This window comes from Thermobia domestica, chromosome 5, assembly GCF_964235325.1.
Source record: "Thermobia domestica chromosome 5, izTheDome1.hap1.1, whole genome shotgun sequence".
Taxonomy (NCBI): Eukaryota; Metazoa; Arthropoda; class Insecta; order Zygentoma; family Lepismatidae; genus Thermobia; species Thermobia domestica.
In genome coordinates this window covers 312,455,750-312,527,838 of record NC_137458.1, presented here as the reverse complement: position 1 = coordinate 312,527,838, position 72,089 = coordinate 312,455,750, and the positions used below count along the sequence as shown (strand labels likewise).

The 72,089-nt window shown below is 36.9% G+C and overlaps 2 protein-coding genes across 2 annotated transcripts; both read right to left on the bottom strand.

Moving 5' to 3' along the window:
* Positions 1 to 18,458: 18,458 nt before the first annotated feature.
* LOC145685651 (uncharacterized) lies at positions 18,459 to 21,049 on the bottom strand. Its single transcript, XM_081758043.1, is given in 2 exon segments — positions 18,459 to 19,809; positions 19,811 to 21,049. Coding segments are annotated over 2 exon segments (1,440 nt in total). The 3' UTR covers positions 18,459 to 19,608.
* A 793-nt stretch (positions 21,050 to 21,842) lies between these two features.
* Positions 21,843 to 34,028, bottom strand: LOC145685650 (uncharacterized). The gene is made up of 5 exons (XM_081758042.1): positions 33,904 to 34,028; positions 28,377 to 28,541; positions 27,612 to 27,826; positions 26,275 to 26,434; positions 21,843 to 22,000 (listed from the first exon to the last, which is right to left on the bottom strand). The coding sequence occupies exons 1-5, from the start codon at positions 33,914 to 33,916 to the stop codon at positions 21,843 to 21,845; spliced, it is 711 nt and encodes a 236-aa protein (XP_081614168.1). The 5' UTR covers positions 33,917 to 34,028.
* Between the last annotated feature and the right edge of the window lie 38,061 nt (positions 34,029 to 72,089).

Below are 72,089 nucleotides of genomic sequence, written 5' to 3'. Positions count from 1 at the left end.
TGAAAATAAAGTTATTAATTAACTGGAATGAAAGTAATATTGGGCATGATATAGAGTAAGAAAAAAAAGTAAATGTATTCTTAGAAACGTTCAAAGTAAATTCACAAATACTTTTTGAAGATATACTACTCTTCCTTTACGTTTTAACGAACTAATAAGTAAACAAGCAAAGGAAAAGAATGAAGAACGAAAGTATTGCTCTTGAAAAAATATAATAAATAAATGAAACTTAAATAAATGTTTACACAAAAAATAACACACTAGTACTTCGTGTAATCACCTCCAGAGTCAATAACTTCTTGAAGTCTGGAGGGGATACTAGATACAAGTCTCGAGCAATACGACGGTGTATCACGAAAATGTTGCCACAGTTCCATAACATGATTTTGAAGAAACGTTTGGTCTCTCACGTCTCTCTTCCCATTCTTGCACCATGTAGGCCCAGAGATGTTCAATTGGGTTCAAATCTGGGGATAGAGGGGGCCACTCAATACAAATTAACTCTGGATGTTCACTTAGCCACTCTCGTGTTAGCCGGGAAGTGTGAACAGCACTGTTGTCATGCACAAATATATATTCTTCCTGTTCGGGGAAGTTTCTTTCTAAGGACGGTAACAACGTATTTTCGAGGATATTAATGTAAACACTGCTGTTCATTCTCTCAGGCACCGCAACCAAATCTCCAGGACCAGCAGCCGTCATGTATCCCCAAAAGTGTGCTGATATTCGTCCTGAACAAGAAGTTCTGATAATATTTTGCTCAGCATACCTGGTTCCGAGCGGTCTATACAATATAACTCTGCCTTGTTGGTTAGACTTGAAAACCTTCTCGTCGGTCCAGATGACTAAGTCCCAATATGACTGAGGTTGGGTTATGTTATTCTGTGCCCATTCCATTTGTCTGGCCTTGTGAATTTCAGTCAGTAGAGTCTTCCTAGCGGGTCTTGAACAGTGTAGACCAGCCCCCAATAATCTTCTTCTTATTGTTTCGTGAGAACAATAATATTCTCTGGCTTTGTCCAAGAGGATTGACGTGTGGCGTAGAGATCTGTTCATTACTTCTATAACTAAAGCTTGATCTTGAGCTGCAGTTGTCACTTTTGGCCTTCCACTTCTTGACCGAGACCTGAACCATTCACCACCTTCTTCATGTCGCTGAACCCATTTCTTGACCGTTTTCTTGTCACATCCCAGATCTCTAGCAATCTGAGGCACAGTTTGTCCAATTTTTGCTCGGCCTATGATTTCTCCTCTCAGAGCAACAGACAGTTCTCCACAACCTTTAGAACGAGGCATTTTCAGAACCTGTTAGAAATTTGCGTTCTGGCGTGTATGACAAATGTCGGTAAAGTGCATCTTTTTGTTTCTACTGCGCATGCACCAGTCAGTTTTCATGAAAGATCATAAATAATCCTGACAAATGTTGTAATATTTATGAACGAATACGAAATAGAACCTATATTCTCAACATCATTCGTCAAAGTAAAGAATACCGTAAACATAAAACAATTTCAACAGACTATTACATCAGGCCAAAATAGGCTTAAACTTCAGAGAATACAAAATAAATTTCATACTGTAACAAAAGATTGAACACGAAACACGCTTACTATATTTTCAACTTGTGACATTAGCCGAGTGGACTAAGGCATTCGGCTAGATATTCTGAGGCACCATTCAAGAGTAGTTCGAATCCCACCACAGTACAATTTGGTTTTACCTCTTCTTGACGTTTCTGTTTGTGATCCTGCCGTATTCTATTAATTATAATTTCGTAATACGCTAAAATATACGTAATATTTGAAATTCTTAACCTCCCATTTTTACATTTTTCAAGCTCAGTTGAGAAGAAAGAGGGAAAATGAAAGTACAAACATTTACAATAATTACTTAGCATTTACTGTCATTGTAATTGTGGATATTTTATTTATGAAAATGTATAATGAACTAAAAATATATTTAGTAGGTCACATGTCTCCATTTTTCGATTCTAACTTGAAAGTTACAGTTTAGGCGGTGACATATCAAACACCCAGGGGGTTGTAACCCCTCCCATGGAAACTTTTATATTCTATTGAAATAAAAAGTGTTCTAGTTTATAATCTTGGAAAAGCAACAATCACTGTGTGTGGAGGACGATTTATTTATACTACGATTTATCACTTCCAAAGGTGTCGAAGATGTGACTGTATATTGTGCATAATCATTCAAGAAATATAACACAACGAAGGGACTTCGTAAACCCTTCACGCCACCCCAGGAGGAGGAAGTGCGTCCCGCCGTCCCTCGGTTGGGAACTACTGCTTGTGAGGGAAACATTCTAACAGTGTGTTAGCGTTTCCTTCCTCGCCTTCCAATTGAACTGTCTGTGTACTGCGCATGCGACAGTCAATTTCCATGAAAGATCATAAATAACCCTGATACTTTCTATAATATTTACGAAAGAACGTGTAATAGAATCTATATCAACAACGTACATAATTCATCAAAGTAACGAAAACGTGTTCATGAAACAAATTAATAGATATATTATATCAAAGTAAATTAGGTTTAAATTTTAGGCAATAGAAAACATTATTCTGTAATAAGATCTACTACTCGAAGCCTTTGCTACAATCACTAGTTGTTACCATAGCCGAGTGGTCTAAGGCGTTCGACTTATGAAGCACTATTCGAACTAAGTTCGAGTCTCCGCCGGGTACAGCACCTTTTTCTCTCTTTTTTTCACCTGTTCTCAATGTTTCTGTCTGTGTTCTTGTCGGATTCGATTAAATAGAATTTCGAATAGAGACCAATATATATGATAAATAATCATTTATTTCCGAATCTGCACTCGTATTTGGTCTAGGAAATAATTCATGCGGGTGGACAAGAGATGGCGCAACGAACGGAGCGTCCCACAGTTCCGTGTATCCACACATGTGTTGCAAACCCCTGTCATCGCGTATCGTTCGTAGTATAGGGCAGTGGATTAAAGCGTCAACAACACCAGTTTGTAGTTAAGTGAACATGGCGCAATTTGTGCCTGATAAAGTGTTTTTGCGGGGTGTCCTGCTGCATTACTTTAACATGCAGAAAAGTGCGACTGAAAGTCATCGTATTTTGGTGGAAGTGTATGGTGACCATGCTCTAGCTGAGCGAACGTGTCAGAAGTGGTTTGCACGGTTTAGAAGTGGTGATTTCGGCTTGGCAGACCACGAGCGAGCTGGACAGCCAAAACAATTTCAAGACGAAGAATTGACAGCATTGCTCGAGCAGGATTCGTGTCAAACGCAGGAACAACTTGCAGCAGCATTAGGCGTTGATCAAACAACAGTCTCCAAACGCTTGAAAGCCATGGGAATGATTCAAAAGATGTCACATTGGGTTCCACATGAATTGAAAGACAGAGACGTTGAAAGACGAAAAACCATTTGCGAATTGCTGCTTCAACGACAGAGCAGAAAGGGGTTTCTGCATCGAATTATTACGGGTGATGAGAAGTGGATCCATTACGAGAATCCTAAACGAAAAAAGGCCTGGGTGAAACCGGATGAACCAGGTCCATCACAACCAAAACGAGATATTCACTGTGCAAATGTTATGCTGTGCATATGGTGGGATATGAAAGGTGTGGTGTACTATGAGCTGCTGCAACCGGGTGAAACTATGAATAAAGAACGTTATCGACGACAATTAATGCGTTTGAAGCAAGCTCTGGCCAGAACACGACCAGAATGGGAGAACAGACATGATAAACTTATTGTTCAACATGATAACGCTCGCCCACATGTCGCAAAACCGGTCAAAACCTATTTAGAAAATGTCGGATGGGAAGTTTTACCCCACCCGCCGTATTCACCAGACGTTGCTCCTTCGGACTACTACTTGTTCGATTGCATGAACAACGATTTGATTGGACAGCGGTTTACTTCTTCAGAAGATATCGAAACATGGGTCTCTGACTGGATCGCTTCCAAGGATGAGGACTTCTTTCGCCACGGAATCCGTACATTGCCTGACAGATGGGCGAAAGTGGTGGCTAGCGATGGACAATATTTTTCTTAAGGTATGTATGTATTTTGTGTTTGTACTACAGCTTCAATGTGTGCGTACCAACCGCACGAATTAATTCCTAGACCAAATACAATATACATTTTCGAGATTTTGATTTTGGAAATAAAGTGTATATAATACTGAATAGTAAAAATAGTAAAATAAAAAAAATATTTGTATAAATATTGATTAATTAATTAGAGTTATACATGGTTTTCCAATCAGGATTATATAAAGAGGACTTACTTCTTAGTGCAATCCGAAAACAAATATTTGAGTTTTAATCTGACCCAAAGTTGGTAACTTACAGGATAATTTATACATGATTGGTATTGTAATTTTTATGCTTTTATTATAATCCTCTGTAAGTTATGATTTTACCAATTCTAAATGTAGAACGAGAAACAAGTGTAATATTATATTTGCTACGAAAAGCTTTTAAGCAATGATACTTTCAAGACGTGATTTGACGGAGAATTTGAGACCCCTTTCGAGCTAAGAAATTTCCGCCTTCAGGACCATATATTCGATCGTGCTCAATGTGGATTACCAATGTTTGCCCTCCACCCGCATATTGAAATTCCCCCCGAGGATAATTTTCTGAAGTCACCACTGTTTATAAATAGTTTTTCGTTACAAATCAGAGGATAATGGAGTAGTGAGTATACTTCATGTTTTTTTTTTAATTTTTTATTTATTTATTTATTTATTTATTTATTATTTTTTTTATTTATTTTTTTATTTTATTTTATTTTATTTTATTTTTATTTTATTTTTTTTTTTTTGCTATGGATTTAAGATTCGCAATTCATATAATGTTCCGTTCTAATGGAATTTGAAACAAAAGAAGTTTTCAATGAGTTACTCAAAGAAATATTTTCAGCCTCCGGATGAAAATAGGAAGACACTTAAAAAAAGAAACAACTTGCTACCGGGTTTGAACACACAAACATGTGATTGATAGTGTATCGACCCAAACCACTCGACCGTTTTATATGCATTTGCACATCTTCTTTTGCCTCTTGTGAAAGCAGTTTACTGTTCCATACTCGCTTTTATTTATTCCGATACGACTATGAGTTCTCAGTAAATATTTGGACGTTACAGCTCTTGCAATGTATAAAAGTGTTTTTAAAATAAATCACAATCGATATTATGTCCTAATAACATACGTAAAACAGGTTGAATTCGTGAAATGATTGAGGTTGGAGTGAGCGTAAATGTTTTCATAGTTAGGAGCCTAGATATGCAAACCCGCTTAACGTGGGGATTTAATTTTGTGAAATTTGGTACCATACCAAGGTTTCTTGTTATTTTCTGTTCCCCCTGCCCTTTTATTGCCCAAGTTATGAGTGGTGTTGCCAGGACACGCAGAAACACACACAGCCGTTCATGGTTCGAGATTTCAGTGTTGATTCGGCGACTATCCGGTTCATATAGTTCGTAGAAGCATTTCCACTCTTTGAGAAAAGGCTGTTAATAGTACACAAGCACTTCTTATTTTGCTGCTCAAAAAGAAGAAACGTAGAGGGAAAAAAAAAAAAAAGAATGTCCGCGTATCCTATGCTATCAACGAGATTGCAAACTGGCCTCTATCATACTTTGTATCGTGATCTGTGTGCAGACAAAATGAAGTTCTTTAACTATTTTCGTATGTCGAAACCTTCATTTGAGGGCTTCGAACTTCTGGAGTTAATACGGACAGTTACTCGACATTTTTTCGAGGTATTATAGCTCCAAAGTCAACATAAACTTTGTAATTAATTTCTCAATTTATATTCTTTTGTTAGACCCAGATAATACTATTCCACTTACCAATAGTTTTGTTTATATATTTTTATTACTTACTTCGGTGCTTGCAGTCCCTAGTTCGATCCCAGCTCGCGCCGTGTGAACTTTGTGGTGGATAAACACCGTGCTCGTGGGTTTTCTCGGGGTTCTCCCGTTTCCTACCACTCTTCATTCCACCATTTCATTTATTTCTCATCATTACCGTCTCCTTTAGCCTAACCGGCATAATCGTGGGACGTAAAACTTGATTTCTTTTCATTTTTATTTCTTAGAGTTCAACTTCAACACCTATGCTACTAGGCTACATGGGACGTAGTTCTACAAACCACAGTACCTGCCACCGGAAATTGAACCCGACTCCTGCAAGGGCAGCAAAGTTCTAAGCACTTAGCCACAAAGAATCCCATCAATATATATTTGGTTTTGTCAACAATATATTTCCGTCCTTTACTGTTTTCCTGAATGATTTAATAATAATAATAATAATAATAATAATAATAATAATAATAATAATAATAATAATAATAATAATAATAATAATAATAATAATAATAATAATAATAATAATAATAATAATAATACAAATTCTGTAAAGACAATAAAGAGGAGCGCGCCAATATATATATTTTTTTAAATTAGTCTGGAAACCAAAAATGGTACATGTGTACCAGGTTTGGTTTAGTAAACAGATTAGAGTCGAGATGGAATATTATTCTTGGGACACAACTGTTTACAGAAAACCGCTTCTCCCTACCTATTACCGTTTTTTACCTTATAGTAATCAACGTTTAAACCGGAAGTAGTTGATTTATGCCATTCCTGGCTTAAATAGAGGGTTAAGAGGGGAGATAGTACATATATTTGAAATGCTAAATTGATTAAAAAAACACTTTTCGCTATCTATTATCGTTTTTATTCTATGGCGATCAACACTGAAACCGGAAATGGATGATTTCTGCCACTACCGATTTGAATAAAGTGTTAAAAGAGAAAATGCGAACTATTCTTAGAACGCTAAGTCGATTCCAAGGAAATCGAACTTGTTCTCTTATCGGTTTTCTTTATATAGATTAATATTGAAACCGGAAGTCGTACTGGATTTCTACCACTTCCGGTTTTAATTCAGTATTAAGGATGGACATGGAAGATATTCTTGGAACACTTAATCGATTTGAGAAAACCTTTTCTCGCTATCTATTCTGGCTTTCGCTCTATAATGGCAACGTCAAAACCGAAAATGGTTAATTTTTACCACGTCCGGTTGATTAATCGTCTTCATTAGCGAGATACCATAATCGCTTCACATAGGCCACTATCTATTGAAAAAACAGAATATAACAATTTGGCATTTGTCTAAGAGTTATCGTAGGAGTAACGGACGGACGGATTAGGAATATAATATTATAAGTTCCGTTACGTGATAATAATAATAGTTATAAACGTATCCGGAAATGATTCATTTGGTATAAGGGGTTTTGATTTGATTTGATTTTAGTTTAGCGTCCCGTTCAGCAGCGAGGCTGTATGAGACGTGGACCTACTGATTAACGTGGAATCCGAACCACATGAGCTCCCGCCGGGAATCGAACCCGGGTCTTTGACATAAGGGGTGGCTGCTAATCTGGTGATTAATATAAATGACTAACACTCTAAAACGGGGCCGTAATGGCGCAATGGTAGAGCGTTCACCTCTTGCGCTTGAGGTCCCAGGTTCGAACCCGGCCCCCGCCAAGTGAACTTTATGGTGGACAAACGCCGTGTGAGTGGGTTTTCTCGGGGTTATACCGTTTCCTCCCACTTTCTTCATTCCACCATTTCATTCATTATTCATTATCACCGTCTCCTTTAGCCTAACCGGCAAAAAAGTGGGACGTATAACTCAAAGATTTCATTTCATTTTTTCCCAAGAACAAAACATAATAGACGACTAGGCAGAGTTGGATTTACCACTAGGCCCGAGTCTAGGGGTTCAACGTTTTGAGGGGGAGCACTTTGAATGAAAATTTAATTAGCAAGACGAAGAAAAGTGCAAAAGTATTATATTATTATTATTAATAATAATAATATTAATAATAATAATAATAATAACAGAAGTCAAACAGTCTCCAAATAATAATTGATTTAGCAAGTCTATTGGTCGTCGAAGCTAAATAGAATTTTAACGTTCTACTTGCAGTAGACAGTAGCGAAGAGGCGGGTAATTATGGTGTACTGCACTTCCCTCGCAACCCTCTGTGCATGTGCTCCTCAACACCTTTTACAATATAAATTTAGATAAAGTTCAACAATCTTATTATTTTATTCCCTTTAATGAAATTCTTAGTGTTGGAATATTCAAACTATTACAGGCGAAAATTCAAAAAGAATTTATTTCATTATTGCGCCAACGCATATTGTAAAACTCATCATTCTCTGTAACTATTTCAAACAACAAGAAGAGATCGTGAATTTATAGTAATTAAGGTCTTTCTTCACAACATATGTAAAATGAAAATTCATTAAATTTTATACTAAAACGAAATAAAGGTATGCATAAAATAAGTTTTTCATTATTATTTTGTATTGTGTTAACTATCGGGGAGGAATAGTAAACCCGCAACTATGGCAGGCACGGAAATATCAAGTATGCATGTTTCATCTCATAGCACTTTTTTTTTTTTTTTTTTTTTTTTTTTTTTTTTTTACAAACTATACATACATTGGCATCGAGATACACTGGCAACCTTGTGCGGTGACCGTCACTGCAGTGTCCCCGTATGAAGGCTACAATTTAAAGCAATGCTTTTCCTCGAGTGACGGACACTGAGAGTTGCTCGAGACAGTTGCGCGAGAGCGGTCGGTGACGGCAACCGTTTTAGTGGCAGCAACTGCAGTTACCTCGTACGAACGCAGCCATTTAAAGCAATGCTTCACGAGCAGTTGCGTCACCGAGTTGCGCCCCTGCAATGTCTGAATATGAAGGCTCGGTTAGGGAGCTGCTATTAATATTTGTAATTATTATCTTGTTTATTATTCTTGTATATTGTATTCTTTGTTAATATAGATTTAAAAAGAAATCCTGGCCGGATAAATTATTATTACAGTTCATATAGGCCTAATCTATATTTTTATTCTTGTCTTTTTATAATTTTGTTTTCTGTAGCTTGTTAACTAACAGCAGTTTCCTTCTTTCTCCAACCGGATTTTTTTTTTTTTAAACAGCTCACTTAGGGGAGAGCCGGAAACGAACGCTAATTTTGCCCGTTTATATTTTTTTTCGTTAATTTTTAAAAATATTTAAACCAAGCGTCTGCTGGTGACCGTTGGTTGTATCATCTATATAAGAGTAGGAGAATCATAGGTGGGGGAGGATTCCAGCTCGACCGTCTAAAGAGGTAGATGGTTAGGGTTCTGTCCAAAGAGGGAACGGGATCTCTTTTCTGGAATTCTCAGTTTCTCGGTCGAAAAGGCGGCTAGAGATTGACATGGTACAGCAAGAGGGCTGTATCGCCGTGATGCAAAAAATATAGTTTGACATATTTTCAGACCACAACTATCTTAAGAGGAAGAGAGTCTAGTGGGCTACGGAGATTGTTGGTCTTAAACTGTACAACACAGCAAGAGGGTTGTGTGAAGGGGGATGCGAATTAAGTCGCTGAACCGTTTTTTAAACTGGATTTGGGGCCACGTCACTCCTTTAGAGGGAGAAGAGGCTAGGGGTTCAAATCCCGATTGACACCTCACTTAGGAGGCGATCGTTAAAATAACGATTCGTTTAGTATTCTTCTGCCGATTTTAGGAGATATGCATGATAAATTCTTCTCTCCTATAAAGGGCTGGATTCTTTACTTCCAGATAAACGATTCGAGATTTTTTGTTCCTATTAGTATGAATAAAGGTTTACTATAGGTTAATCCTTGGACGTTTTCCTTTCTTATAATAACTGTCCATTAAGGTTTTTGGAACTACCTATTTGATTGTTGTTTTTTTTGGTGTGTTGAAGTTTTGTTTAAATCTGATACATCTAAACCGGACTCGGTACATTGCTTAGAGAGAGAGATTCTTTGGGGGCTCGTTTTATTTATTTTTTCTGTTTTATTCAACTATGCTATTCCTCCTGGGTGCACACAGGTGTTAAATGAGCCGCTTTTAATCTGTGAACACAAGTTTGGTTCTCGGGATGATTCCTTTAAACGAGGAATGGTGAATTAGTAATTGAGGGACACGAACTTTGGAGGTAACAAGTAATTCATTTCATCTACATCAATTTTAATGTGATTGACTAGCATGATTCGTTCATATGAAGTGCTTAGACGTCAACCCATTTCTTTCGAACATGTTAATTGGTTAGGAGTGACTGGCTCATAAAATCAATTAGGTTTTCATCTATTTTGCGCAAATGAGTTTTTTCGATGGTATGAATTGAGTGGGAATTACGCCATCTTGTGTAATTAGCAACAGCAGAAAGCATCTACAGTATATAGAAATTTCAAATACGTACACTTAAAAGGGATTTGCTGCTGCCAGGAGCCAATCAGAAGAAAGATCTCTCAGCTGTATAGCCTATAAGTTGTACAGTTATCCTGTATCTCAGTGTCTGATGAAGCCAAAGAGTTAGTTGGTGAAACTGTAACACATAATTAATTTTTAATGAAAATATATAGTTTTGCTCAGCAAATAACTAGAGTATATAAAACTACTTTAGTGTGTATTGAAATTTCAATGGTGTTGCTGTATCGCTGTTATTTTTGCATCCTGCTTTCATGTTAAGGCATCAGGCAGAAACTAAAATTATAGCAATCTTTACGATTTCATGCTAACTCCAGTTTTCGAGGAAATACTTCGTTAAAATATACTCTATCAAGTTTTCATAGGATATGAGAAGTTATCAATTAATCATGGGGACAGGGTAGGGCCTGCTCCCCAGCTCACGAAAATGTATAGCAAATCACGTATATTAAATACCAGACATAATATGGCAACCATGGAAATGACCCCCATTGAAAATTGTCTTCTTGCGCCCAGGTTGATAACGATTTATTTTAACTCTTTATTATCGTACATGTTAATATGGGTAAATATATAGAAATCTAAGCGAAATCTATGGCTATATTTATGATTTTGATTTTAAATACAGAAAGTCCACCCGTAGTAGTATATTCATATCTGGTGAGTGTCAGTTTTCCAGGCCATATGAACGTACGTAAATGACATAAAAAAAAAGAAGACCATTCATTAAAATTATCACTTGTCTGTTTATTCTACTCTTGTATGTTTATCTCTTTTTGTGAACACTGTAAATGGATACCTGTAGTATTCATTTCTCTAAATAAACAAATCTTGTTTTTAATGCCTTTCAGCTCGAAGAGAAGAGAGGGAGTTGACACGTCAACATATATTTAATAATATTGTGATGTCTTTAGGTTTCCACCAGGGAGACTTTGGGCAAACAGAGAATGAAATGAAATCTTTCAGTTTTATGTTTCATGGTTATCGGCTAAAGGAAACGATTTTGATGACAATGAATGAAATGGTGAAATTAAGGAAGTGGGAGAAACAGGAGAACCCTGAGATAACCAACGCATATGGTGTTTGTCCACCAGAAAACTCACTTGGCCCCGTCTGGGATCGAACCAGGACTCCATCCAGCAGAGGCGAATAGTCTACCACTGAGTCATCGCAGCTCCAATGCAGTATGAAAATAATACTGCGAAATTATTGGTAATACAAATTGAACCAGATCTGACAAATGTCCCAGAGCGATCTTCTTAGCCTCGGAAATCACCACTGTTCGTATATGTTCCTAAAAGGAAACCATTTGTATATTCAAGTGGTTAGGAATGTGCACGAGACAAGATTTGTGGCTGTCTCGTGTTGAAAATTTGCTGTAAAAGTGATGTCTGGACTCGAAAAATGTATATTTCTTTATTGGAAGAGCCATGTCTCGACTCGTCTCGTGCGAATCCCTACAAGTGGTCAAGCTATTTTACGTGGTCAAGCGAAAACTAAGTACCACTAAGTTTTGTTTCTAACTGTTCGTAATAAAGAACAATCTTAAATGCACTCTAATTGGTTGCAACACGAATATCAAGAATATCAAGAAACGAGGGTAAGCAAAATTTGAAGTACTTCTGTCCATAAAGACGGCCACATTGGTGACCGTCAGAACGTGATTGATCAGAATAAGACATAACAAGGTGTTTTAAGTTTGAAAATTTCATTTTATTTGCAGAACGTGTAAAAACAAAAACACATTAACCGACACCGGGAGGAAGTAGATATCTATTTGAGGGTAAGCTTATCATGGCCGCCATCTTGAAGTCGGCCATCTTGTATTTCGCTCGACTTTTTAAATAGGAAGGGGTCACGTAATATATGAAATTGGGCTAAAATTTTACGAGAAATACAATGGTGAATTCTGAGTTTCCATTATTTGTAAGACATAATGAAATGAACATTGATATGAATGCGTTGGCTCTAAGATTTCTTAATGGCTGTTTCTTTTTGAAAAAAAAAAAAAATCAAGTCAGGAAAATCTAATGTACGGTACGCTAGTGAGAACATTGTAGGTATCTACTTATGAAAGATATAATAAACTTGAAATCGTTATTGATTGCAGACAGAGAGAAATGGTGATGAGATGATCACAATCCTTAAGGTACTGATGGAAGATGGATGACATATTTTCCATTGGATTATTCGAGTTAGAAGACAACTCTTCGTAAGCAGCTACCTATTCAGTTTGCACTAATATACATTCTGTTTTCCTGACTTGATTTAAAAAATACATCCACGGGATTTTTCGCAGAAAAGAGCAAAGTTTGTCCTCTGGTATTCTAATTTTAATATAATTATACTAAGAGAAAGAATATGCAAAGAAGTCACAGTAAGGCTGATTTATTTGATACTATCTCGGTATTCGCGGTAGTATCACATGACATAATCAGTAAGAACGCTAAGAATTTTACTTATTTGGATGTAAGGATGCGCACGCGTCCAGTCGAGTCGAGATTTAAGCCTGTCTTGACTCGTCTCGAGAAAATGTTGTCTCGACTCGAAAATATGTTTCTGTCTCAACTCGACAGTTTGTGTCTCGACTGAACTCAAATTCGAGACGAGACGTCTTGAAATTCGAGTCGGGACAAAATGTACGAGTTAAAATACACGCATACATCAGCCACAATATTATGACTACCTACCTAGTTATCAGTATGTCTACCTTTGACACGGATAACAACGGCGACACGTCTTGGCATGGACGCAATGATTCTTGGTAGCTCACTGGAGAGAGTTGGCACCACATTTGCACACAGAGGTCACTTAATTCCCGTAAATTCCTGGGAGGGGGCGATGCTCTCTGACGTCACGTTTAATCACATCCCAGATGTATTCGATTGGGTTCAGATCCGGCGAGTTGGGGGGCCAGCATATATATCTTGGAACTCAACCCTTTGTTCCTCAAACCACTCAATCACTCTAATAGCCTTGTGACATGGTGCATTATCTTCTCGAAAAATGCCACTACCATTGGGAAACATGGTCGTCATGAAAGGGTGTACGTAGTCTGCAAGCATGGTCATGCGTAGTTGGCCGTCATGGTGTCTTGCTCGAGCTCCACGAGACACATGGATTCTCACATGAATGTTCCCCAGAGCATAATTAAGCCGCCGCCAGCTCGTTTTCGTCCCGAAGTACATGTGTCAAGGAGCTTTTCCCTTGAACACCACGGATTCGCACCCTCCCATCGTCATGATGAAGGTATCGGGATTCATCAGACAATGCAACGCTCTGCCACTGCGCCAAGGTCCAGTGGCGATGGTCATGTGTTCATTTCAGTCGTAGTTGCCGATGTCGTGGTGTTAACATTCGCACATGGATGGGTCGTCGCCCGCGGAGGTCGATCGTTAGGAGTGTTCCGTGCACTGTGTGTTCAGACACACTTGTACTTTGCCCAGCATTAAAGTCTGATGTGAGGTTCGCCACAGTTCGCTGCCTATCGTGTTTTATCAGTCTGCCCAGCCTACGACGTCCGTCACCTGTAATGAGATGGGAAAAGGGGGAAGTTATGTAGCCCTATTGCGTTCGTGGGAACGAGAACACAATAATTACAACTAGAGCAACCCACATTATGCTTTATTTTTTTTCAAATTATGCTTTATTATGCTTTATTGTTAATTTCAATCATTGTTATACATTAATTTGTATAATGTGTAATATTTACTATACATTAAATATTCTAAATATTTTGATTTAGTTATTAATATTTTATGCAACCTATTTCTTTCATATTTAATGGACTTTCTACTTAATGCACTGTAAAAAGATATGCTTTACTCGAGTCAGTTTTTTCTATCACTTGTGTGCGCCTTAAGAGGTGCATATATACAGAAAGGGAAAGTTACAGATGCCACCAAACACCACAGAAAGTGCTCAAGTTCAAGAGGTACACACAATAATATAGTACGAAAGTTTTCTTCTTCTTTTCCGTTTTTCTTTCCTCCACATGAAAGGATTGCACTGAAAAGTTTACAGAAATAAAAATAAGCTTTTCATTGTTGCATTGTTATATTCTCAATGATTTTGTATTGTAAATATTGGTTTTTAAAAAATATTAATACAGTATGTTAAACTTGCAGTTAAACAGAATTTTTCAAGAATTGTGTTATATATTTTAAGTTATGCTTTATGCTTTATTTTCTAAAATTATGCTTTATTATGCTTTTAAAATTAGTTTCTTTAGGACCCTTAGACAACCACAACTATGTTCAAGGTACCAAACATATGTGTAAATTGTTGTTATGCTTTTTATGCTTTGAATTGACCTATTTATAACTATGCGAAATTACTATAGACTGCCAATTGCTCATTCAGAGAATTTATGAAGTTCACTTTATCGCAATAGTTTTATACAAACTAGATAATCAATTATTATTATTATTATTATTATTATTATTATTATTATTATTATTATTATTATTATTATTATATTTGAAGTGCATTCAAATATCACGACGTTAATTATTAGTTTTAATTAACTGAATTGAGCTGAAAATTAAATCTTGATCTCAAAATATTAACTATTAACCCCATAAGCATTCCGCCGGCGGGCCGCCGTAGGCCCGTCGACGTGCGAATGGCGGGCCGCTGGCGGACGCCGCCGCCGGGCCACCTGCTCGATTACACTAATTACGCCTTCGTCCCGCCGGCGGGGTATCCGCCATAATCCCGCTGCTCCCCCGCCTTTAGCCGATACCCAGCCGCCGAAATCCCCCCCACGTATTTGCTAGTTGCTCGTTGCATTTAGCTCTTTCTTCTTTCTAATAATAACTTAAGTGTGTCGAGTATCCGTGTTATCTTCTGTTTGTAATTCACTGATTTATATGGAGTTTTTCTTTCTTTCTTGAAATGGGCAGATCTTATTAATGGTTTGATTTTACTGAATTCAAGTTGAGTTAAATGTCTGTTACATTTTGAACATATACATTATTCGTATTATATATATACATTTAATATTACTCACAGCAAATTTGATTTATAAAAAGATCAGAGCATTTAAATAGATTCGAAGAAAGCAGTAAAATCAACCATGAATAAAATCGTGGCTCATCGAAAAAAAAAAAAACTATATAAATCAATGAACTAAAAATAATCATGACTTATATATACTAAACATCCTCAATTATACATCACCGATTGGTACACATCGCTACCAAGTAGTGAAGAAGAATTGAAATATAACTGATAAGTATACGTTAGAAACTTAATATAACTATTTGATATTGTTCCTTCTTAGCTGTAGTAACAACCACAATCTGGTTTGCCTTAATGTCACATCTTTGAAAGTAACTTCAATTCATCGATTAAACTGATATAAATGTGCGACTTCACTGAAGAGATTAATGAAAAATAAGTTCAGTGAAATACACGCATTTAGAGTACATTATGTACTAAACTTAATAGAGGGGAGAACTTTCATATTGAGAGAAGCAAGAATTAGCTTTCAGTGATTTCCAGGTTTTTATGGTAAGCATGGTGGCTGTCCTGAAAGCTTCTATCCCTCTCAGGCATATGAGAGCTTGTGAGGAACAACATTGTGTCCGTGCTTTTTCTGTAGTTCTGCAATTTCCTTCGACATTCTCATTCTAGTAATTCTTTCATTATCAATTTTCACTGTTCGTTTGTCTCCTTCAAAATATATGGTATACCCGTGGGACAAAATTTAGGAGTTTTATTTCATTTGGAATTTTTACTTCTTGACCTTATTCTTCCCTAATGCAGTACAAGTTTGCAGTTCTCCCTGCTCTACCACAACTAACAGAAAGTTCATTATTAACCTTGAGATAAAATTATTAAAGATCCAAGTTAATTAATGACAAAAAGAAGCACTCAGCAAATGAAGTTTGGCCAAATTCCAACTTCAATAATTTCTGAGCTAGACGAAACTTGTCACATGAAGCAGATTATCACCACTATTAGCAAATGACGTGTACAAAATAAATTGAAATGCAAACTTTAACGTCACACACGGTTATTGACTGTAGACTAAAGGAGGAAGATGAATGTGATTGATCATGGAAGAATTCGAGGAATGAGAATGTGGAAAAATGAGAGAAAATACAATGTTGTTTACCAAAAAACTCACATAACCTGGCATCGAACCACGAACCCATGCACCTTACAAAATCATATATTGTAAAATAAGTAATATGAAATTAATAAAGAAAAGTTAATTTCACCCTCAACAAAGCCAATGTTGAAGTTTTTCCTGTCTTTCATTTATCAAGCTGTTTTATGTAATTCATGGTATACTGAAGAATAAACTCATTTACAACACAATTACGCGATATTTCTCAAATGTATTGTTCGATTTCTTGTGCCAAAATATTTATGATTATCATATCATAGAAAGTATCCAAACACCGTATTTACATACTATTATTCATTTTAATTGATGAACATTACTCAAAGTTATCGATCGAAGAGCAGTATTAGCAATACAATTGTGGCGCTCAGAATCAGCAATAAAACAAGTTATTTACATCCTTACATTTACTGATTATTCTTTTTAATACATTAAGAAGATTACTGTAACAGAAGCTGACTTAAATGCTAGTTTTGTTTACATTTAAGGAAGACAATAATTATACATTCTGACATCAAGTTGGTAACACTAGATTTTATTACTTAAAAAAAAAAAAAAAATACCATATTAACCTATTTCTGTTCGAAGTGCTGTTAATACATTTTGGAACTGCAGAACAAATACAATCGTATAAAGAAATATTTAGAAAAAAAAATGTAATACTCTACCGTGTATATATATAACGAATTACCAAATGACACTTGTTACTTAGTAAAACATATGAATAAATGTAAACATATAATTAACCACTTTTTAATTACTAGTAGAAGCTATATTGTACATCTTTAATATAGAACGATGCACTTGCCTTTTCTGCACGGTACTTTCTTCTGTTGATTTATTAAGTATATTTAGTAAGTCCACCCTCTCGGGGGCCATTATTGCAATCAATTTATTTTTGCTTGCAGGTAACTCACTGTTTTTCCATCCTGAGGTGTTTTGCACTTTCCCGTAAACGAAAACTGAGCTCCAAGTACCCTAAAATCACTTATGCATTTTAACCCTTACGTAGCTATTCAATTTGATAGTGGACGGCTAATAAGATACGTAGGAATTATAAAAATTTAATGTTTTCTGGAATATTCGGGCTCAATTTTCTTTTAGATGACAGTATAGAACATCATAGGATGGAAAAATAGAGAGTTCTCAGAAAGCACATATTAAGTGATTGTCATCATGGTTCCCGAGAAGGATGAAATAGTTAAGATACCTAACAAACAGAAGGAAGTATGGCGGTACATGGCAAGTTCATTATTTTATACACAATTTCTACTTTATATTCTTCCTATTCTGTAAAGGAACAAAGAACAAAATTTGTGTCACGTACAAAAAAAAAAAAAAAAAAAAAAAAAAGATATCATAAGATACTGTCAATCACTACTTATCTGAAGTTTACATATCTAACGTACACAACAATGTTTTATATTATATCTACACGTATCAAACTCATATTGTAGTACATTCCTTGTACCCAAGGCATGAAAAACTATGAAAATACATATATATATATATATATATATATATATATATATATATATATATATATATATATATATATATCAGTGGCGTATTTGGGGGGGCTTCCGGGCTTTAGCCCCCCCCCGGAAATCTTACTATAAGTATATGAAATATTTTGCAGAATTTTCCCATTTCCACGTAAAGCCCCCCCCCCGCAAAGTTAGCAAAGCACTCCCCGAAACAAAATCGTAAATACGTCACTGATATATACATATATATATATATATATATATATATATATATATATATATATATATATATATATATATATATATATATATATATATAGTCTTCAAAGGAAATGGAACTGACTGACTTGCATCACGATCACTTTCAGCCCTACATACAGAGGGTGTAAATTAATTCGGTGTCATGAATTTATGTGACGATTCCTTACACACACACACACAAAAAAAAAATCGAAACACATGGTTCCTAAAACTCCTCCTTTTAGAGTTACTTTCGAAACCATGTTTATTCACTTTTTCATTCATTTCGTGTAAGGAATTACCTACTAAATTTAAGACAATGAATTAATTTGCATATGTACACAAAGGTACAAAGTTTACATATAAATACTTTTACTCATAATGAGATACTCAAGCAATGTAGTTTTTCTTTATCGTACATCCAAAAGATAATTTATTGACAATGGTTTCAAGCGTAGCACAAAGCCTACTGATAGTGATCTTGTTTAGCTTTAGAACATGTTTAGCCTTAGAACATGTGTGGCTGTAAACGAGATCAAATGCATTATCAACTGGACTTTCTCTACTGTAACCCAGAACTTTGAAATGTGAATGCGGCATTACTTGATTAATTAATTAGCTTTGAATTCACTTGAAAGAAAATGATATTGTTTTAATATATTTCTTGCTAATAGATCCTTATTTACAAACCAAGTTCTCAACCCATTATTGAATACTCTGCATAATCGAATGGAAAAGAAAAACATAAATCTTGCATATAACACTGAAGACAAGAGGCGTAACAATGAATTTGTATCACGTAAAATATCACACAAAATTTAGTTTTGTGTTTCACATATTCACGTCAAAATAATAAAAACAAAGAAATTAAACTCTCGCCATAGTGTATAACTTTGTCAGAAGTAAAAAAAAAAAAAAAAGTGTTTCTGCTATATGAAAGTTTTCCTAAGGCATTTTCACTTCTATGCCGTAATATCCTTTACTTTTCGCTCTTTACAACCATCTTTGCTCAGCTTGCACATTTATATCGATTGCTTCTATTTTTACTATTTTCGATTACTATTTTTCTCGGTTTTTATCAAAGTTATAAATTATAGAGCTTAATAAAAATAAAAATTTCACTTTTAAAAACCTGATAATAAAATAAACAAATATAAATCCTGGATATTTCGTCTAGTAATTCCAGACATAGTCGTGAGGAGGTAAGAAAAGGGTGTGGCTGGTAACTATTTCTATATTGGTGTAACCAGGCAATGTGTGAAATGCTAGGGTCTGACTTAGCGTCACTAGCATTTCACGTATTGCCTGATCACACCAGTATAGAAATAGTTACCAGCCACACCCTTTTCTTACCTCTTCAGGACTATGTTTGGCGTCACCAGACAAAATATCCAGGATTTACATGCGTATATTTTACTTTTGCATACTATGATTCTATTCCAAATCACTAATATCTGAAGCTGAAGTGTGTGTCAATGGAATACAAACAAATTTGTCTTTTTCGATTCGTGAATTGCCAGGAGATTTTATCAGAGGTATTAGAACGCACTTCCTAGCACCTTTTACTTCAAATGTTGCTAATTTGGACGATACACTATGAACTATAAATATGCCTAAATGAGATGACATACAAGGATAACTAAAAAAAATCTTGAAGATTGGCAAATCGTTGACCAATTATGATGATATCATTCTTCGTTCTTACAAAGTTTCTCACAAACACAACTGTCTTCGAAGAGAGAATAAGTACACTGTCTCTCATAGATGAAACACACACGGTAAAACTACCGACAGTAAGTTGTTTGTACTGTAGAACACCGTCAGGCAATCCCTGCACCAGAGGTCCAGACGAATGCTGTTTTCGTAAAGTTACATTCACATCATTTTCTATCGGTTTACTAGGCATTTCCTTACACTCACGTAGCCTATTTAGTAATTGTTCCAGAGGAGAATGCGGAGACCTGACATACTTTTTTAACCTCTGAAGGTAGTTTTCAAAAGGAAAGGCACTAAAGTTGTCTAACGAGCCGTATCGCCTTACATCATTTGGGATGTGTATTAATGAATGTACATTATAAACTAGCATTTCTTCGCCATATCTCTTAATACAATTTCTTACGAAGTTTTTCATTAAAATTTCGGCATAGTTTCACGCTTCATCATTTACATGCTGTTGCGATAATACATATGTGGCAACGAACAAGAGTAAGAAATGTTCGTATAAGTCCGGTCTTAGTACAAACGACAGAATCACTGGTCCCACGTAAAGCAAAAATTGTCGGAATTCTGTTGCCTTCCAGCGATCAAAATGTTTTAAACTTCGAGAACGTCTTGCAAATTCCCTCGGAATATAAGCCGCTGAGGTTTCGATCAGTTCTGAAAGCAATTTAGCACTAACTGTTGGTAAACGAACTTTCAAAGGTCCTCTTAGCCAAATATTTATTAATCTACGAACAACTCCTAGCAGAATCAGATGCATATAATCTAGCGGAAATTGTGCAACATCATCAAATGGCAACTCCATAAAAGGAGATATGCCGGTATGATGGTCTTCCTGCAACTGAGTTCTGAAGGTCTCATCATTTCGAAGAGGAGCATCGATGTCATCGAAAATCATCTGCGACTTATATACACCTTCTACTGTGCATTTCTCGCATGCGAAACGCGCATTACGAGATTTTATGCATTTTAAAAATGCACGTGCCGGTGCATCGCAAACAAACAGACACTTTTCAATATCAATCCTGTACCTATCTCCTTCCACGCTTATTCCAGTATCTATAATAATTTTAATTTCTCGCACAAAATCAGACAAATACTCAGTTACGTTCTTTGGTTTGCTGTCACCACAAAACACAGACACTACAAATGGCATGGGTATTGAAGACTCGTTTACAATACACAGCATGGACCAGAACTGTTTTGAGGTACTTTTGCCTAGCGGTAAGCCATCGACATTTATTTTCAGTGAAAATTGGTGTAACTCTGGGTTTTTCAAGCCACTTTTAATTGAACTTTCAATTACATGGCATAATCCCACATAAAAGTATTTGCCCCCTGCAATTTCTCTTATTAACACCGATGTCAATGATCCGGATTTCAACAAAGTTCTGCAGTCTATAGGCAATTCCTTATGACCGTGATATCTCAATATGGATAATAAATAACTCATTTATACTATTGTATGTTAAATTATTCTTGACAGCCCAATGCATTAGGTCTTTTGGCAAAGAATTGTGTTCGGTATAGCATAACCAGACGAATGACTTAAGGATGAATCACTATCTTCTGCAACGACAGCACGGTTCACATCACACGAAGCTACATTACAAACACTGCTAGTTTCATGCCTAGGTGAAACAGGGTTTTCCATCACATTACTACATCCAGAAGTTACAGTAAGGCTTTCGTGGTTTTCAATGCTACCGGTATTCTTGAAAGTAATAGAACAATGACTAGATACAAAAACATCCCTTAAACAAGGTTCAGTAACTTGACATGACCCAGATGTCGAACGTTCAGTCCGTCCAATACATGGACTTAAGTGTTGTCTTACAGCTTTTCTAATATGGTAGTAATCTGTATTTTTTAAGTCTGATTTTTTGTATTTTGGCATTGCAATGACACTTGACACACATTGAAGATTTGCATAGAACCTGGTTACTTATTTACTCCGAATTATTTATTTCAGTTCCACTTTTAGCTTCTTGAGATTTTCGTGTTTGTTCTCTTCCACCACATCTGTCAGATGCATTCTTCAACCATCTTCCAGTGAGTACTGCAACTTCTTGTTCAGTTGAATTTTTGTTTATAATCCGAACCACCTCTGTAAGAAAAGTCCAAAGTAAGCTCTAATTTCAACAGCAATACACGTAAATTTGCAAACCAGTAGCAACAAATTCATTTTAAAACAAGATAGATTAACATAATATGAACACTGCAACTCACTAAAGAACGGAAGAAGTTAGCAAAAATATAAGACAGGAAAATCAACGAACTTATGAAATCTATATATATAAAAGAGAACGTACAAATCCTTTGTTAGCTCATCACGCTAATACGGCTGAACCAATTTCTTTCATTTTTGGGGGGTTATTAAGATTTGGACCCTAGATGGTTTTTATCATATCACTTTAATTTTCAATTACCAGTGTCTTGAGATAATTGACCATTCAAGTGTCCATAACGTACAAATCCTTTGTTAGCTCATCATAGCTAAATCTAACCGTATTTATATGCAACCCACATGACCGTGTCACTCGGCGGGTTAACATAAATGACAGGCGATATAATGTTAACATTCTTCTATGGTTTTTATCATATCACTTGAAAGCGAAAAAGTAAAAATTATCTAAGTAACAAAGTTTATTGCGTTCCAGGGTGACCGCAGCGAAGCGGGGTGAACGCTGCTAGTTTGATAATAATAATCATAATAATTTAGAAACACACAACACTATACTTTTAATTGTTCTCAGATTAATTAAATATTAAACACGCTTTTACACAAGAGCGGATCCAGAACGAATTCCTAAGGGGGGCGATATGGAGGAATAACTGCTAGTTTGAGTTATTGTAGTCAGTGGCGGATCTAGAAAGTAAAAACTGGAAAGGCCAACCAGAATCCAGACTATGATAGATATATCATGAGATTACGCAAATCATTTTTAATTTGAAATCCGTTTACGCGCCGATGAATATTATGGATAGGTTGGATGTTGACATTATGAACCTAAGTATTGTTCTACACATTGCATAACAGAAAAACTGTTACTGAAACTATAAAATGTTTCAAACATCTTTCAATAAAGAATAAAAGGCAACGCTTTCAAAAATATATACCTAATAGCTTCATTTATTTTTGTAACTCAATAACCCCCCGGCCCCGGGCTAGTTGTATTTACGAACGGACCTTTGCAGCACTGGTGCCTGTGCCTCTTTGGGGTTAGGAGGGAGAACGACCATTTGCTCCTTCCCCCTCTGTATCTGCTTGTACTTTTACGAACACAGCGTTACTATTGCTCAAAAAGTCAAACTACTCATAATTGTTGAATATTAGCATCTTATTTCCAACAAAATAAATTTAGATATATGAAGTATTATTCACATTTGCATCTGATTGTATTTCCAAAAATCTCCAGGAAAAGAAATATATCACAGTTCGTAACATATGATCCTCCTCACAAATTCTGTACGTGATCAGGTAAATATATGCACAAGATTATCACTCCAATCCAAACCCTTAAAGAGAAGATAACGATTTTTATTTCATAGTTCAATTCAATGATACAAGTACGGATTAATTCCTACAATTAGCGAAATTTCCGTCAGCTTATTCTATTTTTATCTCAATGTTACTTAATCACAAAGCATCTACTCATTTGACATTATAATGACTTAACCACCCAAATATAGAAAAAACAAATAGTACTGCCACGTGTACACCACGTCAAGGAGTTTGATTTCTATGGTGTAATGTTCTCTCAATTAATACTGAAACCTGAACTAATAGTATATTTCTACCTCTTTCAGTTTTAGTAGAGATTAGAGACTAAATATATTCTTGGAACGCTGAATTTATTGCAGAAAACCATTTCTTGCTATTTATTACCTCGTTTTGTTTAGTGATCAACGTTAAAATAGAAAATAGTTGATTTCTGCCACTTTCGGTTTCAATAGAGGGTTAAAAAAAGATGCTTGTTATTCTTAGGACGCAAAATTGATTTAAAAAAAAAAAAAACTTTTGGCTATCCCTTACCGCTCTTGCTCCATGTATTGGTACATCAATATTGAAATCGGAAGCAATACATTTGTACCACAGTAGAAGATACAGATTTTGTTAGGATGCTTAATCTATTCCAAAACCCTGGTTCTCGCTAACTGTTACCGTTTGTTTTATGAACATCAATATTGAAACCGTCAGTTAATTTTTATCACTTTCAGCTTCAGTAGAGGATTAATGAAGGAGATGGAAACTATTCTTGAGAAGCTTAATCGATTTCAAAAAAAACATTTAATTCTATCTTGTACCGTTTTTGCTCTATGTAGATAAGTATTGAAACCGGAAGTTGTAGTGGATTTGTACCACTTCCGATTTTAGTAGAAAGTTCAGTTCAGGATGGAGACTGAATATTTTTTGGGACGTTTAATCGATTACAGAAAACAACTCCTCGCTATCTGATATCGCTGAGATCGAACCAGCATTCTACATGTAAGAGGAACACTCTACCACTCTACTACTGGGCCAGCGCGACTGGCAACAACAAAACTCGATTCTTAACATGAGGTAGTAAGTAGCTGACGCTCTGGCGTTTGGTATGAGCGGTCCCGGGTTTGATTCCCGGTGGGGTCACGCGGTCGAAAAGATGAGTTTTTTCAGGCTAGCCATCCTAAGTGAAGTTTTCCTGGGTTTCCCTCATTCATACCACGTAAATGCCGGGATGGTACCTAATTTACAGGTCTCAGGCGGCTTCCTTTCCTACCCATTCCTTTCTTCTTTCCCCGGATTGTGTGCTCATCGATGGACGTCATCCCTCAAACGTGATGGGCTTAAGGCCATAGACGCCGTTAATGGCCATAAAATATATCAATAAAATAAGAAATATATCGATTCCTAACATTATGGGCAAATTTGGCGATGATCCATCTACTAGTTCTTGAGATTATATATATATATATATATATATATATATATATATATATATATATATATATATATATATATATATATATATATATATATATATATATGTATATATATATATAGGCGTGGATCCAGGATATGATCATGAAAGGAGCTAAAGCACATTCAGGTATCATTTTAACCAGTGTAAAGGAGGATTGAAAGCCATTTTATCCCGTGTATTCCTGGCTGTCAAGGGATATATATATATATATATATATATATATATATATATATATATATATATATATGGACACATGGTAAATATACAAGAAAGGAGTTTTAGTATACTGAACTCCATATAAATGACGCTACGTTTCAATGAACCGTTGTCATTTCACTTTAAAAGATTAAAAAAAAAAATCGCTGCTTTTGGAACTACATATTTGACAGTTTCTTCCACCGTAAATATAAATTTGAAAGCTCCTTGAAACTCCGCTATACGAGTTATTTAACAAAAAACACTCCTTCCTCTTCTAAGTTTTCTTTTTCAACAACACATGACTGATCCATCCCCATGTTAAAACAAAATAAAAGATTTCACATAGCGTTATTCACCTGTATTGATTTCAACTAATCAGTTACTGAATCATGAGACAAGAATCTCCCTGCAATCTAATTAAAATGTCCCACTCACTTATAAAACTTATTTCAGATGTATTCCGCACTGCTGTTTATTTTGAACTAGCTGATAGGTTTTAATCATTAATTCCCACATATTGTTCTTTTGAATCCAGTTTAAACCTGCAACCAGAAAAAAGATTTCTCATAGTTCCTGATGTAATCCTGGATCAGCCAGATAACGATTTAGATCAGTGGAGAATATATATATATATATATATATATATATATATATATATATATATATATATATATATATATATATATATATATATATAATACTTTCTACTCCAAATAACAACACGGTGCTGCTTGCTAAAACAGGATAATTGTATCATGGTTTAGTAAGCGATTTGTTCAAAACAGGTGAAAAACTATGTAGAAAAATAACACAATCACGGGGACAGATTGTTCACATGTTTTTGAAGAAAGAAAATAAACTTAGAAGAGAAAGGGGTGGCTTCCATTAAATAATTCATAAAGCGGCGATTTAAAGAACTTTTATACATATTTCTACAGTGGAACTGCTCAAATATGTAGCTCTACAAGGAGACATGCAGCTCCTTTTTAAAAAAAATTACATGCATGAAGAAGACAAACGGTCATTGAAACGTAGTGTCAAATTTTTCTACATTTGGGTGCTTAAGTGAGTATAATGTAAAGTAAGTATTACCATGCATCCTACAACGTCTGTAAATAGTTATGAAGTACTCATTACCAAAAACCAAGCTTCTTTGTATTTTTCAGCACAATGTGACAATAAATGTGAAAAGAGTAACTGAACTACTTAAGGACAATACCTTTGATTACGGAAAACACATTGGATTTGCGAAAGGCAAATTTTCCATTTGTTCCCATCATGTTTGTATTAAGTGCTACATTGTTGGTCATAATAGTAGGCATTAACTTCCATATTAAATGATGAAGATTAGTGCCTTCGATACGTCTTAGGAACTGAACCTAGAATGAAAACGGAGTATTGCAAAATGACTAATGAGAATCATCAAGCAGCACACATCATAATGAATCATGCAAACTTGCTGATGATAACATGGGTTCCAACCTAGTCAAATACCTGTAGATCAGAGTTCGAATGTACAATAATAAATAACCCGGAAAGGGAATCTATAATGAAATTACCTTCCTCAATTATGCAACCGAGCAGACTGTTTCATGATTAATGAAATAAATGCTCACCAGAAATTGAGTCAAAGAAATAATATTTAATAGATGGGAAAAAAACTGAATAGATATACACCCACAACTCAACATCATAATTTGAATAATTACCCTATTCAAAATTATAAGACATTATTTAAAAAATATAGTACAACAATTTGTCTAGAGACACATTAGGCCACTTTTTCCTTTAAAGATTTTAAACTACCCTGAAAAGGAATTCCCATGAGCAACTGTTTGAATGTTTTCCTTGTCTCATTAGTAGCCTTGAAACGCTTTCATTTTATTCTAGCGCTTTTAAAGCTCGAAATAATAACAGATCTTACCAATGCAATTCAAGCCACAGGATCCCAAATATTAATACTTAAAGGGGACAACTTACGTGCTGTCTCTGGCCTAACTAAAGTGACCAAGCTACTCAAAGTTGTTTCAAAGGGATTTCATCTACGTTCATAAGGATGTGCTAAATGAGAATTCCCCTTCACATTATCCCATGAAACTAATCTGAATTACTTTCAAAACTAATAAACGAATAATTTCAAGACGGTTTAAAGCAAGTAAAGCTGTACACATTATCCTATATCTATTTGTGTTTGTTTTAACAATTTATCTTTGTCTTTATCAAATACGAATGTACGAGAAAATAAGTTTGATGAATACAACGTCAAAGTTGTCGAAACAGTACTACAAATAAGTGTTAAAAAATTTGATTGCATGTTCAGATAAACCTTTTCTCTCAGTGAGAATTTGTTTCTACAAATTCATGTCATCAACGAAATGTTCATATACTCTTGTTGATAAATTATTAAATTTTATCACTGTTTTGTGCTTATATTTCCTTGCAGTAGAAACAATTTACTGGGAGTGAAGCGTCCCTTTTCAGCTGAAGCCTAAGTACTACAACATTAACAAGACATGATTATGTGGAACAGTAATATAAGAAAGTAGCATACCGTACCACATGTTTCTTATAGTTGACTTCACTACAGGCTGTACCTAACTCTTTCAACTCTTCTTGCGTTGTCACTGGTAACTTGGGGGCAGTTGAATGTAGAACATCTTCGCTATTCACATTTTTCTCCAATAACGTAAGAATATCAGTTAGCAGATTCGTATTTGTTTGTAATTGTATTTTCAGCCCCTCCAATACCTCAAGAACTCTCTTTAGCACAGCTGAAAGGAGAGGAAAATTTTATTAACACTTGAACATTCTGAAATTATGCCTTGCAATGAACTTAAAACTCATTCCCTGCCTTATAAATAGGTACAGCCTGCCAAGAAATCTTTAACTTGAAATCCGAACCACAGGTACTACCACTGAGGATTAAATTCGGAACTCTCAGATTGGCGAGAATTTACATACTGCCAGAAGCAGATGTTAAAAGTCATGTGTATTACGTAAGGTGAATGAGAACTCACACCACTAAGGACACATTAGGATGTCTATCCCTCGTCCCTGTCCACCCTTGTCCAAATAGAAAAACAAATGAATGATGAAAAAATAATAAAGCAAAGAAGATTGCAGTGATGATAGCCCTGTTTCGGTTAAACTTTCAGGTGTCGAAACTGAAAGGCGCGATCTGAGCAAAAAAAAAAATCTAGTAGATTGAAATGGCAATTCAAATTATTGTCAAATAAATTAGCAAGTAATTATAACGAAAAACAAAGTCTGTGCAGCTAATATAGTATTAATAAAAGGAATTAATTCAGGCATTAAACTAACCTGTATCTTCATTTTGAATGTCCTTGCTATTTTCTTCTACAATTATTGAATCTGATTTCTTGCTGATACTACACACACTGCTTGAATACGAACTATGTGGGGAAATTTCCTTAGCTTCAACACATTCACTTTGCTGCAATTCACTGGTGTTTGTTTGAGTGCTTCCTAAACAGATATATGACGTGAACAAATAGAAATGAATTACTACTAAACTTAACTTCATAAAAGCTAGAAACAACACAATGTTTTAATCCTTTATTTACTGACAGTACTTAAAAGTACCACTTAGAAACAATGGTTCTATTTCGGCTTAGTCGCTACTATTCCTGACCTGACTTCGAAGGACGTACACATCACATTCTCCAGAACAACTGGTAGATAAAATCAGTGTTCTCAGTTGCTCCATTTCTCTGCTCTGCAAATTTCTCCCTATGAAGTAGCAGTTCTGTAATCGTCAGAAGAGGTGCATATCCTTTTCTGTAATATTTCTTGTGGTAATTATTGTGTTCACAGCCACTGGTATGTATTTTTATTTGTTTCTCTATACATAAGTAAGGTATGCCATGTATTGTTTATATAAACTTATGATATACATAACTGGTACTAAAAATTACCAACACTAAAAAAGATCATTAATATATCTTTTCCCATATTTTTTCTTTTTTGTGCAGTTATTACATACCAACAGGTACTATGTCATGAAACAGATATGTAGTTGAAAATATGTGTAAATTCATTTTGTAAATAAAGGGTTAAAATAATTTAGACTCCCCAAGTTGTTTTGCAACGATGAGTCAAAAGATCTGCAATATTTTAGTCATTTATTTGCTTATGTGTCAATTAGAATGAAAGCTGCCTAGCACTAAACGTGCAGTTACTCTACTGCACCGTCTGAAGCAACCTTCTGCCCTATTTTTCGAGCCCGCGCTCATTTTCTCTTTCGGAGCGATGAATTCCTGCATTGAAGTTGACACCTTCTCTTGGTTGTTGAGGTATCACGAGTGCAAGAATTGAACTATGGATAAAAGAAAGTAATATCCCGAAGATGCAAGGTCTGGAGCATATGCTAGGTACGATTTAGTTTCAAGTCCTTATAAGTTTCTAAAATTAATTCCGAGTCGTTTCGAAGGTATGAGGTTTTGGATCTCTTCCTGTTTAAGGTTGATTTCTTTTCATCAACATAGAGTATTTTTGGTACATAATGAACTGCTTCGGTCACGTGACACACACTGCGAAAGATGCAAAGCTTATGACTCATCCCTGCAATTGAAACGCTACACAACAACGAAATCTTTCAAACATCATGTATTTTAATAACTCAGATCTATACATGCAGTCGATTTGTAGTTCTATGTAAATTGATTTACTGTAATTTACAACTCTACGCAAATGCTGAGCCTACTATTTGCGTGCGCAACAAATCACTATCGTAACTTGAATCTGTTCAGTTGACGGGTGCAGAGACCACTCTACGGGAGATCAGATAATACCAAGATTATACATCTACGTTACACATACTTGGTTCAGTTACATATACTTTATGAAAACAAATCTTAGTTTGTAGTGAAAATGATATTAAGTACGAGCAATATCATGTTAGTATTCCCGTTATTTCAACTTATTTGAAATCGTATCATATTAATTGATTCTCCTAGCATATGAACCTCTGCTATGTCAGATCCTTATCAGTTTAATTAAAATACACAAACACGTCAGCTGTCTGGAATGACAATGGTCAGCCTGCCTACGCAGAGCAGAGCCGTTAGTGATCGTGTCTTAGGGCAAATTCCGTACTACCTCAAGACCAGTAGAAGAGAGGCGTGCAGAGGATGACCACTTTTCAAAGAAGGAAAATTATCAGTGCTCTGTTAAGAGGTGCGAGCGTGACAAGTGTGTCACGAGGGACTGTGCCCAGACTACAAAACTCACTGCAAAACCACATCGCTGAAGAGAACGGTAGTCAGAAGAAAATTCTCAGTGACAGATCCCACCAAGGATTAAAGCAGATCGTTATTCCAAACCGCTGTGGGACTACGTTGCAAGTGACGAACGAACTCAAGCAGCACCTCCTAGAGCCTGTGTCAATAATGAAGTCCGCAGAAAGTTACATGACACGGACATATGGGGTCAGCTGTACAGCCTTAATTACTCATAAAATAAACAACGCTTTAACATAACGCCAAAGGTGGCGCAAAGTATAACAATCACAATGACTGGAAATATGCGATATGGTGAGGCTCCTTTAAGAACCCCCTTTCGTAGTTATTTAGGTATTAGTAAGCTTGTTTGCAATGTCGCTCTCGTTCCGTCGCGGGATTGATGGAATGGAATACTCCAAAAGTTGACCCACTGAGTACGCAGTTTGTAACGTACGTAAACTACGTGTAGGTTGGTTGCAGGGTCATTAATGCAGTTTCCCATCGAGAAATATTGTCTACGGCATTAAGAGCACATTTGGTGTGAAACGAAGGGTTAATGCTTAGTTGTGTGGTCCAATCTGTCTTAGGCTAGGTATGGTGTATGCAACGACTATTCACAGTTTACTGGTGCTGGGGCATAATCTTACAAACTTAACAAGTGTTTCTCAGTGGTGCTCATAACATTGAAAATGTCAATATTTAATTCAGACACACTATTGCGGAACGAGCGAAATCGGGTTCGGAGCCCCCCACGAAACGTCGTTTTCTCTCTTTTCCCTTATGTCCGCTTCTACCTAACATGTAGTCCCTACAGCATTTTCTATATCTTGAAAACTTACTTTTACTCCACTCCCAAATAACAATCATATAATACGCTTTCCTCACTTGAACTCATATCTCCTGCAGTTTTGCATGAGATTTAGTGCCGGTACCGCCTTCGGCGGCTGTTTCCATTAGGGAATATGAGACGTCGTTGTCATGGGACTAATAGAATGGAGTATTGCAAGGGCTGACCCAGTGGGTGCGCCGTTTACAATAAATGTAAGCCTCGCGTAAATTGGTTACTGGGTGCAATACATCCCCCTTCCTCCGCCCCTCCAGAAACAACTTGTAACGCAGAGGCATAGCATGCTAAGAGAAATGAAAAGTTCAAGAATATAAGTACGCTGACCTAAATTTAACTATCACGCTTTTTTTTTCAATTAACAGATTTTACCTTTTAAAAAAAAGTGGCCCTTTCATTCTTAATATGCACCACGCATGGGTCTTCAGCTTAACGTGATCGGCATTTTTGCTGTTTTAAATCGACACAGAATTTCATACACAGTACACCAAACTTATCACTACAACTACTTTACTAGGTTATTGGTACTATTCAGTTACTACTAGTGAGAATAAACATTTCGTACGTACTAACCACTTTAAGGTTGCACAATTATTATGCACCCTGTAATCAATCTACACGAGGTTTACATTCATTGAAAACGGCGCACCCACTGGGTGAACTTTTAGAGTATTCCATTCCAACAATCCCGCGACGGAGCGACAGCGACATCACCAAGGTACTAATCAGAAGCAGAATAAACCGCCGAAGGCGGTAATACAATCCACAAAATGCAATATCTTCGGCAAGGTTCTAGAGCACAGGTCCCCCTTCCCATTTAGCTGTACCAAAGACAGAAAACAACGTGCCCTGCGGGGCTCTAACCCGCCTTCACTCGCTCCGCTCGCTCGGCAATACTATATGAGTTTAATATTAAACTTTGATACAGAAAGGAACCAACCTAGCTACTAACCTATATAACGGGACCAGTGTTCTAGAACCTTCCCAATACCTTCTCTACAGACACATGTGATTTATCAAAAAATGTCTCCTTTGTTGCTGCCTTCTCCCAATAACACTTCCCACCATTGAACTTAAATTTATAAGTTTCCCCTAGTTTCTTTATTGTCACTTCCTTTCTACACTTGCGACATCGTGTTCTTCGATTATTTACTCCTTGGTTTCACGTAATTAAAGTAACTCTTCGTCCTTATTTGCGTATAAAATACAAAAAGTAAATACTATCACAGCCAGCACATATATTCGCCATTTTTACAATACACGAGCTTCATTATACCGTCATGTTCCGCAATGAGTGAACAGATTTCTGCTATTTATTACCAGTTAAGGGGAAAAACAAAAAGTTTCCTGTAAACTTTACATCACTCTCTCCAGCTGCGCGTCGATAAGTAAGTCTGCATTAAAATGGTGTAGTACAGTAGAGCAAAGTAGGGATAGGAACCGGTTAGCTGAAGGTAAGAAAATTTTGGTAATAGTATACATGAGAATCTCCTGATCTGCATTTTTTCTGTGTTCTATTACCATTTCTACATAAATACCATAAATTTTCTACGTAGTGCAATAGTAAAAGTATCCATGTGCACAAGACATGCGATATGCATTAAATTCTCCCTGCCCCCCACACACATAGTCATAGATAAAGTACAAGGGCACTAAACATGCAGATATATAGTACAGGTACGTTCTTTTTTATTTTCGTATCAGTCGATAAGTAAATAAAAATCACTTTGTTACCCCCTTTGTAAGTTCGTACATACTCAATGAATAATCCCTAAAAGTATGGGCGTCCTGCTTCTTCGGGAACTGATGGAGCTCCATGTATACTATATCCAAAATTTTTGACCCATTTTCATAAAATTAACAAAGTGTAATTCTTCGTTTCGGGTTAACATCCGCAGATGATGACCCCAAAATACAAGCACAAAATAACATGCCCTGCGGGACTCTAATCCGCCTTCACTCGCTAACGCCCGCTCTGCAATATTATGTGACTTATCAAACTTTGGTACAGAAAGGGGGACCAGTAATCTAGAACTTTGCACGTCCAATCCGGGGCCGCCATCTGTGGAAGTTAAGCCCTCGCTTCAACGTAAGCATATGAGCTGGAGCGGACGTTGTAAATTTAACTTATAATTTCTTCCGTAATTTCCGTCTATTACAGACTTCAATACTCAAATTCACTATATGTCCTTGGTAATTTTTTCAAATTTTTGTTAATCGCAGCGTGTCAAGACGGAAATTAACCCACGTGACCTAATAGATGATACCGGAAAACGAATTTGGGGGAAGGTTCTAGATCACTGGTGTCCCTCCCCTATAGGTTAGGTTAGCAGCAGGATTGGTTCGTTTCTGTACCAAAGTCCAATATTCAATTCATACAGTATTGCCAAATGAATGACAGCGCGTAAAGGCGGGTTAGAGCCCCGCAGACGTTTTCTGTCTTTATTATAGATCAATGGGAAGGGGAACCAGTCATCAAGAACCTTGTCGAACTTGAGTTCCCGCTACATTATAATTCCTGATGAAATTGTTCATCAGTAAAATTACGACAAGTCATGCACACCGTCATTACATGCAGATTTTCTAGCAACATATTGTTAATCTTTACATTATTAATGAAATTTACGACCTAAAACAAGGAAAATGTATTATGAAATTTCGGTCAATACATTTATTACGTAAATACGAGACAAGTGGAATACTACCAAGTACTAAATCTACAATAATAATTTATCTCATAATACTTCGAAATTCTCAAACTTACCCCATGTATACATTACTTTCACTGTAAATCTTTTCCATGTTGTGGCGCTATCTGGAATATTACAAATTTGTTTATATCAACCAACAGTCTTCAATTTTGCTTATCACTTGTTACGCGCCTCGATTATCCCTCGCTCAGAACAAATGACGTTCAGCACGCGAAGATTGAAGAATTGTGGGTAATGCAGAGCGGATCCCCACCACGGTCAGCGTATGGCCCGAAGGCCACAACCGTCGCAGTACCGCGTTGACGGTTACCCCGACAAAACCGCCATCGGTCCGCCAGTGGTTGCAGTTACTCAACCGACTCGGTGTCTCCCGCCTCGTTCCCGCTCGAAATCCGATTATATACCGCCATAGTAGCGATCGGCCCGACGATGTACGGCGGACAATTGCTCATGGGGAAGTTTATGCGTTCTGTACCTTTCTAAAGTAATAAATGCTGAATTTGGTTTCAAGGCTGTTTCTGAGTGAATACTTTCTTCAAAATAATATTAAAAATTATAGAAAGATTTTTGAGGCATTCGAGTCGAGTTGAGATTTTTACGAGCAGTCTCGACGACTCGTGTATCAACTCGAATTCTCGAGTCAAGAAATACGTTTGTCTCTACTAGTCTCGAATTTTACAAAGTGTGTCTCGACTCGTGCGCATCCCTAGTGGGATGTTCAAAATAAAAGAGGGTGTGCACCCAGATTAAGGGTATACATTTTTACAGAAACTCAAAGAAAACAATATTTCTATGCCCAGGGGTGTGTGTAAGGAAATTTCAGGGAATGTTAGGGCTGTCGGGGTGTGCAGAATACTCCTTGGGTAAAATATCTATTTCTACAACAGAAGTTGTAAACGTAAAAAAATAACGAAATTACTGAAGCATTAAATTCAGAAAATATTTGCTTATGCCCAGAAACTTAATACAAACTATTCATTTACATGTTAGGGAAAGGCCATACACTCTCTTCTAAAGTCCATGGATGTACCTGTATTACAATATGTTGTGTATACTTGACAACCAAGTAGGGATGCGCACGAGACAAGATTTGAGGCTGTCTCGTCTCGAAAATGTGCTGTAAAAGTGATGTTTCAACTCGAAAAAAGTATTCTTCTCTATTGGAAGAACTGTGTCTCGACTCGAATTTTGTCAGGAAAATTCTGTCTCGACTCGTCTTGTGCGCATCCCTACAACCAAGAGTAGCAGTCATCGTAACGATACCATAGTTACTAGGCCGGGGGGCCCGCGCGCAGAATGGCATGTAGGCCTGTTAATATCATGTATTAGGAGCAAAATTTAGTCATAGGGACCACAACACACTTGCTTTCTCTAGGACGTAATATGCTGTTAAAACGGCACTGTAGAGTGGAGTAGACGGCACTAGCGCGAGGTCCCCCTTACGCGCGGGCCCCGATTGGGAGCAATCGTCTTAAGGCCGGCTCTGACGGAACTAAACCCCAACCATTCCTATAATCTTTACTGCAAACGTAGCATTAGTTTATATAATATTAGTTAGAGCTTTGTTAGTATGTATTGTATGGAATCTCACAGGTGACTATACAACGACTCACCAAAGGTAGTCATCAACCTGGTTCGGCTAATAATATCAGTAAATCTTGAGTGGTAGTAATTGTTTACACATTAAAATATCTTCCGTGATTACATTTACTAGTATTCTCACCTTTTATATTGAAATTACAAAACGATGATACGTTTTAAACAATTTTATTCGTTGATTCTCGTTGAACGAATATGCACATAGACTGTATTACAATCTTACATGTTATTTAGGTATCTATCAACAACAACATAGCAACCAACTATATAATAATGTCTATTTCTTATATATTAAAAACATTCTTCTTTTGTTATTTTTAAATTAACATTATATCTGGTATAGTGCTTATGTAGAAGCACTTTCTGCCCAAAAATACAAGTAATTATCAATTTATACAAAGTATCTCGTTGTATAAAAATGTCGCCCGACGATGGGACTGAATATAAAAGTTACAAGGGAGCTTGGTTTTTATATTTAAGAACCACTGGTCCGTTTATAAGAACAATATTCCATTAATTATATTCTATACATTTTGATCAACCCTCGTATGTATATATAACATTATTTAGTTTTCTTTACATGAATACGTTTATACTAAATCTTTTATTCCATTACAATTTTTGTGTTTAATCAATCATGAATTAAATTGTAATCCTTCACATTAATAAGAAAGAATTAAAATCATTGGAAAATTATCGTTGGTTAATGAAAATCAAAGAAAATTAAATTGAATAAAAATCAAGAATTAAACGCAACCTACGTTCGAGCGAACAAAAGGAAGAAAATAAATCTATTTCTACACAAACAGAAGACACCCTTTATATATATATATATATATATATATATATATATATATATATATATATATATATATATATATATATATATATATATATATATATATATATAGTTTCCTTCATTCTTATGTATTTGAGCAAGAATGTCAGGCGCGACTAACTTTTTCACTAGACGCATCCATTTTTCTTTTGTATACTGGGTAGGTTTCCAAACCTTCAACTCATCTATATTACGAAGTCCAATTGACGTACCCGTTTTAGCGTTCAACAATTCAAAAACTTTAGGGTTTATTTCCTTAAAACATAAATAAGGACCTGAGAAAATGTCACAAAATTTGTAAATCTTCTTTAACAACACATTACTTTGTGGATGTTGTTTAACAAAAACTAAGTCATTGACCTTGATCCGATATTTTCCTTCTTGCAAAGACTCTACTTGAGAATTACGTTTCAGAAATTTGTTATGTCTTCGGATTTTTACCATATTCATTAAATTGGAAGAATCTACGATTGTTGAATCTTCTAACTTGACATTAAAATGTCGTTCCACAGGGAAAATCAAATCAGAACTGTTATGTACATTAGCAGGAGACACGCCTAAAGTGTCTGATATAGAATGATTCAAAAGGTACGTGATTTGACTGACATGCTTGATCCATTCGGCGTGTTTATCTTTACAAAAGTGTCGAAACAACATACCAAAATTGCGACGTACATTTTCTACAACAGAGCTACTAGGATGGTACGGAGTTACAAAATGAATTTTAATATTAGCCTTGTTCATAGCTTTGATAAACACATCCCTTTTGAACTGTGAACCATTATCACATAATATGTGTTCGATAGGACCACAATGTGGAATATATACATTCAAGATTTTATTTATGATAGCAGCGAAAGTTGCTCTACGCAGAGGATAAGCTAATACGAGGGCTATCCAGAAAGTAGATTACGTTTTCGTCTGTGTCCGCTAGGGGCGGGGCTAGCGCGGCCATCTTGGGGTCAGAGCGTTGCGCAGCTCAGTCGGCATCTAGCCGTGCTAGTGAGAGGTTCGTGCTGTGCTCCGTTAAGATACTGTGACGGTTTGAAATGTCTGCGTTAATTGAAAATCCCGCGAGCTGCGAGGTGCGTGCAGTAATAAGGTTTCTAACAGCAAAAAACTGTAAACCGATAGAAATCTATCGGCAGCTGTGTGAAGTGTATGGGGACAACATTATCACTGAAGGTGGAGTGCGACAGTGGGTCATAAGATTTAAAAATGGCCGAACCAATGTTCACGACGAAGATCGAAGTGGGAGACCCAGCAAAGTGACTGCCGAACTTGTCGAAAAAGTCGATGTTAAAGTCCGTGAAAATCGAAAGTTCACAATAACGGAACTTTCTTTGAGTTTTCCACAAATTTCGCGAAGTTTGTTGCACGAAATCATCAGCGAAAAGCTTGGTTACCACAAGTTTTGTGCAAGATGGATTCCAAAAATCTTGACAGAGGACCACAAAAATCAGCGAATGGCTGCAGCGTTGCACTTTTTGGACGCCTACAATAAGGATGGTGACTCTTTACTCGATCGCATCGTTACTGGTGACGAAACATGGGTGAAACACGTGAACTGTGAAACGAAATTGCAATCAATGCAGTGGGGGCACACAGGTTCTCCCCAAAAACCCAAGAAATGCATGCAAACAATGTCGGCAAGGAAGATGATGGCGACTGTTTTTTGGGACAGAAAAGGTGTGATTTTGGTGGACTTCCTGGAAAGAGGCACTACAATAAACGCTCAAAGGTATTGCCAAACTCTGCAAAACCTCAGAAGAGCAATTCAAACCAAGCGCAGAGGAATGTTGAGCTCTAAGATCTTGTTGATTCACGACAACGCCCGGCCCCACACGGCAAATGTCACGCGTGAAGTTCTTGAATCTTTTCAGTGGGAGTTGTTTCCTCATCCGCCGTACAGTCCCGACCTGGCACCGAGCGACTTCCACCTATTCCCAGTAATGAAGAAGTGGCTGGCTATGCAGCGTTTTGATGACGACGAACAGCTGCAAGAAGAGGTAACGAAGTGGTTGAAGTCGCAGGCGGCCGAATTTTTCGACGAAGGAATTTCCAAGCTCGTACATCGCTACGATAAATGCCTTAATTTGAATGGTGACTATGTCGAAAAGTAGTATTTGTGTGTGGCTTTCATCTGTATATAATAAAATTTGTTTCCTATACTTTGTTGATTTTTTATTCCAAAACGTAATCTACTTTCTGGATAGCCCTCGTACATAACGTGAAAAGATATCCATGGTTGTAAGTAGATAAGTTTCTCCAGTAGATGCTCTTGGTAAAGGTCCATATAGATCGATAGACAGAAACGAATGTGGTCTCTCTGGCATTATTGAGAGCATACCCAGACAGCAATTTAAACTTGCTGCAAGTTGCCACAAACTTGCTGTTGCAAGGTAAATTAGCTTGCCGCAAGCTATGTTATGCAAGCCAATTAGCTTGCTTTAAGCTTGTGGCAAGCTAGTTAGTTACATCTGGGCAAGGCTTGGGGCAAGCTTGTCTTCACAAGTTAAACACAAGTCAAATTATCTCAAACGCAAGCCAATTTAAGCGTATTCTCATCAATGGCAAGCTTTATTAAGCTTATTGCAAGCGAAACACAATCCAAAGAAGTTATATGGAATCTTGCACTAAGCGAATTTAGATAAAACAGTATGAAATCTGTATAATTTAACCGTCTGACTAAATCTATGCTACAATATATTGTCCCCTCACCTCCCAATTATTGGAGCATATGCACAACCATGAAAACACCAAAGTCTTCCATCCGCTTTTGCAAAACATCAAAATAAGCATAATTGTTACGGTTTAGTTGTGACACGCAACGCGCCGTTGCTTCTTACAAATATCTAGCATGTTTCTATATTAGTGGCGAGTACTTGAAATTTTTACCTTTTTATATAAAAACGCAGAAAAATGTTTATACTTTAAACACAGATTTCAGATAAAGTTTATAGTAAACTGTAAGTTAAACTTGAAGTTTATATTAAAATATCTGCAACAGTTCTGTATTCTTTCGCGAAATAAGTAGGCTCAAATCTGCTGCCATCTATGTTCACATTTATGCTTTATACGTAAATACTACAATTCGTTATGCCTCATAGTTACCGAAATATGAGGAAATAAAGAGCGATATTATAGGTACGTGGGACTAGAGTACTAGAGTACTAGACGGCAGAATTAAAAAAAATAATTAAGTTTGTCCTTTATTCAAGCTGAATGCTAACAAGACACTAACAACGCAAGCACTACCTTATCGCCGAAAGTAAGGAGGTCAGCGTCACGTGGATTTTGAGAACAACTGAAAATCGAACGCGCGCTGGCTTTTTACTTCAATCTAAAGAAAATCGTCTCGCAAGTGAAGCGTGGGTTGCCCGCACTACGGCTTGCGCTAAGCAGAAATAAGCTTTTGTGTATAAGCCAAAGCGAAATAAAATCAAATAAGAGCGGCAGGCAAGCTTGCGGCAAGCAAACATGCTGTCTGGGATAGGTTTTTGTACAGCCTGGTAGTTATGTTTAATTCGCATGCACTCAATACAGTCCTTGATATGATTTTTGATTTGAGCTCTCATTCCTCTCCAATAAAAGGATTTATTAATCAAGGCACATACCTTTACATAACCAAAATGACCGAAATCGTCATGATAGGCCTTTAATATGCGTGTTGTCAGCGTAGGTGGAATGCAAATTTTGTTTCTAGATTTGAATTTAAAATCTTTAATAAGGAGAATTCCGTTGGATAATTTAAATCTGGAATTCCAATGTTTGGGACAATTACATCCCTCACTGCATGAAGACAAATGTTCCATGATTTGTTTATATTCATGATAATTCATTTGATGTTCTCGTAGATCTTCTATTGAAATGGTAGCTATTTCATCCTGTAAGATCTTAAATTCGTTGATGGACAAGATATGTTGTTCTTCTCCAGGAAAAAGACGTGACAAGGTATCTACGGGTCCATTATCCACTCCTTTAATGTGTTGTACTTCAAAGTCATAAGATTGAAGCTCTAACGACCAACGAAGTAGTCTGTTATTATATCCCTGTATGCTGTTAAGGTATCGTAATGAATTATGGTCGGTAAGTACTGTAAAATGGCATCCGCTGAGATATGGAGCAAATTTTTGTATCGCAAAACGTACAGCCAAAAGTTCGATTTCAGTCGTGGTGTATCCTTTCTCAGCTTTCTTTAAAGTACGGCTAGCGCAATGAATAACGGCCGGTTCCTGAATGGTTGGATTAGGTTGCCAGAGTACTGCAGAGATTCCAAGTTGAGAACCGTCACACTGAACATAGAAAGGAACGTCATATCGAGGGTGATTCAAATGGATGTTTCGCTTCACGCATTCCTTCAACTTATTAAAACTGTGTTCTTGAATCGGACCCCATTGCCATGGTACTCCTTTCTTTATAATCATAAATAAAGGCTGGGCTATCTCAGCAAATCGCGGGATGGCCTTGCGAAACCAATTGAAGAGCCCTAATACTTGCCGTGTCTGTTTCACATTTAATGGGGCAGGCAGATCTTCTATGGCTTGTACTTTAGATTGACTGAATTGTAAACCAGAGGCATCAATTTGGTATCCAAGAAATTCTATAGAATTCTGCAGAAATTTTGATTTCTGTAGGTTGATAGTAAGGCCCGAACTTTCGAACCTGTCCCTGGTTTCGGCACCAAAATTTTTACAACGACTCACCAAAGGTAGTCATCAACCTGGTTCGGCTAATAATATCAGTAAATCTTGAGTGGTAGTAATTGTTTACACATTAAAATATCTTCCGTGATTACATTTACTAGTATTCTCACCTTTTATATTGAAATTACAAAACGATGATACGTTTTAAACAATTTTATTCGTTGATTCTCGTTGAACGAATATGCACATAGACTGTATTACAATCTTACATGTTATTTAGGTATCTATCAACAACAACATAGCAACCAACTATACAATAATGTCTATTTCTTATATATTAAAAACATTCTTCTTTTGTTATTTTTAAATTAACATTATATCTGGTATAGTGCTTATGTAGAAGCACTTTCTGCCCAAAAATACAAGTAATTATCAATTTATACAAAGTATCTCGTTGTAACTATTGGGTGAACGTGTGGTCTCTAAACAACAGTAACGACAGGAAACCAGGAAGAAATTATATTTTACATAATCAGATAAGAATGCAAACACATACATTTGAGAATGTCTCCATCTTACAATATTTTTATATATTCTTCCATATACTTTTAGAGCATAACTAGAAAATCTCAACATTAAAATCCAGACAAAAATTTTATCTGTTTTTACAATGACAGTAAACGAAACAAAGTTTAGAGAAAATAATCTTAACTACTGCCGGTTGACACACCCTGCGTGCAGGTTTATATGTATGCGAAACGTAAAGAAGTCGATTAACTAATTTTGGTATGGTCCAAGAAAGCTAACTCGACTAATATATTAATGCCGTTCTTTGTTGTCAGATATTGTTTGTCAGACATGTCAAAAATAACATTTAGGTTCCAAAATTCAGAGGGGGGGGGGGAGTGCAAATATCCTTCCTTGCGGGCGCCCATGATGTCAATACAATTCATAAAGGATTGTTATTATTATTTTCACTAATTTTATCATAAACTAGCATATGTTACCCGCTTCGCAGGGTTGAAATAAATCATTTAAATGCATATGATTGTACCTCATGTATTTTATTGCCATTAATTTTTTATTGTTTATTGCAGCAAGCATGTTTACACAGATTTTGTTAATGTTTGGGAACGTTATGATGTAGTAACAATCTTTTCTCTTAGTTGTAAATTAAGTGTGATTCGTGTTCTAATACTACAAAAATAACTCATTTTTTCCGTAATTCAATTAGTGTCACTGTTTGTCTCGGTGACCGCAAGAACTATAGATTCAACACTAATATCGTTAATTTTTTACCATTTATATATATTTCCCCCTCCCCAATGTTGCGAGACATGGCATCGGAAGTGTCACAGTTCATCTCAGCGACCCCAAAAAATGTAGATTCAGCACTAATATCGGTCATTTTCGATGATTTTTAAATATCTCTTCCTCCTCCTCCCCCAAGTTGGGATTGAATTTTGAATTTAAACGGGATCGAAAGTATCACTGTCCATCTAAGCGACCCAGAAAACTATAAATTCGACACTAATATTGGTCATTTTCGATCATTATTATATATAGCTCCCCCTACCCTTCCTCCATGCTGCGGCATATGGCATCATAATTTTCACTATTGATGTCAGCTACTCCTAAAACTATGGATTCAACACTAATATCAGTCATTTTCGATCATTTTAAAATTTTTATCCCTCTCCCCTAAGTTATACCCTTCCCTCCCCAATTATCAGGGCTGAACTCGCATTGAAACAGCATCAGAAATGTCACTGTTTCTCTTATTGACCCCGAAAACTATGGATTCCATACTAATATCGGTCATTTTTGATCATTTTTAAATTTTCTTCCCCTCTCCCTCCCCTATGTTGCATCGTCAAAGTGAATAGCCTAAAGTAATCCTTGCCCCAGAACTCATGTATGTTGAAAATTTGATTGAGATCTATCGGGTGGTTCAAAAGTGATGAAGTCACAAAGGCAGTCATTTTTATTTTATTTTTTACATATATCTCCCACTCCCCTAAGTTGGTTCGTCAAAGTGAAACAATAAAAAACACCCAAGGCCAGACACTCGTATATGCTGAAAATTTGATCGAGATTGGTTGGGTGGTTCAAAAGTTATTAGGTTTTATTTGTTTTTATTTATACTTCCCCCTCCCCTCCCCTCCCCTCCCCTCCCCTAGGATCTACCGTTAAAGTGAAATTACATCAATATTTCCAGATTCGAACCTCATCTATCTTGGAAATTTGATTGAGATCGGTCGGATAGTTCAAGAGTTATTAAGTTACAAAAATAGTCACTTTCAGTTTTATAGAAATTGATTTTTACATATCTCTCCCTCCTTCTTCTCCCCTATGTTGCTCTGTCAAATTTAAATCATAAAAACGATCCCGGGTCTGAACCTCATCTGTATTGAACATTTGATCAAGATTGGTCGAGTGATTCAGGAGTTATTAAGTTGTTTTTTTTTTAATTTTTATACCCCCTCCCCTCAGTTTTACCAACAAAGTGAATAACCTAAAACCAGTCCAGCATCGAACCTCATTAATGTTACAAATTTGATCGAGATCGGTCGTGCGGTTCAGGAGATTTAGTGTCACAATCATAGTGATTTTCAATTTTATATACGAGTATATAGATTTTGTTCAATGGTAACACGAGGATGGACATGCTTTTCATATTATTTCCCCTACTTTCAGCACGGGTAAGTAGTACAAAGAATTACACCGAGCCCTGAAAGCAGTGTTCTTAGGTTTCCGTAAGAAAATTTCCCTCAAATTACTCAAAATTTTCCCTTTTCTTATCAAATTGTCCCTAGTTCGTTAAATGTTCCAATTCCTATAACAGAAATTATATGATAATATTAATGAAGCTATATTAATGGAAGTGCCAACCACATTTGCTTTGCTTTATTGGCCGCGGTGGCTCAGTGGTAAGGGGTCCCTGGTTCAATCCCAGCTCGCGCCAAGTGAAATTTGTAGTGGACAAACACCGTGTGCGTGGGGTTTCTTGAGATTCTCCCATTTCCTCCCAGTTTATTCATTCCACCGTTCCATCCATTTCTCATGATCACCGACTCCTTTAGCCTGGCCGGCATAACCGTGGGATGTAAAACTCAAAGATTTCATTTTTTTTTACATTTGCTTTTTGCTTTTATTTTTTAAAAATTTTATCCTTCTCTTTTTTCTATAAAGGATTCATACAAATACACCCGGCCAACAACGGGTGCAGATTATGCTACTTTTAACACACACACACACACACACACACACACACATATATATATATATATATATATATATATATATATATATATATATATATATATATATATATATATATATATATATAATTGCTATGTTTTTGGTTTACTTCTGAAAAACAAAGAAAAATTTAGGTTTTTGTATTGGCCAGTCAGGGCGAGAATTTCCCTGGATTTTCAACGTTTTATCCAAAAATTCCCTTCTTCCCTTTTTAGTAAATTTACCTATTAAATTAGGGAAACTTCCCTTAAACTATGAACACTGCCTGAAAGCAGTTCCAAAGAATGACGCTAGAGGACACCCTTATGGCTTATGGTATTGTGCTGCTACTAGTGACAGAATAAGAAACTCGCAACAACTATTCAGTTCCAGTGTCAAGGACTGAGAAAGCAAACGAACAATTAAAAAAAAAACACTTGAAATAAAATAAATTAAAGAAATGCTTATCTTCAGTGTATGTTCTTTATGTTTGGGTATGTACTGAGTTGGTAACGATCATGTGGCGACCGTAGCATCGGACTGGTGGTGGCGGTGTGTTAGGCGAAGCACCATACTACGTCAGGAGTACTAAAACCGGAGTGTACGATGGATTGGGTAGACGATAATAGCAATGAATTGGGTAACAACGGTTCCTGGAACAGCCTCTGACTTATTTTTGCTAACCAAGTCGAAATAGGGCTAATTATTTCACTTTGCCATGTAATGTTATATATATCCCGAGATTACTAACCCTATTTTTTTTACCTCTTATTACTAACTATGCGTAAAACTGACGCATACATCCAAAATGTGTTAAATACAAGGAAAAATGGAATAATAAAAAGATATTACAATTCAATGTATTTTATTGCATTACAATACTAACATAAACAACTTACTATGAGATATGCATAAGCAATTTCTTTGACTTATGTTTTACACTATATTGCCATACAAAATTATGTGCTAAGTATAAAAGCTAATTTAATTTTATGCTGATATCACGTACACAAAATATTCTACGAAAACAGAAATATTTGTCTTACATTAAAATGAAGATTTTCAGACTGTCCATACATTGTTATCAGATTCACTCACTCTTCACGGTCATTTTAAGTTTGGACAAAATTTCCTTTGATCCTCACCACATATTGGCTTCTTGCATTTTGTACAGTATGTTGTAGTGATTCGCCGTTTCGAGTAATGACACAGAAAGCAGTATTTGCGGTTTCCTTTTCCAGTGACTAGCTGGGCTTGCTGTTCTTATGTTTTCCCCAAGAGCTTAGTTATTGTAACTTTAAGGTCTCTGCTTTTAGACGGTGTAGCAAGTCGTTGCTCTTGCCAAGGTGAAACCAATTGCTTGTTTAATTCTATCATGAAACGTACTCTTGAAAGAGGACTTGTAGTTTCTTCTTTGGATCTTCGAAAAAACTGATGACAATATATAACATAAGCATTAATTCCTGCAATATTTAGCATGCCATAAAACATCCAAAGTGGCCAACGTCTTGTTTTCCTGCTGCTATTCATGTCTCCACACATGTGGTCAAAAGTGTCTACTGACCCTTTTGTTTGTTTATATGTCAGTGTAATTTCAGGTTTGTTTGATGTCTTGTCTACGGACAGTCCGTCGTGCATGGTTGACAAGACCAAGACTAATTTATTTGACTTAGGTTTAAAGTATATTGCTGTGAGTCCTTCCGCGAAAAAGAACATAGAACTATTCACTTCTCTGTTACGGAAATGCACATCAACAAACTCTGGTGGCAATTCGAGCTTATTGCTTCTTGTGGTTCCAACAGCAGTTAACCCATACTCAAAAAGAAATTTCTGGAAAAAAGGCACGCTCGTAAACCAATTGTCCATTGTTATGTTTCGGTTGGTATTTTTGGCGCATTCGACAAGAGATTTTACAAAACATTTGGCAGCTTCTTCTCCAGAAGGTGTGGTTCTCTTACCTAAATAGGGTATAGCCGTGACCATGTATTTAGTTGAATTATCACAAAGCATGATAATTTTATGCCATACTTATTTGGTTTATTACTCATATAAACTCGAAATGGGCATCTACCACAAAACCCTAGTAATTGCTCATCTACATTGCAATGAGCTTCGCTTGTAAGTCGTTTCGAAATTAGACACAAAAATATCCCACACTGTCTTAATGGGAGCAAGTTTACTTTCAGCCCTCCTTTGTTCCCTTGTTGCTTTGTCATCGAATCTGAGACAATTTATTAAGTAATCAAACCTTTCACTACACATCGTACCCCGATATCTGTCACCACAATAATCACTGTTAAATAGAAGTCTTGATGGCAAATGATTGTAATTGAGCGCTGCAGACAGTATGAGGATTCCTATTAAGGCTTTAGAGATGTTTTTAATGGTAGCATTACTAACTCGGTACTTCCTTTTTTTATTTCAATTTCTTCATTTGTTCTTGTCACTATTTCATTAATTATATCGTCTGTGAAAAACAAATTAAAACACTCCTTAGGGTCGGGATTTACTTTCTTCGTAGGTCCAGGACAAATGTGAACTATATTTTTACTTGGAATTTTCCCATCGGATTTGGTGTGAGAAGTTTCCCATCGAAAGCCACTTTTACCTATTGATTCCCCTTCCTCAAGGAAAAGAACCGTTGAAGAACTCACTCCATCCTATTGTTTTGAACTTGAAGACTCGTCTTCTTTAGAAATTTTCCTCTTCTTTGCATTGTCACGAATTTCTACACTTTGCTTCATGGATCGCTCTATCTCACGAATATTCTCCAGAGTTATGTTTTCAGTTTTTGATTCACTCGGTACGTAAGTCGGATCCACATCACTATCGTCAGTCCAAAATTGTTCTTCAAGACAATCCTCCTCGCTTCCATCACCGTCATCTATTTCATCAAGCATACGAATTATTCGTTCTTCCTCACTGCTAGTCATTCGGTAATCTAAAAAATGAAAAATGGAAAGGCCTCATAATTATAGCTTTTCAACTTATGTGAGGATGTTGCACCTGTTTTATGCAGAAAGATTCACTGTTAATCATATACTTGCATAAACGTTACGTATTATTTATAACCTCTTAATACTAACCATGAGTAAACTATACGTACAACATTTTTCTATAAATACTAACCATGCGTAAAATCGACGCACTAACTTAAAAAAATAAGCACCTGTGATGAGCTGTCCCGCTGCAAAAATGAACCATCACTTGCACGAACAGACAACCAAATGAACGGAGGTAGCACTGCTAGTAGGTTAGTAAACTGTGACTTCAGGGTGGGAAATAACACTAAAATTTTAGTGACTATGCGTAAAATTTACGCAATGTTAGTAATCTCGGGATATATATATATATATATACTTGCCACGTGTGATATCAGCTGGTTGTGCTTAATTAATTGTCTATTTTATATAGTGCCTAAGAAAGAAACTCTAAATTGCTAGAACAAATTAGGATAATTTCAACATGTAACGTATCTTTCAACTTCAGAAAAAAAAAGTTTTGTTACGATCAGCTGATATCAAAGATTTATTTATGAGTTAACAATCTTTATTGGCAAGTTCATAGATATGAGTGTATGCAGTAGCTGTATAGTGCTGCCTCCTAACGAAATTTGATATGTGTCGTTCAAACCATATTCTCTGCGTAATTCCAAGATTGTTAAGTGCAGGGGCAAGATGTCAAATTGCCTTAAGAAGATTAACTGTAGAATATAATGGAAAATATATGTGCATATGTTAATATTCAAAGACGAAATTCACTCGGTCGTAGGACCATAATTGGTGTTGTATAGGGACATGGACTCCCGAAAGGGGAGGGGGCGGTCCCCCTGGCTCACGAAAATGTATACGTAATATAGCAAACCACATGTATTAAATACCAGAAATATCAGACGCAATATAGCAACCATGGAGATGGCCTCCCCTAGAAAATTTTCTGTAGGCGCCTCTTAGGATAGGGAGCAACTGCTCTCCAATTTAAGCTATCATCGTTTAAGGGGAGTTGATTTCAAGACAGAAACTATTCTTACTTTATATGATGCGATATTATTTAATAATATGAATGTGTAAATGAAGCTTCAAATCGATTAGTAGAGTGGGGACACTTGGGGGAAGTTTTTTTCCTACTGCGCATGCGCAAACCCTGGACGCTGATTGGCTGGCGCAGGTCACGTGACCCCGCCCCCTTGGCCACGCCCCTTGACGCTGATTGGCTGGCCACGCCCCTTGACGCTGATTGGTCGGTTCCGGCCACGCCCCCGGCCACGCCCCTTCACGCTGATTGGTTGGTGCCGGCCACGCCCCTTCACGCCGATTGGTCACGTTCTTTTACGACCTCCATTTTAGGAGTATCTACTGCGCTGACTGGCTGGCAGCGGACCCCGCCCCGTTCACTCCGATTGGCTGGCGCGGGACCCCCGCCGATTGGCTTGCGTCGGACCTCGCCCCCTTAACGCTGATTGGCCAGCCACGCGCACGGTCCGCGCCGGATCACCCTCCACGCACTCGTTCCCTTTTATGACCACTTTTAACATAGCAGATATTACACAGAGACTACGAACACATAACGCAGCACAAATTACACAGAGACTCGTTCCCTTTTATGAGCACTCTTTTTAAACATAGCAGAGAATAATGGGGGAGTATTCGCCCTCCATTTTGAGACCAATTTTTGACCTACTGCGCATATGCGCGAAACTGTTCCGATTCCACCGGAGCAGAACTGTCGTTCTATTTATCAATGGTACCAGAACACACACACACACACACTTGATTGCTTATGTGCAGTAAAATTAAATTTCCAATTAATTACACATTGCACGCATGCGCAGAAAAATTACACTAGACTACAGACTGTTCCGGTTCAATAGAGCAGACTACGTGCAACAAGCAGGTCATAAAAGACTATGACCTATTTTGCATCCCCTAAATAACATAGTATACACCCACACTTGGTTGCGTATGCCAAATCCGATTTAGTACAAATAACACGCATGCGCAGAAACATTTACATTTCCGATTCGACCATGCTGGTAAAGAATACCACACTTATTTCTAGCAGAGTCTTATAGTTTATGTGGGATACGCCCTTTCTATGACAATTTTAACCGATTTGGGTGAAACTCGGTATACAGGGGTTTTCGGCCATGCTGAGTACGAATATCATACTTATTTTTACCTGGGTCTTATGGTTCATGTGGGATACGCCCTTTCTATGATAATTTTAACCGATTTGAATGAAACTCGGCATATGGGGGTTTTCGACCATGCTGAGTACGAATATCATACTTATTTTTAACTGGGTCCTATAGTCTTTGTGGCATACGCCCTTTCTATGACAATTTTATCCAATTTGGATGAAACTCGGCATATGGGGTTTTCGGACATGCTGATTACCAATACCACACCTACTTTTACCTGGGTCTTATAGTTTATGAGGGATACGTCGATTGTATGACACTTAAAACCTAATAACTCAAAAACGGATCCACATATTGAGGTCGTGTTTCCACATTTAGTAACGGGTCACCAGCAACCACAAGTTCCAAAATAATGACCATCGAGGTCAAAGGTCAACATACTTAAAACCTAATAACTCGAAAACGGATCCATATATTGAGATGGTGTTTCCAAGTCTGGTAATTGGTCATCAGGTACTACAAATTCCAAAACATTGACCATCGAGGTCAAAGGTCAACCTACTTAAAACCTAATAACTCGAAAACGGATCCACATATTGAGATGCTGTTTCCAAATGTCATCAGCTACTACAAGTTCCAAAATAGTGGTCATCGAGGTCAAAGGTCAACATACTTAAAACCTAATAACTCTTAAATGGTTCCACATATTGAGGTGGTGTTTCCAAATCTAGTAACTAGTCATCAACTACTACAAGTTCCAAAATCATGACCATCGAGGTCAAAGGTCAACATACTTAAAACCTAATAACTCAAAAACGGATCCACATATTGAGATGCTGTTTCCAAATCTAGTAATAGGTCATCAGGTACTACAAGTTCCATAATAATGACCATCGAGGTCAAAGGTCAACATACTTAAAACCTAATCACTCGAAAACGGAGCCACATATTGAGATGCTGTTTCCAAATCTAGTAATACGTCATCAGCTACTACAAGTTCCAAAATCATGACCATCGAGGTCAAAGGTCAACATACTTAAACCTAATAACACGAAAACTGAGCCACATATTGAGATGCCGTTTCCACATTGAGTAATAGGTCATCAGGTACCACAAGTCCCAAAATAGTGGCCATCGAGGTCAAAGGTCAACATACTTAAAACCTAATAACTCTTAAATGGATCCACATATTGAAATGCTGTTTCCACATTTAGTAATTGGTCATCAGGTACTACAAGTTCCAAAATCATGACCATCGAGGTCAAAGGTCAACATACTTAAAACCTAATAACACGAAAAGTGAGCCAAATATCGAAGTGGTGTTTCCACATCTAGTAATTGGTCATCAGGTACTACATGTTTCAAAAATACTGACCATCGAGGTCAAAGGTCAACATACTTAAAACCTAATAACACGAAAACTGCGCCAAATATCGAAGTGGTGTTTCCACATCTAGTAATGGCCATCAGGTACTACATGTTCCAAAATAATGATCATCGAGGTCAAAGGTCAACCTACTTAAAACCTAATAACTCGTAAACGGAGCCACATATTGAGATGGTGTTTCCACATTTAGTAATTGGTCACCAGTAACTACATGTTCCAAAAATACTGACCATCGAGGTCAAAGGTCAAACTCGAAAACGAAGCAACATATTGAGGGGCGGTTTCCACATTTTAGTGACAGGTCATCAGCTACTACATGTCCTAAAGGCACTTACCACGGAGGTCAAAAATCAGACTAGTAAACGAAACAACATATTGAGGTGCTGTTTCCACATTTAGTAATTGGTCACCAGCAACTACATGTTCCAAAAAGGTCAAATATTTAAACCAGAATAACTCGTAGATTGAGCGTCGGAAAATTTTTGTACCAAGGAGAAAAAGTGAAGGAGGAATAAATTTGAGTGCCCTATTGAATTTTGTACCAACGAGAAATCTCATTTGCAACTAGCTTAGAATTTCTGTACCTGTTTGGGTTATTCAAAATTTGGATAGACTAAGAAAGCAAGATATGCCATTTTAGCTAGCTGAGAATTTAAAGAAACAAAGGGAACCTACTCAATTTTCTATCAACGAGAAATGCCATTTCATCTACCTCAGAATTTATGTGCCTTTTTGTGCTAAGGTCTGTTTTAACTCTTCTTGACTAATTAAATAAACGAAGGAATATTGTACCAATGAGAAGTGCCATTTTTTCTAGACCATGTTCTAATATTTAAACAAACGAAAGGGTGAATTTGATTGACCTATTCAATTTTGCACCAATGAGAAATAACGTCGTATTTTAAACAAACAATCGGATAAATTTAACCGGCTCAGAAGTGTACTATTTAAACAAACGAAGGTCTCTTGAGTGAGATTTCCAATTTTGTAGCAAGAAGGACTATTTTCTAACTAACTCAGAATTTCATTTCATATTGTAATACTCAAATTTGGATGGAGTGTTTAGTTTTGTTCGAACCAGAAAATTTGATTGGATTATTTCCTTATGTACCAACCGGAAAAAAAGTGAAGGAATAAATTTGGGTAGAATATTTAGTTTTGTACCTAACAAAATAAGAAAAAGAAGTGAAGAACGACTAAAATTTGGATGGACTATTTTCTTATGTACCAACAAAAAAAATGGAGCACCAGCGACAAAAAAGAAACCGAAGGAGGAATAAATTTGGGTGACCTAATCAGTTTTGTACTAAGCAGAAAATTTGTTGGCTTTTTTAGAAAGACCATTTTATCTTTTTATACTGTACAAATAAACGGAGGAAAAGCAAAGAGAGACCATTTTATGTGCCTTTTGTAACGAAGAAACAAATTTGAAGGAGGTTCATTTTAACTAATCCTGCTGCGAGTAGATCAATTAGTACATAGTAAAAAAATAAAACAATGTGGCATTATTGCGACTTTCATTTTCGAATACATACGAATTAGGCCACTATGGCAAAAAATTCTACTCTCTCCTTATGCTTTAGAAACCCGCTAGTAGGGCGTCGATTCAGTAATCCATATTGGAGTATACCTTTTATACAACAAACAAGCTTCTTAGCCCCACTCCAGAAATTAGAAAAACAAATTTTTTCTTCTACTGTCTTCGGCATGCATTTTAGACCAAGGGCAGCAAGGCACTATATTAAATAACACTTCTGCTGGATAGAAATTCGATTCTCTCGATCTTCTGCTTTACTTGGAAATTATCCACATCTTAGAATTTATCAGGTTACATCTAGTAAAAGAAAACGAACAGATAATTTTGAGACAGTTCCATATGGGTAAATACAGTATTAGTAGAAACGATAGTTTTTAATTAAGTAGAGATAAGGAGAGAGTGAAAAAAAATGGAAAATTAAATTTTAAATCATTATTATTATTATTTTAGAGGTCAAAAGGAAGAATAAATGAATTTGAGTGGCATATGTACGGAATTTAGTTTTGTACCGGGCAAAAACAATTGAATGGAATATTTTATTTTGTACCACCTGGGAATTTAGTGTTGTACCATTGTATCAATTTAAGTATTTTGTACTATTTAGTTAGGTACAAAACTAGATATTCTACCCAAATTTATTCCTTCACTTTTTTTCCGGTTGGTACATAAGGAAATAATCCAATCAAATTTTCTGGTTCGAACAAAACTAAACACTCCATCCAAATTTGAGTATTACAATATGAAATGAAATTCTGAGTTAGTTAGAAAATAGTCCTTCTTGCTACAAAATTGGAAATCTCACTCAAGAGACCTTCGTTTGTTTAAATAGTACACTTCTGAGCCGGTTAAATTTATCCGATTGTTTGTTTAAAATACGACGTTATTTCTCATTGGTGCAAAATTGAATAGGTCAATCAAATTCACCCTTTCGTTTGTTTAAATATTAGAACATGGTCTAGAAAAAATGGCATTTCTCATTGGTACAATATTCCTTCGTTTATTTAATTAGTCAAGAAGAGTTAAAACAGACCTTAGCACAAAAAGGCACATAAATTCTGAGGTAGATGAAATGGCATTTCTCGTTGATAGAAAATTGAGTAGGTTCCCTTTGTTTCTTTAAATTCTCAGCTAGCTAAAATGGCATATCTTGCTTTCTTAGTCTATCCAAATTTTGAATAACCCAAACAGGTACAGAAATTCTAAGCTAGTTGCAAATGAGATTTCTCGTTGGTACAAAATTCAATAGGGCACTCAAATTTATTCCTCCTTCACTTTTTCTCCTTGGTACAAAAATTTTCCGACGCTCAATCTACGAGTTATTCTGGTTTAAATACTTGACCTTTTTGGGACATGTAGTTGCTGGTGACCAATTACTAAATGTGGAAACAGCACCTCAATATGTTGTTTCGTTTACTAGTCTGATTTTTGACCTCCGTGGTAAGTGCCTTTAGGACATGTAGTAGCTGATGACCTGTCACTAAAATGTGGAAACCGCCCCTCAATATGTTGCTTCGTTTTCGAGTTTGACCTTTGACCTCGATGGTCAGTATTTTTGGAACATGTAGTTACTGGTGACCAATTACTAAATGTGGAAACACCATCTCAATATGTGGCTCCGTTTACGAGTTATTAGGTTTTAAGTAGGTTGACCTTTGACCTCGATGATCATTATTTTGGAACATGTAGTACCTGATGGCCATTACTAGATGTGGAAACACCACTTCGATATTTGGCGCAGTTTTCGTGTTATTAGGTTTTAAGTATGTTGACCTTTGACCTCGATGGTCAGTATTTTTGGAACATGTAGTACCTGATGACCAAATAGTAAATGGGGAAACACCACTTCGATATTTGGCTCCGTTTACGAGTTATTAGGTTTTAAGTAGGTTGACCTTTGACCTCGATGATCATTATTTTGGAACATGTAGTACCTGATGACCAATTACTAGATGTGGAAACACCACTTCGATATTTGGCTCACTTTTCGTGTTATTAGGTTTTAAGTATGTTGACCTTTGACCTCGATGGTCATGATTTTGGAACCTGTAGTACCTGATGACCAATTACTAAATGTGGAAACAGCATTTCAATATGTGGATCCATTTAAGAGTTATTAGGTTTTAAGTATGTTGACCTTTGACCTCGATGGCCACTATTTTGGGACTTGCGGTATCTGATGACCAATTACTAAATGTGGAAACAGCATTTCAATATGTGGATCCATTTAAGAGTTATTAGGTTTTAAGTATGTTGACCTTTGACCTCGATGGCCACTATTTTGGAACTTGTAGTAGCTGATGACGTATTACTAGATTTGGAAACAGCATCTCAATATGTGGCTCCGTTTTCGAGTGATTAGGTTTTAAGTATGTTGACCTTTGACCTCGATGGTCATTATTATGGAACTTGTAGTACCTGATGAAATATTACTAGATTTGGAAACAGCATCTCAATATGTGGATCCGTTTTTGAGTTATTAGGTTTTAAGTATGTTGACCTTTGACCTCGATGGTCATGATTTTGGAACTTGTAGTAGTTGATGACTAGTTACTAGATTTGGAAACACCACCTCAATATGTGGAACCATTTAAGAGTTATTAGGTTTTAAGTATGTTGACCTTTGACCTCGATGACCACTATTTTGGAACTTGTAGTAGCTGATGACATTTGGAAACAGCATCTCAATATGTGGATCCGTTTTCGAGTTATTAGGTTTTAAGTAGGTTGACCTTTGACCTCGATGGTCAATGTTTTGGAATTTGTAGTACCTGATGACCGATTACCAGACTTGGAAACACCATCTCAATATATGGATCCGTTTTCGAGTTATTAGGTTTTAAGTATGTTGACCTTTGACCTCGATGGTCATTATTTTGGAACTTGTGGTTACTGGTGACCCGTTACTAAATGTGGAAACACGACCTCAATATGTGGATCCGTTTTTGAGTTATTAGGTTTTAAGTGTCATACAATCGACGTATCCCTCATAAACTATAAGACCCAGGTAAAAGTAGGTGTGGTATTGGTAATCAGCATGTCCGAAAACCCCATATGCCGAGTTTCATCCAAATTGGATAAAATTGTCATAGAAAGGGCGTATGCCACAAAAACTATAGGACCCAGTTAAAAATAAGTATGATATTCGTACTCAGCATGGTCGAAAACCCCCATATGCCGAGTTTCATCCAAATCGGTTAAAATTATCATAGAAAGGGCGTATCCCACATGAACCATAAGACCCAGGTAAAAATAAGTATGATATTCGTACTTAGCATGTCCGAAAACCCCCATATGCCGAGTTTCATCCAAATCGGTTAAAATTATCATAGAAAGGGCGTATCCCACATGAACCATAAGACCCAGGTAAAAATAAGTATGATATTCGTACTCAGCATGGCCGAAAACCCCTGTATACCGAGTTTCACCCAAATCGGTTAAAATTGTCATAGAAAGGGCGTATCCCACATAAACTATAAGACTCTGCTAGAAATAAGTGTGGTATTCTTTACCAGCATGGTCGAATCGGAAATGTAAATGTTTCTGCGCATGCGTGTTATTTGTACTAAATCGGATTTGGCATACGCAACCAAGTGTGGGTGTATACTATGTTATTTAGGGGATGCAAAATAGGTCATAGTCTTTTATGACCTGCTTGTTGCACGTAGTCTGCTCTATTGAACCGGAACAGTCTGTAGTCTAGTGTAATTTTTCTGCGCATGCGTGCAATGTGTAATTAATTGGAAATTTAATTTTACTGCACATAAGCAATCAAGTGTGTGTGTGTGTGTGTGTTCTGGTACCATTGATAAATAGAACGACAGTTCTGCTCCGATGGAATCGGAACAGTTTTGCGCATATGCGCAGTAGGTCAAAAATTGGTCTCAAAATGGAGGGCGAATACTCCCCCATTATTCTCTGCTATGTTTAAAAAGAGTGCTCATAAAAGGGAACGAGTCTCTGTGTAATTTGTGCTGCGTTATGTGTTCGTAGTCTCTGTGTAATATCTGCTGTTAAAAGTGGTCATAAAAGGGAACGAGTGCGTGGAGGGTGATCCGGCGCGGACCGTGCGCGTGGCTGGCCAATCACCGTTAAGGGGGCGAGGTCCGACGCAAGCCAATCGGCGGGGGTCCCGCGCCTGCCAATCGGCGGGGGTCCCGCGCCAGCCAATCGGAGTGAACGGGGCGGGGTCCGCTGCCAGCCAGTCAGCGCAGTAGATACTCCTAAAATGGAGGTCGTAAAAGAACGTGACCAATCGGCGTGAAGGGGCGTGGCCGGCACCAACCAATCAGCGTGAAGGGGCGTGGCCGGGGGCGTGGCCGGAACCGACCAATCAGCGTCAAGGGGCGTGGCCAGCCAATCAGCGTCAAGGGGCGTGGCCGGGTCACGTGACCTGCGCCAGCCAATCAGCGTCCAGGGTTTGCGCATGCGCAGTAGGAAAAAAACAGCCCCAAGTGTCCCCACTCTACTTCGGTTTAATACATTCTAAAAACAACACTCATACAAAAATTATTTTAAATGTAGCAAAAATGTGATGCGGATCCATTTTAGTGAACTGTGTATTATTAGGGCCTCGAGAAATAATTAATTCTTAATGTTTTAAATTTTGTCAAATACTATCGACTCGCTTTAACTTGTGAAGCGTGGAATGGGACACCATAACAATTCTAGAAGAACTATAGATAATTTAGAATGTTGCAGCTGACCCATTCTAAGGAAAACCAATTTTGACGTTTCATATTTTGATACGAATCCAACGTCATAGTTTTCTAGGCAATTAATTGGCCTTGTCCCCATAGAATAAATTCGAAGTTACTGTGCTGGTCGGCCTTGCTTGAAAATAGACTCAATCCCGTGCAGATTAAGAATATGGGGAGGGGGCACTTCTTTACGTCCCTTAGTTTACACGATGATCTTGAACGAAACCAATATTTTAAATTCTGTTCTTTGTAATCGAAGCTAAAGGAATTATCTCTGCTGAGGGGATCCCTCGTAATTTAAAAATAAAAAGGCTAATTCTTTACTTCTCTTGCTTCACACAATGATTCTTAAAAGAGTGTGATTTTTTAAAATTTTGTTTTCTGCAGTGGATAGAGCGATTACCATTGACAGTTCGTTAACGGTGTCAATCCCGTACAGATTAAGGATATAGGTGCCACTTATTTACGATTTTCGTGATACTTTTTACAGTCTTTACCAGTGTTTATTTTATTTGTGACTTTACATTCATACATGGGCGGAGCTATGGGTGCATAGGGGGCATTGCACCCCAACTTTTCGACAAAAATTAAAATGCCCGTTGTATGGATGGCTATAAAAGTTAATAATAGGAAAGGAAAATTGTCAAAAATGAGGTCTTCCCCTCCCCAGTAGACAATTCCTAACTCTGCTCACGCTAACACGTATTGATTTCAGGAGGTTACCCGGGAAGAAAATTCCCTCCGCAGCCACATCTTCGAACTTCCCCCCTGCGAAAGTTTTCTGATAGGTCAACTCGGATTGCCAGCATTTTCATACTACGCACTACTATTACCCTTCATCGTATTTCCACAACTGCTATTCAAAGTCTCCCCGTAGGAGAATCTACGATTTTAGTAATACTCTACTATTTTTCATCTTCGCCCCTGCTGTGTTTGAAACTTCCATGTAGGGAAAATTTAATATCACCATTGCATTAGTAACTAGGGATGGCCAGGACAGTTTTCAGCTCTGAAGAGATCCGGTTCCGGAACCGACTTTTCGGATCCAGGTCTAGAACCAGTTCTTCGGATCCGGTCTCGAACCGGTTCCCAGGATCCGGTTCTGGAACAGGGTTTTCGGATTCAGGTTTGGAACCGGTTTCTAAGATCCGGTTCTGGAGCCGGGTTTTCGGATCCAGGTCTGGAACCAGTTCCTAAGATCCGGTTCTGGAACCGAGTTTTCGATCCAGGTCTGGAACCTGTTCCTAAGATCCGGTTCGGGAACCGAGTTTTCGGATCCAGGTCTGGAACCGGTCCCTAAGATTCGGCTCTGGTATCGGGTTTTCAGATCCAGGTCGGGAACCCGTTCCTAAGATCCGGTTCTGGAACCGTTCTTTTCGAATCCAGGTCTGGGACCGGTTCTGAAAACTGGAACTCCAAGAATCGGTTCCTCGCGGAACCGGTTCCGCCTGAACCGAAACTTTGTGGCCATTCCTATTAGTACCACTAGGAACGCAGCTAAGGGTGTCGAACAAAAAAGTAATGACTATACGTACATATAAGAATAATGCTAAAGTTTTAATTCGTACTGTTATGTACAAGTGTTACTAGGCATAGTGAACGAAAAATCTGTGTCGTGGTCCACCAAGAATTGTGGAAACCTAAAAAAGCATTAGATAACGAAGGGAGGCGAATAGCGAAAGTTAGAATTCAAAGTTTGGCACTGCTATAGTGGTATGCATCATCAATGATATAACTGTTTTCAGAAAAAGAAAGTTAGTTGTATCTCGGTTCGAGCCAGAGATATCTTATTTTCAAAATAAATTTTTCGGATGAGTATAATGGTTTACCTGCTATATTTTGGCTTAGGTACATTGGTCCACAACATCAAATTTAGAGTATAGTGCATAGGATCATCTTTTAAATCTTGGAGGTTTATTGCCAAAACTTGAAATTTGCTGAAGATGTATACAACTTCGAGTGGTACATCTAGTTTCTATGAGTGTGTAATATATATATACTCTATATCTAATGTGAAATATTTTCCAGTGGCGTATATTGGTTTGATGGTTACCACTAATCTTTATAACACCTGTACATTATTATTATTATTATTATTATTATTATTATTATTATTATTATTATTATTATTATTATTATTATTATTATTATTATTATTATTGATAATAATAATAATAATAATAATAATAATAATAATAATAATAATAATAATAATAATAATAATAATAATAATAATAATAATAATAATAATAATAATAATAATGGAGTTTAGTTTTCACGTCATTATACAGTCTTCAAACTAACAGGAACCATTAAGGAGCATACTTTCCATTTATCAAGTACATAAATAAGATTTGTTCATTAGAAAGAACTAGCTTCGATTATCCGCTTAGCTGGGTTAAAATGAAAATTTAAAATCACAACACCGTATCTCATGTGTTTGGTACCCGTGAAATATATTGTTTTCATTTTCAGTGGCATTGATTTAAGCAGCATCGGAAAGATCGGTTTATCTTAGCGATCCCGAAAACTATAGATTCGACACTTATATTAGTAATTTTCGACCATTTTTATATATACATATATATCTCCCCTCTCCCAACTTGCGGGGCTGAGTTTGGTTGACCCCGAAAACTATTGATAAGATACTAAGATCGGCCATTTTCGAACATTTTTATATATATTTCCCCCTCTTTCTCTTCCAAGTTGCATGACACGGCATCGGAAATGTCACTGTTCATTTCAGCAACCCCGAAAAACATAGATTCGACACTGATATTGGTCATTTTCGATCATTTTCATATATCTCCTTCCTACCCTTCCCCGAAGTTCTGATGCTGAATTTAGATTTAATCACCATCAGAAGTGTCACTGTGCATCTTAGAGACTGGTATATATCCTCCCCTCCCCTAAATTGAACCGTCAAAGTAAAATAATAAAAATCATCACAGGTTCGAACCTCATCTATGCTGAAAATTCGGTCGAGATCGGTCGGGTGGTTCAAGAGATATTAGGTTTTATTTATTTTTATATATCTCCCCCTACCCTTCCCCTCCCCGAAGCACTTCTGTCAAAATTATATGATAAAGACCATCCCAGGTGCGAACCTCATCTATGTTGAAAATTTGATTGAGTTCCGTCGGGTGCTTCAAGAGTGATGAAGTCATAAAGACAGCCACTTTTATTTTTATTTTTTAAATATATCTTCCAACCCCACGTTGTGCCGTCAAGGTAAAATGACAAAATCGTCCAAGGTTCGAATCTCATCTATGTTGAAAACTTGATCGAGATCGATTGGATGCCCTATGCCGTAAACGTCGCCAACACCTATTCTCTGTTCCACATAAGCGGATAGGAAAAAGAAGAAGTTTTTTCCCCCACCACGCTCAAGGACAAGTGAATGTTGGTGTTCCGTCTTCCACCATCAGCCCCCGCACATGGAGGTATAGAGTGTATCTAAATATGTCTAGGCCTAAATAATAAGTTACAACTTTCATAATAACACTGCGTATTTTAAAACACTTAATTACATTTACCTGCATTAGTGAGTAAGTAGCAAATGTGTCATTTTACTGGAAATTTTATTGAACAGTTGTATTGTTTATTTTCCTTCTTTTTTGGTAGTCGGGGTTGTGACATAATGTTGGAATGGCAAGGTATGTCAGGGTTGGTAATTGAATTGGTATTTACTGCTTTGATACATTAATTTCATAATATAAAAACGGAAACCAAGTACAATATGTATGGGTAAATTATTAGTGCGTTAAGATAATAACAATAGAAAATGAAATAATAATAATAATAATATTAATAATAATAATAATATTAATAATAATAATAATAATAATAATAATAATAATAATAATAATAATAATAATAAAAACACTTCTTGTTTCCTCTCTTATATACATGTGTTCTTACATTAAAAAGAATCAGAAGAAAAATAACAATATGTATAAACACTGATAATAGTCAATAAATGCGTCTCGCCCCGGGCGCCTCAACTCAGACAAATGCCCTGGTTTCTATTGATTATATTTCAATGAAATCATTTTCCTACGTTTTTCTCTTCGTATGTGCACCTGATGTGATTGTGGCAAAGTATATTTTTTCGTTTGTTGTTTATTAATACGCGGCGATAAATTTACAATGAAGCATCATACATACAAGATTCATCAACATTGAAATCTTCTGAGTTTATTAAGGGGAAAAATTTGTTATGGTGGACTTAGAAAAACAATCCCAGATTGATTGAAGCCTGACACGAGGTAGTAACTACAGATGCTACGTAATTTGAACAGGCCCATGTCTGAGTCTGCCATTTGCAAGCAAAATTATAATTATTGGAGCTTAACCATCGTAGTGAATTTGACGCCCCTAAAATCCCCTAAAATTTGGCGCCTTGTGCGGTTGCAATCCTCACCCAGCCCTTTCGTTGGCCTTGAGTTTAGCCAATTGATAATAGAGGAAATTGACTTTTGAATTGTTACTTGAATATTTTAATAAGAACGGAGTTGTCAATAGTGCTGACGACCGTTGTGGGGGTTTGAGAGTAACAAAAGTTTGGAAATGAAATCTTTTAGTTCTACGTATCGCAGTTATGCCGGGTAGGCTAAAGGAGACTGTGATGACGAGAATGAATGAAACAGTGCAAAGAAAAATGTAGGAGGAAACCGGAGAACTCCGAGAAAATCTGTAAAAGCAGTGCTTGTCCACCACTGAGCCTACTAAGCACGAGCTGGGATCGAACCAGGGCCTTATGCCCCAGAGGTGAACGCTCTACCACGGAGCAACCACGGCCCCAACAAAAGTTTTTAGTTCTCATAGAACTCTTGTCTGGAGGTCAATGCAATAAATGGGTGCTGACTTGCATTGACTTCAAATCCTCTATAAAATCAACATATATAAATACACACGAAAGGACAAATAATACTGAGTAAAATGTAATAGTATTAGTTGCTGCTCTCCAGAGGTTCTGTATTCATACTTTGGCGACTCTCCCCAGAGTCGTCACTGTTGTCTCCAAGGTTAATAACAATTTTTCTGTAACTTCGTCAGTTATCCTGTCGAGTTTTCAGTATTTCGTTTCTTCCATCTCCACTACATGTTGCACACTTTTCACTTGTTACCATTTCTAACCCTTCCTCCAAAAGAGTATTCACTTCACTAAGTATAAAACGTTTATTGTTTCGTGCCACATGCCCCTTTACTTGACTCCAAATCAGTTCAATTGGATTAAATGTACAGTAGTAGAGAGTATTCTGAAAACTTCCCTACCTGAAGAGGCCGCCATTTTGTCCACTTTATACTTGTAGCATTCACTTTTGGCTGCAGGAGGTATAAGACTAATTAACTCAGTTTTAACGAACGTATCGTCATGAGAAATGATTTTATTTTGTTGCCATTCTGTTATTTTATTTTTTGCACAAGACATGGTGGGAACCCGATTCACCTTTACAGTGTGATAAGATGCGTTTTCCAGGACAATCACGCAGTTGGGTTCTAGATGTGGAAGTATGTTTTGAAACCAAGGTAACATTTTACCTTTACTGGTTGGGTCCTTAAGTCCAGTGGAGAGTCCAGAAAGAAAGGCTTGTTTACTAGAATTCAGTTTCATCTACCATTACTCTTGACACGGTATGAGAAACATTTACCCGTGTCTCATCAAGATAGTAGATTTTCCTACCCGCCGCTCTGTACTTCTTAATTAAACGGAGATATTTTCTCCTCCATAATACTATGGCATCCCTATCAACTACAACAGACCTTTTATTGCGCTATACATACTTGAATTTCATTATTTTCAACAGTCTATGGAGAGTTGAGTGAGAAAAGCAGGGCACTTCATCATCGGTATTTATAGCTATCAGAATTTTATTTAACGTTGACAATTCATTACGGGAAAAGACCTGATGTACCTTTGATCGAATTGCCGATTTCGTGAAGTCGTCATAGTTTTCCGAGAGGGGAAATACTTGTACATGTATTTTGGGGACTTAATTTATTTCCATTAAATTTAGCCTCCCGCCTACTTCTATAAACAGTTGCCTTTCCTACACTTATCTGTTTTCCAGTCATGTCGGCGAATTCTTCAACAGTTAAATTAGGGTGTTGCTCTCTTAAAGCATGGAATATATTCAAAATGCAACGCTTCTCACTACTTCATAACGCTTTTCCGGGCTCATGTTTTATAACAGAATTAGTGTAAGCATCATGAATTGTCGCTTCACAAAGCAATTATTTACAATCTAATATGGACTAAAATTTGTTTCAGATAATATAAACTATACAAAATATAATGGATACAAAATACAATTTAATAAGCACTAATTTCACCGACACTATATATAATATAGTTACCACACACGCTAAATTCATACAATATTTGCACAGGTCGATAGTCTGCGCACTCAATACACAGACAGCCAGATTATCTTTCTTGAAATTGTAAATAAAGATAGAATGTCAACAGGATTGGTTTGCTTTCTCTCCCTATTCTTAAGTAAAACAATGATGGAAATTAACTACATAACGAATTAGTTCTTATTTCTAAAAATGGAATTTAATAAACAGGAAAATGAAATGAAATGAAATCTTTAAGTTTAACGTCCCACGATTATGCCGGTTAGGCTAAAGGAGACGGTGATAATGAAGAATGAGTGAAATGGTGGAATGAAGAAAGTGGGAGGAAACGGGAGAACACCGAAAAAACCCACGAGCACGGTGTTTGTCCACCACAAAGTCCACACGGCGCGAGCTTGGGTTGAGCCATGGACCCCAAGCACCGGAGGTGAACGCTCTACCACTGAGCCACCTCGCCCCTTAATAAATAGGACTAAAGCGAAAACTTTAATACATAAATAGTAAAAAATACTTTTCTTAAAGACAAAAATTAAAAACAGTAATTGTTTGTTATTCGGGGTTGACAGGTAAAAAAACAGCAGCGCGTTCTCACCATCAGGTGCGAGCGAATTTACGTACGAATTTAGTGTGTACACGATTCTGTTTATTAGAAAAGCTTCCCTCCCTGTGAAGGTCAACGGCTTGCTTTCCCCTCCGTACTGGAGAGTGGTGGGAGGAAGGGGAGTTTCCTATCAGGTTGTCTGGAATAGATGATAGTGACCCACTTGCCTGTAAATGTCGATCGTCGCAGTAGCGACGCGTCGAAGTATTGCCGCTAGTGTGCCGCTGGCGGCAGGGTTTCGCCGAATCGAAAGTGATATCTAGAGTCGGGGTGTTGAAGTTACCATTTTGTAGTAATGTTCAATTAGCAAGGGAAATACCAAATGGTGTTACATGTTCCTGTATTGTTTATAGTATGATACTATAAATATAACAAAATATAATGATCATTAAAATCACCAAGACGCCAGGGTCGATTAGGTGTTCCTGGAACGGTGGATCAGTGGTTGAGCGTTCACCTCTGGTGCATGGGGTCCCTGGTTCGATACCAGCTCTCGCCAAATGAACTTTGTGGTGGATAAACACCGTGTGGGAGGGGGTTCTTGACGTTTTCCCGTTTCCTCCCAATTATTCATTCACCATTTTCCTTTAGCCTAGCCGGCATAACTGTGGGACGTAAAACTCGAAGATTTCATTTTCATTCCTTTGTTTTCGTATTACTAGTAATAGCAGTGGTGGTATTCGCTGTCGTATTAGTATAGTAATAAGTAGTAGCAGTAGTGGTAGTAGTAATAGTAGTAACAGTGGCAGCAATAGTGGAATTAGCACTAGCATTCGTAATCGTAATAGTAGTATTAGCAGTAATAGTTGTAGTATTAGTATCACATACAGTGTAGAAGTTTTACGTCTCTTCTCTGTTACTCGTAATGCACTAATGAGTATAAGACTTTTACGTCCATGAGCTGTATTATTGTATAATAAACATGGCTGGACAGAGCAAGCACAGATAACACATAGACAGAATAGGGATATGGAAAGCAAACCTTGGGTAACCTTTCACACAATTTTCCCATTCCAGAAGGACAAATAGACATTGTAATATTATAACGATAATTTCTCATTTTCCATTCCATATTGAAGGATTGACTTGACTTATCAGATTTGGTTGTTCTCAGGCCGGTTACGTCCGGCTCGTTTATGCCCGGCCAGTTTAGGGTCCGACCCGTTTGTGCCCGGCCCGTCTTCGGTCCTGGGTTTGCAGGGCTCTGCTACATATAAATTAGTAATACAAATATCAAAGACTAAATTTCACTCTTCTATACGTGAAAGCAGTCAGACTCAGAACTTGTCAAATGGCAGTGCAAAACAAAAAGTGTTCTATATTACCACCTTCTCCTCTTTGTTTGAACCCCTTCAAACTATCTTCTGCTCATCTAAGGTGTTGTCTTGCTTTTTAGTCCTCATTTCTGTTCTTAATAATTTTATTCTCCTGGGAGTTTGTATCCTCACAATCATCAGGCAGCAGTTTCACCACTATGTGTGCAATTGTTCCCACATGGTATTTGGTAAATTCTCTATTCTGTTTTCTTTTTGGGGGGGCCGCGGTGGCTCAGTGGTAGAGCGTTCACCTCTGGTGCATGAAGCCCCTGATTCGATCCCACCTCGCGCCAAGTGAATTTTGTGGTGGACAAACACCATATGCGTGGGTTTTCTCGGGATTCTCCCGTTTCTTCCCACAATTTTCATTCCACCATATCATTCAGTTCTCATAATCACTGTCTCCTTTAGCCTAATCGGCATAAGCGTAGGACGTAAACCATAAAGATTTCATTTCATTTCCATTTCTACTCTGTTTTTTAGGGATGTTATTGAAGTTTGAGTTCTAGTAACTGTTGAACTAATCTTTTTATATGATTGTCTCCATGTAGTCTTCCATGCCTTTCCTCTTAATTTCAAGTGTTTATTTTCAAACTTACTCTTTGTTTTTCTGTTAATCTTATTTCTCTCAATCTGGCGTAATGTGCCGCTAATCTGTATCTACACCACAGCCAGTGGAGTATTTAGGGGGGGCTTCCGGGCTTAAGCCAACCCCAAAATCTTACTTACTATAGTAAAGTATATGAAATATCTTGCAGAATTTTCACATTTTCAGGTAAAGCCCTCCCCGAAACAAAATCGTAAATACGCCACTGACCACAGCGCATTACTTAATATTTGGACAAGGGGCAATTTGGACGCTGGTCTGTGCCCTAAGATGTTAAAATTAAAATTACATAAAATTAATACAGTTTTTTCGCACCGAAATAAATAAACAGATATAAAATAGTTGATGAATTTAAGAAGATTGAAGATTGATTAAGAGATTTACTTATAAGATACATGTGTAATATCAGTTGTTTCAAACAGTGACTTGGGAAACGAAATACGTATATGAAAATTAAGATATGAATAGTATTCATTATTAGGTATTAGGTACGTATATTAGGTATACGTATTAGGTGGTCTAATCCCGGGCCTTCAGATGGATTAAAACCGGTTATGCTCTTCGGCCGATCCATGATGGCGCTTTTCGCCTGGTCTGTCGACTTCACTCATATATACGGTATTGCCATCGCATACTCTCGCCACGGACGCTGATTTTTAACGGCACGGAACTGGTGGCGGGACCAGAAGAGGGGGCCCGTCCCTTTCTGAAGGGTAAAAGTAAATCTTTTTGTGTTATTTTAACGAGACCAGCCAACAAAGTAATTCTTTCTATCAATATGTTAGACTAACATGGTTGCCCTTAGTGTATTGTTAGTACAAACTAGCTAATATTCCCCAGTGTTACACAGAGCTGCAACTAGAGGGGGCTGGCCTCCTTAAAAATTTTGGCCCCCTCAAACCACAATAGATGTTCCTTTAATTGAAAATATAAAATTTAGATATTTATATGAGATCCGCTATAATAAATTTATTATAATTCCCATCCACTTCGTTTGACGTTTTGGTTGACGCAACACAACATTTGCGTATTTGTTTGCGGTAATCAGCATAGCAATTGTAATTGATTTTTGCCTAATTTACGTTACGTTGCTGTACGCAAAATTTGCGGACACTGATAAATATAGATATATATATAGATAGATAGATCGGAATGTGCCTAGAAGTTAGAGAGATATTAAGGATGTAGAGTGTAGGTAGGTAGGATGATAATTAGCTACGGATATCAGATATGAGTAAAATTGATATAGAGAGGTTTAGAATTGTTACGACTTTGGGCCCCTTAGCATATTTATGCCCCCCCAAACTTTTGTGGCTGATTGCAGGCCTGATCTATAACAGGTAACACTGTGCGAAAAAAAAAATACTTCCGAGGTTGGTCTAATTTTTGCAGAAAATTATAAGAACTGTTCGAGTTTTTTATTATTATTATTATTATTATTATTATTATTATTATTATTATTATTATTATTATTATTATTATTATTTGTAATAAAAAGCTCTGTCATAGGCGTGCGCACTTGGGGGAAAATGGGGGCGTTCGCCCCACCTAATGTTTCGGCATTGTTTTTTTTTTTTTTTTTTCGAGCTTTCAAAATAATTTTCTCAGCTAATAAGGATTATATTTCACAAAAACACACCCTGAAAGACGTCTGTAATCATCGCTATACAAAATAACACTTTGAACTTTACAATACTCGACTAAAATTTCCCGACTTAATTATATTTCAGTCTTTCTTCCGTTTGTTTCCTCCCAGCAGTACATTATCACACAAACACACGCGCATCTAATAAACTATCTGTAGGCTCCTGGGTCCGCCACCTTCCCAGATACTTCAACATCCTCCGGGTAAATGAAAATAAAAATAAAACTATAAAGAAAGTAATAATTACAAAGTAGTTGTATATCTTCAGGAGTACCCCTATTAATTTGCCTCCTCTAATCCAAAAGTCTGTACACGCCTATGTAGCTCTGTCTGTCTGTCACCAAAATATAGGAACATAAACATTCTTACGTTGATCTTACACCTACAAATGTATATTACAGTGCGGTAAAGGTATTGTTATGGGCGCCCGAACAGGGGTGCCCACAAGGGGGGGGCTATGACGCAAACTGCGTCATTGAAATATTTGGGGGTTTAAAATATATATAAATATGTTTGATGAGGGGGGGGTAACATTAATCGAAAAGAAGATTTTTTCATGGAAGAACACCTACGGATAGACAATTGGGGGGGGGTGCGTCATAGACATAAGGGGGGGTGGGCACCACTGCGCCCGAAGAAAATTTTCTACGGTCCGGGTCTGAAATTCCTGGTTGCTATATTACGTTTTGGAATTTTTTACTTGTATTCAGAAAATCTTAAGAGATTTAATACATTTTCGTGAGCCAGGGAGGGCTCTGGCCTCACCCTGACGTGCACTTTGGGCGCCCATGATTATTATGTAACATATTAACTAACGGATATATTTTAAAATTATTATGTAGAAATATCAAATTTTCTGGATACCGGACCTAGAAGTTACTAAACGAAGTTGTACTCAGAACGGGTAAAAATACAAAAAACATTTGCTCTAGTACGTTTGTACGATATCCGCTCAAGAAAGTCCTGAATCCGCCATTGCTCCAGACAATAGTGTCAGAATTCAGGGAACAAGACGTAACTAGTTAGTGGCCAACGCTCAAACCTTTTCTCTTTCTGTTTCTTCGTGTGATATAAAACTAGTTCTAATTCACAATCTTCTAATGTCTTCCGATATTGTCAATAGATGGCAGCACATTTGCTTCTTACACAACGTTTCAGTATCTGAGAACATGTAGAAGTATCAGAATTTTTATCAAGCAAATTTTCATTACTAGTATTATTATTACAAAATGCTATATATATTCCTTTAATGAAATGGAAATTTTAACAGAAATTTTAAAACATATTCTGGCTACTGCTGGCGTAACACGTAGACTTTTGGTATATTTTTCAATAGCGGGGCAACTGCAGTGGGACGTTAAACTTAACGTGGCTTAGTGGTTAGACCAGTTTTTGGAAACGTGAAGTAAGTTCACGTTGTAATTTAAATGATAAATAAGTAATTCTTTTGTAATTCATTAAGGGTATTAGTTTCAAGTATGTGTATTCCCTGGCAGTGGTTTGTTCATTCAATCAGTTAGGTTCTATTTTTTGTCCAAATGAGTTATTGATCGTATGAATTCAATGGGAATTATTCCATCATATGAATCACATGGGTTACTGCACTTCTTTTCTGCGCAATGTAATATCGTGCATCATGTTTACCATGTGACAGGAACGGTGTTGCATTGTAGCGACTGAGTGGCTCGGGAATCCGTTTTAAGCTTTAACGTAAAATAGAAATTTCAATGTTATTGCTCTATCGTTACATTTGCATCCTGCTTTCGTGTTAAAACTGTTGCAATCAGGTCCGTAGCCAGCCTGATTTCTTAGAGGGGTCAGAAATAAATACCGAGGGGGCAATGACAAAGACATGAACATATTATAAACATAATATTTTGACAGATTTTTTTTTTATTTGGTCATAATGAAGCACTTCCATTAGGTCTAACTTTTATTGTATAATGACATAGCCAAATTATATGTTTGTTAAACTGATTTATTGTGTTTGTATCTACATAAAAAACTATTTTGTTTCAGATTTTCATTTTGTAGTAGGCCAACTTATTTGTTAAAATTTAGCATTTTTTTTTACAGTACCGAGGCCATGGGCGTCTCTAGCGGGGGGACGCGTCCCCCCAATATTTTGAAATACGAAATATTCAATATGTTATTTTAATTTAATTTATTTAGATACTCACTAGCAATTAGATCATTTCCTTTGATGCCCCCCCCCCCCAAAAAAAAATTACATGCCAGAGACGGCAATGACTGAGGCTATAATAAACACGAAGCTTAAAGTGGAATACGAATCGCCACATGGCTCTCGAATTTCAAGAATTCCACTGGTATCAAACCCGAGGTCACGTTCTAACACACACGCTCTATTCACTAGACCAGCGGCAGGCTCGTATCCACGGGGAGCCAGGTCCTCATAAACTTTGGCTGGCGCCCCTAAACGTTTCACGGTAGGCTTGCAAATGAACTATAATATGGTGATGAAGTATAGGCCTAATATGATTGGGTCGGCCCCTCCCTAACTTTTACCGGGCCCCTCTAAATTTTTGGGCTGGCTACGGGCCTGACCAGCAGAAAAAATTATTTTGTAGTACTGTTTTACAAATTATTAATTATTAACCGTAAGCCTTTACTGCAGCTTTTCTTCTTATAACGCCTAAAAATGATGAGATAAATACACTGAGTCCAAAGCACTTGCATTTATTAGTAGAAGAAACTTAAAAGAGAATATTATTATATATGTAAGCCCACTGTAAATTGCTTTTTACATGTTCAACAGTACCGATGTCCTTTCTCACTCGAGGTATGAACACTGTAAATGTAAATTTGTAAAGAACGCATTTTCATTGCTTTCGCTGTTACAATCCACAAAATCGTTCTTGTTAAATAGTACCAGAATGTAAAGGAATAGAAGCCTAACTTGTCTAAACCAACTACTTGCTTGCTCTCGTAAAGTATGGACTGCAAACTCTACGAGTTCGCCACTAAAATTAGTAGAAAAATGCTCGCCACATATTTGCAGCACCTGTTTTCATTAGTGGTTTAGTAATACGCCATTGCATTACAATTCCATACCCACGGGGTCTCTGGCGCTGGGGACAAGGAATGACGCGTCACCCCAATATTTTGAAGTACAAATTATTCAATATTTTATTCTAATTTAATTTAGTTACTAACGACAAAATATCATATAAATAATAATAATTATATTTATTTGGAATATAACATTCAGGCTGTGAAACGATTGTAATCGAGTTCTTGATATATCTTAGGGGGTCCGTGAAGGTTAGCAGAAAGCTAACAAATGGAGTCGAAGTTAATAAACAGGTTAGGCTAGGTAGTACCATTTAAATCACTTTCTTTGATGTCCCCCCCCCCAAATTTTACATGCCAGAGACTGCAGTGTCCATACCCATTCTGTATGTAAAAGGGAAATTCCATGGAGCTTAGACCTGCAGTGTTACTAAGAAAATTAAAAAAGGTGTAGTAATCTGCGCGTAAAATAACCATAGTACATAATGCTGCACCTCAGAAATTATTATGTATTAATTCTTTCCAAGGGCCACTCACTTGAAGGCAAGCATACTTGTTGTACGAGGTGTAGAAGGAATGTAAATTTCAAACAGAATAGCACTTCCTTATGCGTAATATCCCTGGGCGGAACACTCGCTACATTGCATGCTTTAATATTGTTTATATGTAGCGGTAATGTTATTCAGAAGGCAAGTAATAGTGTTTGTGCACAAGAATTTTAAATTAATGTTTTAAAATATATTTGCTTTAGACTGTTCCACGTTGTTGAATTTGACAGCAGCTCTGGCGATGGGCTTGTACTTGTATGAATGGATCACTCCCACAGAGAAAGAAACTTTCTGACCCCCATGACACAATATACTAAATTTCTGATGAATAGAGGAAAGGTTCCGGATGAACAGTGGACGTTGTATCCTATCAAGAAAATATTCTACAGTGCAAGTGAGCCATTCCATAACAAATCAACACAGCCCGTAACCCCTGCTTCCACTTCCTCCATTTGTGAGAAATAAAGCGAGTATAAATGTGAAATTATTGATCATGGAAGTTGCCAGTTACTTTTATGCCTTAACATGTTTCTTGTGAAGGTTTGCCCACGGAGCCTGATTGGGTCTTCTCGTGGTTGATAACATTTTCAGCCTGCTTCATGACCTCAGAAATCTGATGTAGTATTCTCCACGGAGTACTTTAAAATCAGTCGTTTATCAAAATTCACTTCTAACGTTTCCAGGATGTCGAAATTTAGTTTGCCTTCTGTACTGTGTTCTGTTTCTTTCTTTCTTTCTTTCTTTTTTCTTTTTTTCTTTTTTTCTTTTTTTTTGTTTGTTTTTAAATTTTGATTTGGGTTTAGTGTAAACGCCCCAGTACATGCGCTACTATAAAAGTGTTCGGGAGTGAGGGGATCCACATAATTGTAAAATATACGTTACGTTACTTTGGAACACATGCAAGCAATGAACACATATCGGCAGGGGTGTAGCCACGGGGGGCCCATCGGGGCCAAGTCCCCCAAATGACCAGCTTTTAAAACATCATCGTAAGATTACCTCGCTTCAGTCACTTAAAAATAACAAAGGTTACATATAATTAATA

What these genes read in the sequence shown, in the direction of transcription:
- LOC145685650 (XM_081758042.1), bottom strand. An exon ending in CATTCAAAATGAAGATACAG is followed by an intron (nt 27,827 to 28,376) that starts GTTAGTTTAATG and finishes CTCTCCTTTCAG; the next exon opens with CTGTGCTAAAGAGAGTTCTT. An exon ending in TCAACTATAAGAAACATGTG is followed by an intron (nt 26,435 to 27,611) that starts GTACGGTATGCT and finishes TTTTCATTCTAG; the next exon opens with GTTCAGTTCCTAAGACGTAT.